The 72,089-nt window shown below is 35.6% G+C and overlaps 1 protein-coding gene and 14 non-coding genes across 15 annotated transcripts; 1 reads left to right on the top strand and 14 right to left on the bottom strand.

Annotated features, from left to right (window-relative positions):
* Nucleotides 1-24,552: 24,552 nt before the first annotated feature.
* LOC115696142 (small nucleolar RNA R71) lies at nt 24,553-24,659 on the bottom strand. The gene has a single exon (XR_004007733.1). It is a non-coding gene; the product is annotated as a small nucleolar RNA R71 (small nucleolar RNA).
* A 2,093-nt stretch (nt 24,660-26,752) lies between these two features.
* Nucleotides 26,753-26,859, bottom strand: LOC115696001 (small nucleolar RNA R71). Its single transcript, XR_004007605.1, has one exon. It is a non-coding gene; the product is annotated as a small nucleolar RNA R71 (small nucleolar RNA).
* Nucleotides 26,860-28,941: 2,082 nt separating this feature from the next.
* On the bottom strand, nt 28,942-29,048 carry LOC115696146 (small nucleolar RNA R71). Its single transcript, XR_004007737.1, has one exon. It is a non-coding gene; the product is annotated as a small nucleolar RNA R71 (small nucleolar RNA).
* A 2,100-nt stretch (nt 29,049-31,148) lies between these two features.
* LOC115696141 (small nucleolar RNA R71) lies at nt 31,149-31,255 on the bottom strand. Its single transcript, XR_004007732.1, has one exon. It is a non-coding gene; the product is annotated as a small nucleolar RNA R71 (small nucleolar RNA).
* An 11,988-nt stretch (nt 31,256-43,243) lies between these two features.
* LOC115696145 (small nucleolar RNA R71) lies at nt 43,244-43,350 on the bottom strand. Its single transcript, XR_004007736.1, has one exon. It is a non-coding gene; the product is annotated as a small nucleolar RNA R71 (small nucleolar RNA).
* A 2,097-nt stretch (nt 43,351-45,447) lies between these two features.
* On the bottom strand, nt 45,448-45,554 carry LOC115696164 (small nucleolar RNA R71). Its single transcript, XR_004007756.1, has one exon. It is a non-coding gene; the product is annotated as a small nucleolar RNA R71 (small nucleolar RNA).
* Nucleotides 45,555-47,654: 2,100 nt separating this feature from the next.
* LOC115696158 (small nucleolar RNA R71) lies at nt 47,655-47,761 on the bottom strand. Its single transcript, XR_004007749.1, has one exon. It is a non-coding gene; the product is annotated as a small nucleolar RNA R71 (small nucleolar RNA).
* A 2,102-nt stretch (nt 47,762-49,863) lies between these two features.
* On the bottom strand, nt 49,864-49,970 carry LOC115696143 (small nucleolar RNA R71). Its single transcript, XR_004007734.1, has one exon. It is a non-coding gene; the product is annotated as a small nucleolar RNA R71 (small nucleolar RNA).
* A 1,543-nt stretch (nt 49,971-51,513) lies between these two features.
* On the bottom strand, nt 51,514-51,620 carry LOC115696148 (small nucleolar RNA R71). Its single transcript, XR_004007739.1, has one exon. It is a non-coding gene; the product is annotated as a small nucleolar RNA R71 (small nucleolar RNA).
* A 2,101-nt stretch (nt 51,621-53,721) lies between these two features.
* On the bottom strand, nt 53,722-53,828 carry LOC115696150 (small nucleolar RNA R71). Its single transcript, XR_004007741.1, has one exon. It is a non-coding gene; the product is annotated as a small nucleolar RNA R71 (small nucleolar RNA).
* Nucleotides 53,829-55,927: 2,099 nt separating this feature from the next.
* On the bottom strand, nt 55,928-56,034 carry LOC115696151 (small nucleolar RNA R71). The gene has a single exon (XR_004007742.1). It is a non-coding gene; the product is annotated as a small nucleolar RNA R71 (small nucleolar RNA).
* Nucleotides 56,035-58,134: 2,100 nt separating this feature from the next.
* LOC115696152 (small nucleolar RNA R71) lies at nt 58,135-58,241 on the bottom strand. The gene has a single exon (XR_004007743.1). It is a non-coding gene; the product is annotated as a small nucleolar RNA R71 (small nucleolar RNA).
* Nucleotides 58,242-60,341: 2,100 nt separating this feature from the next.
* Nucleotides 60,342-60,448, bottom strand: LOC115696106 (small nucleolar RNA R71). The gene has a single exon (XR_004007703.2). It is a non-coding gene; the product is annotated as a small nucleolar RNA R71 (small nucleolar RNA).
* A 1,556-nt stretch (nt 60,449-62,004) lies between these two features.
* Nucleotides 62,005-63,149, top strand: LOC115695294 (uncharacterized). Its single transcript, XM_030622369.1, has 2 exons — nt 62,005-62,364; nt 62,412-63,149. The coding sequence occupies exons 1-2, from the start codon at nt 62,005-62,007 to the stop codon at nt 63,147-63,149; spliced, it is 1,098 nt and encodes a 365-aa protein (XP_030478229.1).
* LOC115696147 (small nucleolar RNA R71) lies at nt 62,547-62,653 on the bottom strand. Its single transcript, XR_004007738.1, has one exon. It is a non-coding gene; the product is annotated as a small nucleolar RNA R71 (small nucleolar RNA).
* Nucleotides 63,150-72,089: the final 8,940 nt, after the last annotated feature.

A 72,089-nucleotide genomic window follows, 5' to 3' on the forward strand; every position in this document is an offset into this window, starting at 1 on the left:
AAGCAATGTCGTGTCAAATTTGGCATAATATTTGTTGTGCTAAATTTGCATAAACTTTTGGCACACGATGCAAATTTAGGATACAATTGGAGCATAATTTTTGCTAAATTAGTTATATTTTAGCTTTGTATCACTTATTAATTTGCATCTCTATTGAAAATGCTCTAAGTTTTCTTGTTTAGAACTTTTTTATTTTTAGATTTTTTATATTGTTTATAATTAATTATTTTTATTAATATTCTATTTTTATTAATTTATTTAGTTAGTTTTTTTTACAGTATCCATGTGTGAGATATACATAAATATTTTTTAAATATGTATAGTTTATAATTTAATTATTCTCTATTATTAAAACTTGAACTAAATATATTCATTTTGTTGAAATGAATTAAGTAATTTAATTGATTAGATAATTATAAATTAAATTTTTTTAAAAATCAAAAGTAATTTTTATAGTAAAATTTAAATGGAATGTTGTATGACAATACATAAGTACAATAATATTTTTTAAAAAATATTTTATGTATACGTTATATTGGATTTTAAATGTGAAAAAATAAAAAATTATGCATAAATTAAATTTTAGATTTTTTTTTTTACTTTTTTCGATTTATAGATTTATTAATTTTAATTATTTCAAAAAATTTTAAAAAATATATAATTTTATCTTTAAAATAAAATAAACATTGATACATAAAAATATTTGGTTATCAAAATTATGATAACTTTCTCTGATACGATTTCATTCATAGATGAACATAATCATGACGTAGAATTGGAGGTGAAATATGAGTGGATACCTTCGATATGCTAGAGTTTTTCGGGGATAGGACATAACACTGAGTTCCATAGGAAGGAAGTGACTAAAGAGGAGCAGGGGAAACAAATTTGGGTTCCTAAGCAGAAGAAGGTGGAGAAGGAGAAACAAGTAGATGCTGAAGGTTTTCAAAAGGTAGTGAAAGGCAAAAGAGTGGTGATGGAAAAGGAAATAGAGGAGACTGCAGTGAACAACAGGTTTGAGTCTTTAGGAACTGAGTAGAGAAATTTGGCTAACATTGGAGAGGGGGAGATCCTCTACTTCCAATGGATAGATTTCTTTGCTGGAATGTTAGAGGGATTAACAACCTATAAAAACACAACGAAATCAAGCAATTGATGTATTCGAAGGGTGTTGGTTTGGTTAGTCTCTTCGAAACTAAGGTGGAAAATAAGAATATGGGGCATTGTGCACTAGTTTGTTTCAAGGTTTGTCTTTTTTGAATAATAACTCTTGGTTAGACAAAGGGAGCATAATTGTTGCTTGGCAACCTAATGTCTACAATATCGACATCAGTTTTTGCACAAGCCAATTAAATCAGTGCTATGTTCATTCGAAGCAACATGTTGGAAAATTTCATGTCACATTTGTTTATGGGTTTAACAATGAAAAAAGAAGAGAAGAGCTATGGACATTTTTTGAGGGGCTAGCACAGAAAATTAATGAGCCATGGCTGATGTAGTATGGAGGACCTGAAATATTATGGGCCATTTCTCACATGGAACAATAAATAGAAGAAGCCGGATGATAGGATTTATTCCAAAATTTATCGTGCAATGATCAATCCTCTTTGGATGAATTCCTTCCCATGCTCTAAAGTTGTTTTTCTACCTCAACTGAATTTTGATCATAGCCCTATCTTGGTGTCTATATAAAAGGATATGAGTTTTGGCAAAAAACCTTTTAGTTACTACAATATGTGGAAATTGGCTCCTAAATATGAAGAACAAGTTGTAGATTCTTGGAGAGGAGATGCTAGGGGTCCAAAATGTTCAAGGTAATTACCAAATTTAGAAGGCTGAAAGAAATACTGAAGAGGATAAATAAGGAAGGATTTTTTGAGATTCACAAGGTAGATCTACTAGCTAATTCTACACTTGCAGATGCTCAACTGAAATTGAGGAGGGATCCATTGAACCTAGAACTCATGAAGGGGGAACAAGAAGCATGTAGCCATTAAACTGAGGTGCACAAGGCTTATTCTATGTTTATCTCAAAAAAAGCCAAGGTTAATTGGGCAAGATATGGAGATGAGAAATCTGCATTCTTCCATGCTTCTCTGAAATTGAGAAGAATTCACAATAAGATTTTCTCGATTGAAGATGGGTTTGGTGTATGGAGAGACAATCAATACTGGGTCCAAAAAGCCTTCCTAGATTACAACCAGAGTCTTTTGGGGACAGCAATGCCTAACAGAAGGAAAGTCCACAAATCAGTGATTGACCTTGGGCTTAAGGTTAATGACACTCATTGAAAGATTATTCTTGCTAATTATTCTCCTAAAGAGGTGAAGGATGCTCTGTTTTCAAAACCTGGTAACAAGGCCCCTGGGCCAGATGGCTCTGAGTGTGCCTTTTTCTAGGATAATTGGCAGTTAGTAGGATCAGAAGTTGAAGATGTTCTACTGTCCTTCCAGAACACTGGGAAAATTTTAAAGGAAATAAACACCAATACTATCACACTCATTCCTAAGACAGTATGTCCAAAAAGTGTGGTTGATTTTAGACCTATATCATGCTGCAATGTTTTATACAAGATAGCAACCAAGGTGATTTGACACAGATTAAGGAAGGTGTTGCCTGATCTAATTGTAGAAAACCGAAGTTGTTTTGTTCATTGGGGATATATTGCACACAATATAATGGTATGCCAAGATCTGGTAAGATTGTACGGGAGGAAAAATTGCATGATCAAGATTGATCTAAAAAAGGCCTATGATACCATTGAATGAGACTTTTTAGAGGATATGTTGATTGCTTTTGGGTTCCCTGACACGTTCATACAACTTGTAATGTGTTGTATCAGGACTCTAATGTTTTCTCTTCTCCTCAATGGCTCCATGTGTGGGTTTTTTGAGACCAAGAGGGGGCTGAGGCAAGGGGACCCCATGTCTCCCCTCCTCTTTGTTCTAGGCATGGAGTACCTCACTAGGATCTTTAAAAAGATTGGGTAATGGCCTGGATTTAAATTCCATGACAGATGCACATTGTTGAAGATAAATCATATGTGTTTTCGTGATGACTTACTGGTTTTCAGCAATGGAGATTTTATATCAGTTATGGTGCTGCTCAAAGGACTGAAATTATTCACTTCAACATCTGGTCTAACTCCAAATGCTCAGAAGACTGCCATTTACTGTTTTGGGATGCTAGAGATGGAAGTTAATAGAATCATAGAGGCTTCTAACTTCTCTAGAAGCTTCTTGCCTTTTAGATATCGTGGAATCCCTACATGCTCAAAATAAATCTCTAAAGAGGAATGCCAAGGGCTACTTGAGAAGATTGTTAGCAAGGTTAGAATGTGGAGCTCTAGAAATTTATCTTATACGGGGAGGGTAACAATAATTAATTTAATGCTCTTATCCATTCATACCTACTAATCTCAAATCCTAATCTTGCCAAAGAAATTGCTTAGAGATATTGAGTCCATATGCAGGTCATTCCTATGGAAAGGAGTTTAGGAAGGAGCTAGTCCCGGTCTTGTGGCTTGGGAAAAAGTTTGCTTGCCCAAAGGAGCTGGAGGAATAGGCTTCATGAATATTCTGAATTGGAATATTGCAGCTATTGGTAGATATGTATGGGATATAGCTAGCAAGAAGTATTGTTTATTTGTGAAATAAATGCACAATATGTATTTAAAGGATACACAGTGGTAGGAGTAAAAGGCTCCTGCTGATTGTAGTTGGTATTGGAAGAAAATAGTTGGTGTGAAAAATAGATTGAAACAATAAGCTAATCTTTCTGGATTTGTGCAGCAGCAATATAAAATACATAAAGGGTATCAACTTCTGTTCAACAACAATGAGAAGATTCCATGGTGCAAAAGTGTTTGGGATAGGTTAATCATTCCCAAATACAAGTTTATACTATTGCTGGTGCATTGGGAAAGGTTGAACACTAAGGAAAGAATTGGAAAATATGAACACAACATAGACATGACTTGTCTATTGTGTGGGAAAGAAAATGAAACAATAGAGCACTTGTTCTTTGATTGTGATTACAGCAGAGTCTGCTTGGAAGAGATTAAAACTTGTTTACAATGGAGATCGAAGGCAATCAAATCGCAGCAGCTTCTGCAGTGCATCAATAAGAGCAAAACGCTTTCAGCATCTCGAAAGAGTATGCTGAGGACAGTAATGCCAGGCTTAATCTACCATATGTGGAGGGCAAGAAATGATGTATATTGGAACAAATATTTTTGCAAAACAAGGTGATTGTGAAAAGAATACAGGAAAATAGTAAGCTGAGAATTATGGGAGTACTACCAAGAAAAATTAAAGAGGAGGATAAGCAATGGCTTTTACAGATGTAGAAGAGATACTCATGATTTGTAATTTCATTGATTACATCCTTTTTTGATAGAAAATGTAAAAAGAATAGTCAGAGGTAAATAACTTATTTTGAGCAATACAAAGATTCTTATTCATCAAAAAAAAATTATGATAACTCTAAATTTTATATTTATTTTCCTATGGTCCTTATTGTAATGACCGCTTTAGTAATTTCGATTAGTAAAGGCAATTAGCACTAATTTATGATATTTTTGTAATTATTTATGAATTTGATTATTTGTGGGCCCCATTGTTAGAAATGGGTATTAGAGTTATAATTTCTATATTCCGGAGATTTTATTAAACTCTAGGGGTATTATTTGATTTATATGTGAATTATGTTATTTTTACAATTTTTGCTCGGCGACAACAGAAAATGCGATGGATGACTACTTTTATCACATGGGCAAGTCTAGAATCTTAATTCTTAGTGGGAAATATATTGGAGAAAATAAAATATTGGCGTGGTGCCGGGTTATTATTTTTGACTATTTTACCCCTAGGTTGGAAATAAGCTAGAATTAATCATTAAGGGCATTTTAGTCTTTTGCCAAGGTAAGTGGTTTGCTGGCTTCCTAGGAACTTGACACCTAGCAGCTATTATTCAGCAATGATTAATGTAGTAAATCCCTTTTCATTTAGAAAAAATACAAGAGAAAAACCAAAATTCAAGAGAAAACATTCTCTTTCCTTCCCTCTCTCTTCGAACCAGCCTGGAACAAGGTGAAATGTTGTTGATTTCTGGTGTTTTCAGCAAGGAATTCAAGGGAAATCAAGCCAATGCAAGCCCTAGAATCTCTATCTCTTAGTTGTTGAATTTTAGGGTTTGATTGAAAATATGATTTTGAAAATTAGGGGTTGTTTGGGTTTGAATTATAGCGTTTATTTGAGTTAGATTTAGCTTCTAGCACCTCATTTTGGTGTGTGGGATTGGATTTGTGCAAGTTTGGGCTTTGAACCCTAAGCTTTAGTCTTTAATGGAATATTATGATTCAATGTGTTTTTCTGAGAATTATTGGTTGGAATATGTTGCATATACACGGATTAGGTACTCTAGAAAGTTTGGTGGCAATTGGATGAGTTTTGAGCAAGTTGGAGCTTGTTTGGGGAGACTTGGTGTAAACTGGGTAACCGGTTTGCCAGCACCTGTAAAACTGGTTACCTAGTTTTGGCAGGATCCCCGAACAAACCATTTTCTCAATGAATATAACAAAACCTAGAGTTGTAGATTCGGGCTTACTGGATTAGGGTTTCGTTCATGTGACTTACCCTGTTTTGTTATGTGGTTAGGGCATCCATCTAGCACGAGACTTTCCATTCAGGTCGGCCAGCACACTTGAATCCAAAAAGAAGGTAAGAACTGTATAATTTGTAATATGGATATGCGAATGTATGTATATGTTTAGTGTATATGCATGCTTATATGTTGTGATTCATACACTACCAACACTTGTACGGTTGCAATACAGAGTGCATTGGTAAAGGTTATGATGTTTGAAAGTACATCATGGTGTTACCAGCACTTGTACAGGAAGGTACAAGATGTCTGTGGTACAACACTTAACGGTACTCAAGGTGCGGTCCATACCCTTCCTGCACTAGTACGAAGGTATACTGAGTGCATGTGGTACATGGTACATGGTCGTATCCTAGTTAGAACGTTCATACTGATCTGTTAAGCCTTGTAAATAGGTGTATGGGCGCCTAGATACAAGTCGGTATTATATGATATGTTATATGCCTTTCTTACTGAGTCTGTCGACTCACAGTTCTACTTCATGTGTAGGTAAAGGGAACGCAAAAGCTGAACAGGAGTGAGCCTGGCTGAGATGAGGTTGTACATGTCGTGGTGGCGCGACCTGGAGTGTTCAGTCTCAGGACATCTGGGGTTTAGTATTTTGTAGTCGCTGTGCAACCTTGTTATGTATTTTGACATATTTTGTATAAAAGTTTAGAAACGGGATCTCGGTGTTTATAAATGACCATGTAAATTATAAAGTTTAATATTTGTTATAAAAGTTTTAATTTGACAGGTTTTTTTGAGAAAATTCTTTGATTAGCAAAGATAGCACTCTAAATGAAAAATTACTGTAGCGTGCCTTAGCATTAAGGCGTTACAATTTCAGTATCAGAGATGCCAAGTTTGAACCGAAGCTTGCCAAGACATGTAGAATCTTCATCAGAGAAAGCCTGGTTCATGGTTCAATAAGCCCGTACTTGTTTAGTATTATATGTGATTATTAAAGCATGTTAGGAAGCATATTACATTACGGTTGTTTATTTAAGTGTGTTGCCTCAAAATCCATAAGCGCGGTATTAAGTTTTATGATTACTGTCTGACTAACCTGGCTTATGGGTTCGCAGGCTAAGTCCTATAAAATAGATGCCCAGTGAAATACAAGAAGTCAGGGTAATATGGTTGAGACCGAAGGCGGTTAGGGAAATAAAATTCCCCAGAATCCCCGTGGTCACAGCCATGGTCGTGGCAGAGTTTAGGGTGGTCGTCCTGTAAAGCCACCACAAGCTCCTCCGGATTGGGAGCAGAGGTTTGCGCAGATGCAAGATCAAATAGAAATTTCCAGATTAAGGCAGCAGGGTCTTCCTGTCGTGCCTCCACAACAAGCTTAGGCCATTGTAGCTCCAGCGGTGCCAACAGAACAACCTATTGTTGGCAATCGTATGGAGCTGTTATACAAAAGGTTCCGTAAGAAAGCACCTCCACTGTTTTTGGGAGGTCCAGATGTGATGAAGGCTGAGGAGTGGCTCACGGTGATTGAGCGAATATTGAATTTCATGGGGGTGGTTGGAAATGATCGGGTGACGTGAGCCACATTTCAATTCCAAGAGGACGCTCTCGTGTGGTGGGAGTTCGTGTCCCTCACTCGGGACGTCAGTGTTATGACCTGGGAAGAGTTCCGACAGTTATTCAATACCAAGTATTATAATGAAGCTATCTGCAGTGCTAAGCAGAAAGAGTTCACTGAATTCGTACAAACTGAGGTGATGTCAATTACTGAATATACTACGAAGTTTGATCGTTTGTCCAAGCTCGCCTCGAGTATCGTGCCAATAGATTTTAGTAAGAAAGAAAAGTACCTGGCCGATTTGAATGTGATGATTAGGCATGATCTGATGATCTCTACTAATGAAGCAACATCATATGCAGAAATGGTTGAAAAGGCCCTGGGAGCTGAGGGTGCGATAAATTCCTTCAGGTGCCCCAACTGACTCCAAATGTTGGTGGGACCCCCACTCTTCCTACTCCTATCTATGGTAGGGATGGTGATGATTCCACCACTGATCAAAAGAGGAAAGTTACCTCAGAATCTGGTGGCTCGGGGCAGAGCAAGCGGTTCCGTGGGAACTAAGGCAGAGGAGGACGCCAGGGTTACTCTTACCCTGAGTGCCCACGTTGTAAGAAACATCATCCGAGAGAGTGCAACTGGAAGACATGCTTTCATCGCGGCATGGTGGGGTATTTCAAGAAAGATTGCCCTCAGATAAAGAAGGAAGAACAGAAGTCAGAGGCAAAACCTGTACGTGCTCAGGTGTTTGCCATCACCCAAGCTGATGTTGCAACCAGTCATTCTGTGGCGACAGGTCTGCTTCTAGTCAACAACTCCTTATATACTGTGTTATTTGATTTGGGAGCTACACGCTCATATGTGGCTACATGGGTGATTGAACTTTTAGGTAGGCCTTGTGATATTCTCTAAAGAGGGTTTGGAACCCTAATTCCTTACGGGGAGTTGGTTATCTCTAGTAGGCGCATTAGGTCTATGCCAATTATGATCGAGGATAGGGAGTTGAGTGCTGACCTTATAGAACTTGAATTATCAGAGTTTGATATCATACTAGTGATGGATCTTCTGTCTAAGTATTCGGCCAGTATAGATTGCAAGCGGAAAATTGTGACTTTTCAGCCAGAAGGTGAAGATCAATTTGTTTATGTTGGATCGGTTCAGGGATCTCAGATCCTGATTATTTCTGTGCTAAGGGCTAGGGATCTACTACACAGTGGATGTGTAGGATTTTTAGCGATTGTAATTGACTCTACCAGACCTGAAAAATTTGGGCCTGAGGTAGTCAGGGTTGTTAAAGATTTTCTCGATGTATTTCCCAAGGAATTGCCAGGCTTGTCGCCGCGTCGAGAAATAGACTTTGTGATTGAGTTGGCACCTGGAGCCGAACCTATTTCTAAAGCTTCGTATAGGATGGCTCCAGCATAACTAAAGGATCTTAAGTTACAACTTCAGGGGATGCTTGATATTGGGTTTACCTGACCCAGTGTATCGCCCTGAGAAGCTCCAGTTCTGTTTGTGAAAAAGAAAGATGGTTCTCTCAGAATGTGCATTGATTATCGAGAACTGAACAAGTTGACGATCAAGAACAAGTATCCGTTACCCAAAATTGACGATTTGTTCGATCAGCTTTAGGGAAAGACGGTATTTTCGAAGATTGACCTGCGATCCGGTTATCATCAACTAAGAATACCGGAGGAAGATATACCAAAGACTGGGTTTCGAACAAGATATGTGCACTATGAGTTTCTGGTAATATCATTCGGATTGACTAATGTTCCTGCGGCCTTTATGGATCTCATGAATAGGGTATTCAAGGATTTCCTCGATAACCGCATCATAGTTTTTATCGATGATGTCCTTGTATACTCTCATTGGTATTGCAGCGACTTAGGGATCACAAGTTGTATTCAAAGTTCAAAAAGTGTGAATTCTGGTTGTCAGAGGTAACTTTTCTAGGGCATATCATTGGAAAGAATGGAATTATTGTTTGTGCAAACAAGATCAAGTCAGTGTAAAACTAGCTGAGGCCAAAATCAGTGACAGAAGTTCGAAGTTTCCTCGGTTTAATAGGGTTTATTGATGTTTTGTCGAGGGATTTTCTAAGATCTCTATGCCACTGACCGAGTTAACTAAGAAAATTCTGCGATTCGTGTGGTTAGACAAATGTGAAGCATGTTTTTTGGAGTTGAAGCAACGTTTGATAACAGCTCCGGTGTTAGCTTTGCCATCAAATCAAGAGAAATTCGTTGTTTATTCTTATGCATCCAGACAGGGTCTGGGATGTGTTCTGATGCAAGTTGTTAAAGTCACAGCCTATGCCTCTTGTCAACTAAATGAGTATGAGCAGCGGTACCCAACTCATGACCCAGAACTTGCTGCTGTGGTTTTTGCTTTAAAGATATGGCGGCATAATCTTTATGGTGAAAAATGTGAGATTTATATTGATCATAAGAGTCTCAAGTACTTTTTCACCCAGAAAGACTTGAACATGGGGCAGAGGAGATGGCTGGAATTTGTTAAGGACTACGAATGCGAGATTTTGTATCACCGAGGGAAAGCCAATGTTGTTGCTGATGCACTAAGTAGAAGGGTTCCCGGGCAGGTTTTCACTGCTGTTTTGATAGCTCCTCCACTGGCTTTAGAAATTGTTAGTGAAGGGATTGAGTTTGTGTGGGGTTTTATGCCCTAAATAAAACTCCATTTCAATGTAATCTATTTTATTCAACATCAATAAAGAAACAGAAGTATTTTTCATTCATTTGTGTATGTTTTGGTTCACTTTATCAATTGCTTGTCTATTTGATTTATAAATTCATCTGAAACCCTTTTCACATACTTGATCCTGTTTATTGTGTTGTCAACACTTTGGAAAGTAATCATGACTATGTGAATAAAGTTTCCTATATTTATCAGACACAGGGTTTTACTGATATGATAATCTACAACAAGAGTTTACTTGCATTTGGAGAAATGCTATGTTCTTTCCAGAACATTGGTTAAAGTAAAGCTCAGGTTGGATGCATGAAGTATGCATTGGAAGGACCGATATTGAACTTTGACTTTGATTTATTAAACTTACCGTAAAATCTATTCAAGTCAATATCGCCTAGTTTATCCTAGATCAAATGATCTTAATCCTGTTATGATTAGGCTCAATCTCAGGAGGCTATTCGTGTTCTTGGATTTGTTAGTTAAGCATACTTTTAGGTGAGGGTGATACGTACATTTTGGGAACACGGTAGTGCAATTTAGTGGGAGCGCTAACATACACATGGAATCTATAGCTTCAATTTGGCGAATAGTAAGCAAAGGATGATCTCCTTCGAGCTTGACCAAACGAAAATAAATGGCGGAGTACTCATTTCACATAAGCTGAAATATCATTTATACGGGGTCAAGTGTTTTAAGGATAAAATACATAGTAGGGTGTAACAGTAATCTAATCCCTTTACAGTGAAGATCATTCATATAGAGGATCATTGATCAAATTAGGATTATAACAATGGATAACTAATGATGTGTCTATATGGTGGAACATATAGAGCATTCTATATACTGAGAGTGCAATTCTAAGTTCTATGCGTGGATTCAACGAAGAATTAATAAGTTAGTGAATTTAAGTAATAAATTCTTGATCTACTTATTGGAAGCTCGGTTATATAGACCCATGATCCCCCCACTAGTTGAGATAATATTGCTTGTAAAACTCATGTAATTTGTTTTGATTAATCAATTATAATTCTCAAATTATACTATGTCGATTTGTTAATTTTTCACTAAGTAAGGGCGAAATTGTAAAGAAAAAGTTTTAGGGGCATATTTGTTAATTATGATACTTTGTATGGTTCGATTAATAAATATGATAAATGACAATATTATTTAATAATTATTTATAGTTATTAAATAGTTAGAATTGTCATTTAAATGGTTGAATTAGAAAATTTGCGTTTTTGAGAAAATCAGATGCAAAAGTGATAAAACTGCAAAATTGCAAAAAGTGAGGCCCAAATCCATACTGCCATGGCCGGCCACTTTTATAGGATTTATCCTCTAATATTTTCATTATTTTAATGCCAAATAATTCAAACCTAACCCTAGTGGAATGCTATAAATAGATAGTGAAGGCTTCAGGAAAATTACACTTTTCATTCAGAAAAACCTGAGCCTCTCTCTCTCTAGCTTGGCCGACCACTCCCTCTCTCTCTTCTTACTTAAGATTTCGAAACACTTAGAGATTAGAGTAGTGCCCACACACAGCAAGTGATACCTCAATCATAGTGAGGATGATCGTGAAGAAAGACTTTCAACAAGAAGGAGTTTCAGCACCAACGAATCAGAGAAAGAGATCCAGGTTCAGATCTTGATAATACTCTGCGACAGAAAGGATACAAGGGTTAGAGATCTGAGCGGAAGGAGTCATTTAATTCCGCTGCACTCAATGTAAGGTTTCCTAAACTTTATATGTGTTTATTGCATCGTTTTAGAAAGTTCATATTTAGGGTGTTAATCAACATACTTGTGAGTAGATCTAAGATCCTGGTAAAATAATTTCCAAAAATTTGTAGTTGGAAAATTGCACAACTTGAAACTCTAGTTTAATTTGCTAGAAAGAATCAGAAACGCACAATTAGAAGATCTCGAGCTAGTCAAGGTTCGAGATGAGGTGATGGCTGGTCAGCCTAAAGACTTCTCAATCTCGAATAATGGAATGTTACTGTATAAATTTTGCGTTTGTGTCTCTAGTATTGATGAGCTTAAGAAAGAGATCCTTGATGAAGCTCACACCACACCTTATTCACTGCATCCGAGAACCACCAAAATGTATCAGGATTTAAAACCCTATTTTTGTTGGTATGGGATGAAAAGAGATGTGGTAGACTACGTGTCCAAGTGCTTAACCTGCCAGCAAATCAAAGTTGAACATCAAAGGCCGGCAGGGTTACTGCAACCTTTAGCCCTTCTTGAATGGAAGTGGAAGGACATTGCGATGGATTTTGTAACTGGTTTGCAAGAACCACAGGAATGTATGATTCTGTATGGGTCATAGTAGACAGATTTACAAAATTAGCTCACTTTTTATATTCTGGAGATTTTATTAAACTCTAGGGGTATTATTTGATTTATATGTGATTTATATTATTTTTACAATTTTTTCTCGGCGACAACGGAAAATTCGATGGATAACTAATTTAATCACATGGGCAAGTCCAGAATCTTAATTCTTAGTGGGAAATATATTGGAGAAAATAGAATATTGGGGTTTTGCGGGGTTATGGTTTTTGACCATTTTACCCCTAGGTTGGAAATAAGCTAGAATTAATCATTAAGGGCATTTTAGTCTTTTGCCAAGGTAAGTGGTTTGGTGGCTTCCTAGGAACTTGACACCTAACAGCTATTATTCAGCAATAATTAATGTAGTAAATCCTTTTTCATTTAGAAAAAATACAAGAGAAAAACCAACATTCAAGAGAAAACACTCTCATCCCTTCCCTCTCTCTACGAACCAGCCTAGAACAAGGGGAAATTGTTGTTGATTTATGGTGTTTTCAGCAAGGAATTCAAGGCAAATCAAGCCAAGGTAAGCCCTAGCATCTCTATCTCTTTATTCTTGAATTTTAGGGTTTGATTGAAAATATAATTTTTAAAATTAGGGGCTGTTAGGGTTTACTTTTTCTGTACTTCGAATTGTAGGGTTATTTGAGTTAGATTTAGCTTCTAGCAGCTAATTTTGGTGTGTGGGATTGGATTTGTGCAAGTTTGAGCTTTGAACCCTAAGCTTTAATCTTTAATGGCATATTGTGATTCAGTGTGTTTTTTTGAGAATTGTTGGTTGGATTATGTTGCATATACACTGTCTAGGTACTCTAGAAAGTTTGGTGGCAATTGTATGAATTTTGTGCAAGTTAGAGCTTGTTTGGGGAAACCTGGTGCAAACCGGGTAACTAGTTTGCTAGGACCTATGATAACTCTAAGATTTAGAGTTATTTTTATATCTTTAAGCTTGAATTTTAAGTTGAATTGTGGAGCAATTAATGTCTATAGTATGTAATTGTGTTTAGTTTGTTGTGTCTTGGTAATAAATAGAAGTGTGTGTGTTAGTAAGCGTTAAATAGGCCTATGTTGTTGTTTTTATGTGTATTAAACAGAAAAAAATTAAAAGAAAAGGTATTTGGAAATATTTGGGACAAGGAGGAAAAGGAGCAAAAAAATGCCCATTGCTGACTGGCATTGCTATAGCAATCATCGCGTAGCAATTGCCAGCCCAGTAAGTATATTTTGGCTAAAAGTCCAGCTGGCTTTAATGAAGAAAGAAAGGAACTAAGGTAGCAAAATTTGGTTGTTGACTCAACAAACATGTGGAAAATGAAAGACAAGTGGACCATGACTTAGATTTCCAATTACAGTAAACTTTCTACTCACAAGTATGTTGATTAACACCCTAAATATGAACTTTCTAAAACGATGAAATAAACACATATAAAGTTTAGGAAACCTTACATTGGGTGCAGCGGAATAATATGACTCCTTCCGTTCAGATATCTAGCCCTTGATTCCTTTCTGTAGCAGAGCATTATCAATATCTGAACCTGGATCTCTTTCTCTGAATCTTTGATGCTGAAACCTCCTTCTTGCTGAAAGTCTTTCTTCACGATCTTCCTCACTATGATTGAGGTATCATTTGCTGTGTGTGGGCACTACTCATACAATAAGGATTTCGAAATTCAAGAGGAAGAGAGAGAGAGTGGGTTCGGCCAAAGATAGGGAGAGAGAAGGCTCAGGTTTTTCTGATTCAGAAAGTGTCAGAAAAAGTGTGTAATTTTCCTGAAGTCTTCACTATCTATTTATAGCATTCCACTAGGGTTAGGTTTGAATTATTTGGCATTAAAATAATGAAAATATCAGTTTAAATTTCCTACAAAAGTGGCTGGCCCTATAATAGTGGATTTGGGCCTCACTTTTTGAAATTTTGCAGTTTTACCTTTTCTGCATCTGATTTTCTCAAAAACGCCAATTTTCTAATTCAACCATTTAAATGCCAATTCTAACTATTTAATAACTATAAATAATTATTAAATAATATTTTCATTTATCATATTTATTAATTGAACCATACAAAGTATCATAATTAACAAATATGCCCCTAAAACTCTTTTTTTACAATTTCGCCCTTACTTAGTGAAAAATTCACAAATAGACATAGTCTAATTTGAGAATTATAATTGATTAATCAAAACCAATTATTTGAGTCTTACAAGCAATATTATCTCAACTAGTGTGGGGAACATGTATCTATATAACCGAGCTTCCAATAAGTAGATCAAGAATTTAGCACTAAAATCCACTAACTTATTAATTCTTCGTTGAATCCACGCATAGAACTTAGAATTGCACTCTCAGTTATATAGAATGCTCTATATGTTCCACCATATAGATGCATCATTAGTTATCCATTGTTATAATCCTAATTTGATCACTGATCCTCTATATGAATGATCTACACTGTAAAGGGATTAAATTACCGTTACACCCTACAATGTATTTATTCCTTAAAACACTTGACCCCGTATAAATGATATTTCAGCTTATGAAATGAGTACTCCACCATTTATGTTCATTTGGTCAAGCTCGAAGGAGATCATCTTTCGCTTACTATTCGCCAGATAGAAGCTATAGATTCCATGTTTATGATAGCGCTCCCACTCAATTGCACTACCGTGTTCCCAAAATGTACGTATCACCCTGACCTAAAAGTAGGCTTAACTAACAAATCAAAGAACACGAATAGCCTCTCGAGATTGAGCCTAATCATATCAGGATTAAGATCATTTGATCTAGGATCAACTAGGAGATATTGACTTGAATAGATATTACGGTAAGTTTAATAAATCCAAGTCAAAGTTCAATATCGGTCCCTTCCGATGCATACTCCATGCATCCAACAGGAGCTTTACTTTAACCAATGCTCTGGAAAGAACATAGCACTTCTCCAAATGCAAGTAAACTCTGTTATAGATTATCATATCAGTAAAACCCTATGTCTGATAAATCTAGGAAACTTTATTCACATAGTCATGTTTACTTTGCAATGTGTTGACAGCACAATAAACAGGATCAAGTATGTGAAAAGGGTTTCAGATGAATTTATACATTATGTACGTATAATCATGAAATAAATCATGTGAACCATGCAACATTAAATGTTATTTCTGATCTATATTAATAAGTAAATCTGATTATATTGAAATGAGTTTTATTTAGGGCATAAAACCCAACAAACTCCCACTTGCACTAATATAAAATAAAAAGTGCGTTTCAAATAATCTCAACACCTCGATATACAAATCAAGAGTAGTAGTAGTAAACTCCTCCTAATAGGATCTGAAAGGTTGTATTAACCACAACCTTTTCTCCACTATTACTCTTCATTTAATCACAAAATCATTGATAATGTAAAATTCCTCTCTATATGTCTACTCTCTTGGGATACTGGATTCTATACCTTTGGCAACTACTTTTGGTTAATCAGGAAATTAACACTAGTAGTTTAAGGCAATTTGGAATGATGCCAAAAATGTATAGAACTTTCCTTAGACTGAATAAGTACCTTTCCTGCAGCTTTAACATTCAGTCCCTTTCTTGTAGACCTAGAGACTTCAGATAGGTTTTTACACTTCTCCAAAATCACTATTCCACCCCCAGAGTAACCACCATCTTATCAGAAAGATTTACTAGCACAAAGGCAAATTTCAAAATCTGATATGGTGTAGTCTAAGAGTTTTAAACACACCCTTATAGACTAACATATAGTTCCTCTTCTTAATCTTAAGATTTACTTGATTGTCTTCCAATGTTCTTCTCCTGGATTAATCTGATACCTACTCATTACTCCCACTCAACAGTAGGTGTCTGGTCTAAGGCATACAAAAGCATATCTAAGACCTCTCACTGTTGATATAAGAAATTCTTTCATGGCTTTATCTTTTCTGGAATAGTTGAGACTTTTCCTTAGATAAATAAAATCTATGCCTAAGAAGTTGTGAAGCTTCCATAGAATGCCATTAGAAAGAAAATGCTTCAGCATCTTACTAAAGTAAGTTGCTTGCATTAGATTAAGTAATTACCAGGTATACCACAAGCCATAGGTTTAGATAAACTCAAACCTATAATACTAGGAACAAGATGTTTTGTTAAGTCCATTGAATAGACATACACGGAATTTCCTTTTATGTCCTTGCAATAGAAAACTTTAGGTTACTCCATGTGAATGGATCAAACTATAGTTCTCTTGGCTTTCTTCTTGGTTTCTTATCTTGACAATCCATTACTTGTTTAAACTCACAACGGATTTTAATCACTAGTGTCTCCCAAGTCATAAGAAGGTGAGTTCCTAGAAACTCTCCCACTACGACGAGGTATCGTGAATTATGTCTAAGAAAACTAAATGGTATTGATCTCTTCGGTTGTGACAAGACAACAGAGGCAGTGAGATCATCATATATCAAATAAGATGATAGAACACTTTTGGAATCAAGAATTAAATATCTCCTTTATTTGCTACTTGTTTTTCAGACTTAGTCATTTTCTTAGAAAAGTAGTATTTGTTTAAACAAATACTTTCTTATCTATTGACTATGGGATGGTCCACCCCTAATCACTTAGAATAGCTAACAAACCATGGTTAATTGTTCTAGCTTTTCTTAAGATTTTGATTAGGTCATCCATGAATCTAGTAATGATTTACATTAAGTATACAAGCATTACATCATTCTGAAATTGTATTACCATGGAAGGAATTAGGCAATGACTAGTAACTAATCATCAACATGCAACTCGAAATTTCTGGGGAGGTAAGTTTGGATATAATTCAAAAATCAAATTAATAATCTTTGAACTGCATATCTACTAACTATTTCTCCACCCCTATCAGTTCGTAAGATCTTTAACCACTTACCTTAATGGTATTAACCATTGCTAGAAATTAATGAAATTTTTCAAACATTTCAAATTTCTTTGCATAAGGTATAATCTAGAGTGATCGTTTTAAGAATACAACGAAAAACTCATATCCACCCCTGAATGTACATCCATCTGCGAATTAGATGAACTACTATATAGGCATATTAACTCTTTGCAGAGATTGATCTTGTCAAATCCACTATGAACAAGATACAAATGCCATAGATTAAAAAAAATGGTAGTGTCTTTTGATGACATAGGTTTAGTTACATCAACGAGTTCTTAGAATACTGCAAGTGGATCCTGATCACAGAATACCTAACTCATATTCCATACAGTTTGAATCCATTAATAAAAGATGGATATTAAACACTTGAGAAAGTGTAACTGTATTGTATTCTGGAATTAGAAATGGAAGAAAATTTCTATTTGGAATCTAAAATTAAAGTCAAAGACTTAAATTTATACCAAATATAATGAGTAATTCTATCTTGGATCACCACTACTAATTTAACTGTAAGTCAGATTTTCCCATAAAGTAGGAGATTTCTAAGATTGAGGATTTATTTCAATTGGGAATAAAATTTTGGGATTATAATCATATGCGTCATTTATTTTCTTAAGAGAAAATATAGAATGACATGAAATGATTTATAGACCATTCATCCAATGATATGTTATTGAGCTAATTCGCAATGAATAAGCTAAGAGGAATTAGGATAATTTCGTTTAAAATAAGAATCCAACGATGCTTTGATTAGCGAAAGTCAAAGTAATCTTATTTATACAATCTTCTTGTTTCATATCGTAAAAATACTAGTCTAAGGTCTCATCTATTGATGAACAGCTAGATGTCGCATATACAATATTTATCTTTCGAGATCTAACACTATTATGTATGTCTAATGGTGAAAATCCACTAGGGATTTATCTCATTAGATAAACAAGCCAAGTTAGACCAACAATGATGATTCGAAATTAAACTACAACTTAATAACAGAAAATAACATGGTTCAATATAAATTCATACACAATTCAGAAATTATAAACATATAGCAAGTAGGAATGACAAGTGAAAATACTAAAACTTACAATCCTAAATATTTTCCAAGGTTTTCAACAAACTGATATCAGTGTCCCGTTTAGGCGAGAGTCAAAGCTACCATCCATTGAATAGAGTTGTCAGCTCATCTAAAATGTTAAACATTCTAGCAACCTTTTATTCGATCAAGATTGGAATTCAGCGTTGTCCCGTTTAGGCGAGAGTCAAGGCAATTCTATCTTATGGGCTTCCACCATTGTTTCGCAATTTGCAAGTCAAGTATGGTCGCCACCATTAGGGTGATCCATACCATACAAAACACTTACAAATTACTTATCATTTGAGATTAAACGGTGCGAAATTGCTAATGAACGTTCCTCCATTAGGGAGGATTACTCACTAAAACAAACGCGGTGTAAAACCCACAATGGAGATCGAATGTCTTTTGATTAAAAGCTCATTATTTAAAAAGAATTGTATTTTCTTTGATTCTCTTTATTTATTCTATTTATTTTAAATATATATTTATTTAATTAAAATTTCAAATTTAGAATGAAAAATTGTAAATATAAATTTTACTTAGATGGATATGAAAATAACATGAATTATTTCAATCTTAGTAATAATTTCCAATAAATATTTAGAAAAATATTCCATTTAAGTTGTTACAAAATTAATTTAAATTAATTTACAACTCAAATTTTATTTTCTATAAATATATATTGCATTTCGAAATATTAAAGTATTTAAGAATACAATTTTCGAAAAATGCATATTAAAAGAAAAATAAATCTTGGAAAAATTATTCTAATTTAATGTTGGCCCAAAATTAATTTACAACAAAAAATATAATTTTCCTATTTAATTAAATATATATAAGAAAAATTTCAAATATTTAAGTATGATGATGAAAATCAACTTAAATATTAATTTTCTATTTAACTAAATACACTAGAAAAATACTTCAAGCAAAAATATCACATATCTAGATTTTCCTTTGACTAATTAATTCAACTTCTAATAATATATTTTAATTCATTTATTTAAAAATTAATCAATTAATGAAAAAATCATTGATTTAAGTTGGTCCAAAATTAAAATAAATAATTTACAACTTTAATCTATTTTTCAAATAAATTTCGAAATTCCAGCATTTAAGAAATGCAATTTTGAAATTTGATTAATAAAATAAAGAAAAAATATATTTTGAAAATTATATAAATTTAGTTGAAAAAATAAATTTCAACTAAAAATAATTTTCTATTTAATTAAGTGTCATGAAAAAGAAATATTTAAGTATGATGATGAAAATCAACTTAGATATTTAATTTTCAAATTAATTAAATGTATTAAATTGAAGAAATAAATAATTAAGTGTAGAGAAGGCTTAATTATTAATCTCTAGTTTAATACTAGGAAAAATATACTTAAAATAAATTGTACCAAAATTAATTATATAGTTAATTTCACAATTTATAATATTTTCCTATTTAATATAAGAAATAATAAGTAGTCTAGAAATTACTATCTAGAAAATATTTTATTGACTAAGTATTTTTTCCACAAAATTTGAAAAAATATCTAATTTAAGTTGTATTAGAAAAAATCTAGAACTTAAATATTTTCAAATTTAAATTTAATTAAATATAAAAAATTAAGTTGTAACCACTTAATTCAATAATATTCCATTTTAAGTTAATATTCGAAAAGATATTAACCTAAAAAATATCTAAAATATTCCATTTTAAGTTAATATTCGAAAAGATATTAACTTAAAAAATATCTAAAGAATCTTAATAACGAATGCCTAAAATTCCTCAACTTAATTTTGACATTTTAAATCCAAAAGATATTCAGATTTAAGTTGGTTAGTTAGAGATAACTAAATATCAACTTAAATAGGAATATTTAATGAAAAATTTAAATTAAGCTTCAGAAAGAATCTAGATGGTTATAATTCTATATTTAATTAAATACAAGAAAATACATATAGTTTAGCTTAGAATAAAAAATTCTTTAAACTATAATTTTCTTAAATTAATTTCAAAATAAATGAAATTAATAATGTTGCTAATCAATTTTATTAGGTTAAACTAGTTTAATTAACCTAGTACAGTTACTCAAATCAGGCAAATGAGCCTTCACAATTGGGGTAGTTCATGTGAGGGGGTGCTGGGTTCAGTATGTCGTACCCACTTCTATGGCTCCCAACTCTCACACAAGGCGCAAAAGAGAGGAATTTAACCTTAAAATGAACAACTGTTATTAATTGAATAGGCCCAAAAAACTAAATGGGCCTAAATAAAATCTATCAAGAACTATGACATTTTATTTAGCAACAACAACCTATATGCATCTATAATGAAATTAAACACATAGGCTCACACAGGCGCACTTTGGATGGGTCCTATCATATTGCTAGGTCATACACAGATGAAAGAAGATTGTGAAAATTACCTGTTACAAATTATTTACTTGACTAAGGGAGCCATCAGATCAATAGATCTGGCAAAAGGTAACCATCGCAATCTGCAATCAAGTAATAATAGGTTTTGAAAACTTACACACAAGTTAAAACACATACTCCTGCAACAAGGTTAGCTGGATAGTTGGATGTAGGATTTATATAATTTTAAATTAAATTATTAATTTCGAAATAATTAATTAAATAAAAAAAATAATTTTCGAAAATTTAAATAAAAATTGAAAAATTCGAAATTTTAAAAAAAAAAATTAAAATTAAACCTACAATTTTGAAAAATTAGGTTTCAACCAACCTAAATATCATTTCAAAAATTTGCTAACTACTTTTAAAATTTAAATGTTATTTTATAAATAAAAATTAAATAAAAAATTAGAAAAGATAAATGAATATCTTTTTTAGATTTTAAATGTAATTTAAATAAATAAAATAACAAAATTTAAAAGTTAGCAAAATATCTTACATCTTTTTAAAATTACATGATTATAGTTATCTTATTTGAAATTTAAATAAGGTCAAATTATTTAAAAAGGATTTAATTTAAAATATTTTAAATCTGACTTTAAATTTAAAAATAAGATAAGAAAGAATCATATTTAAAAATAAGATAGATTATTAAGCAAAAAAAGATAGATACTAACTATTTTTAAATTCAAATTACACTAATATCTTGAATTAAATTTAAAAAATATTAAATTAATTCAAAATGATAATTAGAATTGAATTAGGAATAGTAATAGTATAAATACAGAACTATACAAAAAATCGGAAGTTAATTCCATGAAAAAGCATGAAAAAACGAAGAAAAACGAAAAAATTGTGAGCTGTACGGACAGTTTTTGCGATCTTAGGAAAATTTCAGCACAGCTCCGATTTTTTCTAATCTTCAAAAAATCATAACTAATTCAAATTAAATCGAAATTCAGTTCTTTAAAAAAGTAACTTGCTTAATTTTTTCCATACTATCCAATAAAAATAATTCCAGAAACAGAATCGCAATTATTATTCACAAAAATTCACAAACATCAATCAATCATCAAATAACACTCAATACAACATGATACCATCCAAAAACAAACAAACAATCGTTTTAAAGTCCAAATTTCTTGCAAGTAAATCAATTACTATGGCTCTGAGGCCAGTTGTTGAAAATTATTTTACCAGGATCTTAGATCTACTCACAAGTATGTTGATTAACACCCTAAATATGAACTTTCTAAAACGATGAAATAAACACATATAAAGTTTAGGAAACCTTACATTGGGTGCAGCGGAATAATATGACTCCTTCCGTTCAGATATCTAGCCCTTGATTCCTTTCTGTAGCAGAGCATTATCAATATCTGAACCTGGATCTCTTTCTCTGAATCTTTGATGGTGAAACCTCCTTCTTGCTGAAAGTCTTTCTTCACGATCTTCCTCACTATGATTGAGGTATCACTTGCTGTGTGTGGGCACTACTCATACACTAAGGATTTCGAAATTCAAGAGGAAGAGAGAGAGAGTGGGTTCGGCCAAAGATAGGGAGAGAGAAGGCTCAGGTTTTTCTGATTCAGAAAGTGTCAGAAAAAGTGTGTAATTTTCCTGAAGCCTTCACTATCTATTTATAGCATTCCCCTACGGTTAGGTTTGAATTATTTGGCATTAAAATAATGAAAATATCAGTTTAAATTTCCTACAAAAGTGGCTGGCCCTATACTAGTGGATTTGGGCCTCACTTTTTACAATTTTGCAGTTTTACCTTTTCTGCATCTGATTTTCTCAAAAACGCCAATTTTCTAATTCAACCATTTAAATGCCAATTCTAACTATTTAATAACTATAAATAATTATTAAACAATATTGTCATTTATCATATTTATTAATTGAACCATACAAAGTATCATAATTAACAAATATGCCCCTAAAACTCTTTTTTTACAATTTCGCCCTTACTTAGTGAAAAATTCACAAATAGACATAGTCTAATTTGAGAATTATAATTGATTAATCAAAACCAATTATATGAGTCTTACAAGCAATATTATCTCAACTAGTGTGGGGACCATGGGTCTATATAACCGAGCTTCCAATAAGTAGATCAAGAATTTAGCACTAAAATCCACTAACTTATTAATTCTTCGTTGAATCCACGAATAGAACTTAGAATTGCCCTCTCAGTTATATAGAATGCTCTATATGTTCCACCATATAGATGCATCATTAGTTATCCATTGTCATAATCCTAATTTGATCACTGATCCTCTATATGAATGATCTACACTGTAAAGGGATTAAATTACCGTTACACCCTACAATGTATTTATTCCTTAAAACACTTGACCCCGTATAAATGATATTTCAGCTTATGTGAAATGAGTACTCCACCCTTTATGTTCGTTTGGTCAAGCTCGAAGGAGATCATCCTTTGCTTACTATTCGCCAGATAGAAGCTATAGATTCCATGTTTATGATAGCGCTCCCACTCAATTGCACTACCGTGTTCCCAAAATGTAGGTATCACCCTGACCTAAAAGTAGGCTTAACTAACAAATCAAAGAACACGAATAGCCTCTCGAGATTGAGCTTAATCTTATCAGGATTAAGATCATTTGACATTAAATGTTATTTCTGATCTATAATAATAAGTAAATCTACTTATATTGAAATGAGTTTTATTTAGGGCATAAAACCCAACAGACTCAACAAACATGTGGAAAATGAAAGATAAAGTGACCATGACTTAGATTTCCAATTACGGTAAACTTTAGTACCCTAATTGGGGAGCAAAGAGAGAAGAAGGATAAAATAGATATGGTGGCTGCACTTTGAATATAGGGTACGAAAATTACAGCAGAAAAAAGAGAAGTACAGAGAAAAGAAAGGAAAAAAGAAGAGAGTACAAAGAAGAGAAGAAGAAAATTGAGAAGTAGGAGAAGAAGGCCACCTACAAAGAGAGGATTTGAGCTAAGAACTCATTTCTCTTGCTCTCCTCTTCATTTTTTATCATTTTCTACTCTCTAGTTTTCTCTTTAACTCCATGAACATTTCATTTTCTGGTTTGATGTTTTTAATTGCAGTTATGAACTAAACTCTTTGAGATTTGGGTGGTTATGAACCCTTGTATGGACTAGTGTTTTTATTTTGCAATGATTAAGTAATCTTGACTTACTTCAATTAGTTGTGATGAAATTTTGAATGAATGTTAATTTTTGGCCATCTTTAACATTTAGCAAGCTAGATCTTACTTGGAAAAGTAAGACCTAGTTGAACTCCTCTAATTGATGCATGATTTTTACCTTCTCTTTTAGGTATTAATAAGTAGTGAAATAGGAATATTTTGCTATCATGCATAACTAAAGTTTGATGCTTTATTGGGCTATTTGTGATCTAAACTGATGTAAGAATGCATTGTGAGATTATGAATAGTTTATTGCAAGTTTTGGAAAAAGCTTGCAGGTTTTTTTGAAATTTGTTAACTCTGCCAGGATTGCTGGGTCATTGTTGGGTCATTGCTGTATCAACTAGGACATACAAGTGGAAATTAATCACCCAAGTCTATTTCCAAATCTGAAATTATCACCACTTTAATCACTTTTAGCTTCTTATTTTTAGTTTATTGAGTTTAAAATATTATTTTTCAAGTTTAGAATACAAGTTGAAATGCTCCAAACCATGGGGCAATTCAGCGGGATGCCAACTGAAGATCCTCACCTCCATCTCCGTTCATTCTTGGAGTTGAGTGATTCTTTTAAGATCCATGGAGTGAGTGAAGAGGTGTTAAGGTTGAAGCTATTTTCGTTCTCACTACGAGACCGAGCTAGATCATGGCTCAACACTTTGCCTCCTGATTCTATTACCAATTGGAATGCCCTTACTGAGAAGTTTCTAAGGAAATACTTTCCTCCTACTAGAAATGCAAAATTCAGAAGTGAGATAATATCTTTTCAGCAACTTGAAGATGAGTCCACAAGTGATGCGTGGGAGAGGTTTAAGGAATTTTTGCGAAAGTGTCCACATCATGGCATTCCACATTGTATACAAATGGAGACATTTTACAATGGCTTGAACGCAGCTTCTCGAATGGTGTTAGATGCATCGACCAATGGTGCTATTTTTTCGAAGTCTTACAAGGAAGCATTTGAGATTTTGGAGACCATTGCAAGTAACAACTACCAATGGTCCAACACAAGACATCCAACAAGTAGAAAAGTGGCGGGGGTCCTTGAGGTAGATGCAATAACGGCTTTGACAGCTCAAATGGCTTCCACGACGAATGTTTTAAAGAATTTGAGCATTGGGAACGCTAAAAATATTCAGCCAGCTGCTCCCATTCAAAGTGATGATGTCTCATGTGTGTTTTGTTGAGAAGGGCATGTGTTTGAGAAGTGTCCCTCTAATCCAGAGTCCGTTTGTTACATGGGAAATCAGAATTTTAATAGAAACAATGGGGCATTCTCAAATTCTTACAATCAAGCATGGAAGAATCATCCTAATTTGTCTGGGGCGGTCAAGGAGCAAGCTCAAGAACCACACCAGCCCAAGGAAGACAAGCATATCCACCGGGTTTTTCACAATAACCCCGACCTTCACAACATGCTCAAAATTCCCAACTGAGTTCTTTGGATAGTCTAATGCGGGATTATATGGCCAAAAATGATGCAGTGATACAAAGTCAAGCTGCCTCTCTTCGAAACCTTGAGTTACAACTTGGATATTTGGCCAATGAATTAAAAGCTAGGCCGCAAGGTTCTTTGCCTAGCGACACGGAAAATCCAAGGAGGGATGGGAAGGAACAATGCAACGCCATTCAGCTAAGGAGTGGTCAGAATAAGAAAAATTCTGAGGAGGAAATAAAGGGTAGTGGGGAGCCCACTTCAATCCAAACTGACGAAAAATTGAGTACCAAAACTGTCCAGGAATTTGCTGATATTAGACCAGTTGATACAGCAAAGGGTCAGCAATCTGATAGTCAGCAATCCGCACCGTTATGTTCTAGTCCTAAACCACCCGTTCCATTTCCTCAAAGATTTCGAAAATAGCAGCAATATGGGCAATTTAGGAAGTTTTTGGATGTGTTGAAACAGCTCCATATCAAGATTCCCTTGCTTTATCAACTGGGACATACAAGTGGAAATTAATCACCCAAGTCTATTTTCAAAATCTGAAATTATCACCACTTTAATCACTCTTAGCTTCTTATTTTTAGTTTATTGAGTTTAAAATATTATTTCTCAAGTTTAGAATTAAGGTTAAGAATTTCGCTCTTGAATTAATTTGTTACTTTGTTTTACTTTTTATTTGAAATTATTGGAATTCCTCTTAGTTTATTTTGCATTATTTAGTAAAAAATCCCTGTGGAGGCAAACTTTGATTACTTATCATTGTATTACTTGTTTGTGATTGTGTACACTTGCGCAATTATAAATCAATATAAATTTTCACAACAAGTTTTTGGCGCCGTTGCTGGGGACTTTAAGTTCTAAATTTTGTTTTATCAACTAATTGACATTCTAATAATTTTTTTGTGCTTTAAATCTTGTTGGTTGTTCTTTGAAATCTCAGGTATCTATAGTGTATGAACCAACAAGAGGACTTTGAACTTCCTCCTATTGACCCCGAGATTGGACGCACATTTCGAAGAAGAAGAAGGGTTCAAAAGGCTAAGGGCCGAGAAATCATGGCTGAGAATCTTGATGTTGATGGGATTGCTCAACAAATTGTTAATCCCATCATATTGGCAGATGATCGAGCAAGGGCTATAAGGGAGTGTGCTGCCCCCATGTTTAATGAGCTCATTTCAGGCATTGTGAGGCCTGAAATACAAGCACCGCAGTTTGAGATCAAGCAAGTGATGTTTCAAATGCTCCAAACCATGGGGCAATTCAGCGGGATGTCAACTGAAGATCCTCACCTCCATCTCCGTTCATTCTTGGAGGTGAGTGATTCTTTTAAGATCCAAGGAGTGAGTGAAGAGGTGTTAAGGTTGAAGCAATTTCCATTCTCACTACGAGACCGATCTAGATCACGGCTCAACAATTTGCCTCCTGATTCTGTTACCAATTGGAATGACCTTGCTGAGAAGTTTCTCAGGAAATACTTTCCTTCTACTAGAAATTCAGAATTCAGAAGTGAGATAATATCCTTTCAGCAACTTGAAGATGAGTCCACAAGTGATGCGTGGGAGAGGTTTAACGAATTTTTATGAAAGTATCCACATCATGGCATTCCACATTGTATACAAATGGAGACTTTTTATAATGGCTTGAATGCAGCTTCTCGAATGGTGTTAGATGCATCGGCCAATAGTGCTATTTTGTCGAAGTCGTACAACGAAGCATTTGAGATTTTGGAGACCATTGCAAGTAACTACTGCCAATGGTCCAACACAAGAGCTCCAACAAGTAGAAAAGTGGCGGGGGTCCTTGAGGTAGATGCAATAACGGCTTTGACAGCTCAAAGGCTTCCATGACGAATGTTTTGAAGAATTTGAGCATTGGGAACGCTAAAAATATTCAGCCAGCTGCTCCCATTCAAAGTGATGATGTCTCATGTGTGTTTTGTGGAGAAGGGCATGTGTTTGAGAATTGTCCCTCTAATCCGGAGTCCGTTTGTTACATGGGAAATCAGAATTTTAATAGAAACAATCGGGCATTCTCAAATTCTTACAATCAAGCATGGAAGAATCATCCTAATTTGTCTTGGGGGGGGGGGGGTCAAGGAGCAAGCTCAAGAACCACACCAGCCCAAGGAAGAAGAGCATATCCACCAGGTTTTTCACAGCAACCCCGACATTCACAACATGCTCAAAATTCTGAACTGAGTACTTTGGAGAGTCTAATGCGGGATTATATGGCCAAAAATGATGCGCTGATACAAAGTCAAGCTGCCTCTCTTCGAAAGCTTGAGTTACAACTTGGACATTTGGCCAATGAATTAAAAGCTAGGCCGCAAGGTTCTTTGCCTAGCGACACGGAAAATCCAAGGAGGGATGGGAAGGAACAATTCAACGCCATTCAGCTAAGGAGTGGCAAGAATCTGAAAAATTCTGAGGAGGAAATAAAGGGTAGTGGGACGCCCACTTCAATCCAAACTGACGAGAAATTGAGTACCAAAACTGTCTAGGAATTTGCTGATACCAGACCAGTTGATACAGCAAAGGGTCAGCAATCCGCACCGGTATGTTCTAGTCCTAAACCACCCGTTCGATTTCCTCAAAGATTTCGAAAACAGCAGCTATATGGGCAATTTAGGAAGTTTTTCGATGTGTTGAAACAGCTCCATATCAATATTCCCTTGCTGTATCAACTAGGACATACAAGTGGAAATTAATCACCCAAGTCTATTTTCCAAATCTGAAATTATCACCACTTTAATCACTTTTAGCTTCTTATTTTTAGTTTATTTAGTTTAAAATATTATTTCTCAAGTTTAGAATTAAGGTTAAGAATTTTGCTCTTGAATTAATTTGTTACTTTGTTTTATTTTTTATTTGAAATTATTGGAATTCCTCTTAGTTGATTTTGCATTATTTAGTAAAAAGTCCCTGTGGAGGCGAACTTTGATTACTTATCATTGTATTACTTGTTTGTGATTGTGTACACTTGCGCAATTATAAATCAATATAAATTTTCATAACAAGTTTTTGGCACCGTTGCCAGGGACTTTAAGTTCTAAATTTTGTTTTATCAACTAATTGACATTCTAATAATTTTTTGTGCTTTAAATCTTGTTGGTTGTTCTTGGAAATCTCAGGTATCTATAATGTATGAACCAACAAAAGGACTTTGTACTTGGTCCTATTGACCCCGAGATTGAACGCACATTTCGAAGAAGAAGAAGGGTTCAAAAGGCTAAGGGCCGAGACATCATGGCTGAGAATCTTGATGATGATGGGATCACTCAACAAATTGTTAATCCCATCATATTGGCAGATGATCGAGCAACGGCTTTAAGGGAGTATGCTGCCCCCATGTTTAATGAGCTCAATTTAGGCATTGTGAGGGCTGAAATACAAGCACCGCAGTTTGAGCTCAAGCTAATGATGTTTCAAATGCTCCAAACAATGGGGCAATTCAGCGGGATGCCAACTGAAGATCCTCACCGCCATCTCCGTTCATTCTTGGAGGTGTGTGACTCTTTAAGATCCAAGGAGTGATTGAAAAGGTGTTAAGGTTGAAGCTATTTCCATTCTCACTACGAGACCGAGCTAGATCATGGATCAACACTTTGCCTCCTGATTCTGTTACCAATTGGAATGACCTTGCTGATAAGTTTCTCAGAAAATACTTTCCTCCTACTAGAAATGCAAAATTTAGAAGTGAGATATTGTCTTTTCAGCAACTTGAAGATGAGTCCACAAGTGATGCGTGGGAGAGGTTTAAGGAATTTTTGCGAAAGTGTCCACATCATGGCATTCCACATTGTATACAAATGGAGACTTTTTTATAATGGCTTGAATGCAGCTTCTCGAATGGTGTTAGATGCATCGGCCAATGGTGCTATTTTTTCGAAGTCTTACAACGAAGCATTTGAGATTTTGGAGACCATTGCAAGTAACAACTACCAATGGTCCAACACAAGAGCTCCAACAAGTAGAAAAGTGGCAGGGGTCCTTGAGGTAGATGCAATAACGGCTTTGCCAGCTCAAATGGCTTCTGTGACGAATGTTTTGAAGAATTTGAGCATTGGGAACGCTAAAAATATTCAGCCAGCTGCTTTCATTCAAAGTGATGATGTCTCATGTGTGTTTTGTGGAGAAGGGCATGTGTTTGAGAAGTGTCCCTCTAATCCAGAGTCCGTTTGTTACATTTGAAATTAGAATTTTAATAGAAACAATGCGGCATTCTCAAATTCTTACAATCAAGCATGGAAGAATCATCCTAATTTGTCTTGGGGGGGGGGGGGTGTCAAGGAGCAAGGTCAAGCACCACACCAGCCCAAGGAAGACAAGCATATCCACCGGGTTTTTCACAACAACCCCGACATTCACAACATGCTAAAAATTCCCAACTGAGTTCTTTGGAGAGTCTAATGCGGAATTATATGGCCAAAAATGATGCGATGACACAAACTCAAGCTGCCTCTCTTCGAAACCTTGAGTTACAAGTTGGACATTTGGCCAATGAATTAAAAGCTAGGCCGCAAGGTTCTTTGCCTAGCGACACGGAAAATCCAAGGAGGGATGGGAAGGAACAATGCAACGCCATTCACCTAAGGAGTGGCAAGAATCTGAAAAATTCTTAGGAGGAAATAAAGGGTAGTGGGGAGCCCACTTCAATCCAAACTGACGAAAAATTGAGTAACAAAACTGTCCATGAATTTGCTGATACCAGACAAGTTGATACAACAAAGGGTCAGCAACCTGACAGTCAGCAATCCGCACCGGTATGTTCTAGTCCTAAACCACCCATTCCATTTCCTCAAAGATTTGGAAAGAGCAGCAAGATGGGAAATTTAGGAAGTTTTTGGATGTGTTGAAACAGCTCCATATCAATATTCCCTTGCTGTATCAACTAGGACATACAAGTGGAAATTAATCACCCAAGTCTATTTTCCAAATCTGAAATTATCACCACTTTAATCACTTTTAGCTTCTTATTTTTAGTTTATTTAGTTTAAAATATTATTTCTCAAGTTTAGAATTAAGGTTAAGAATTTTGCTCTTGAATTAATTTGTTACTTTGTTTTATTTTTTATTTGAAATTATTAGAATTCCTCTTAGTTGATTTTGCATTATTTAGTAAAAAGTCCCTGTGGAGGCGAACTTTGATTACTTATCATTGTATTACTTGTTTGTGATTGTGTACACTTGCGCAATTATAAATCAATATAAATTTTCATAACAAGTTTTTGGCGCCGTTGCCGGGGACTTTAAGTTCTAAATTTTGTTTTATCAACTAATTGACATTCTAATAATTTTTTGTGCTTTAAATCTTGTTGGTTGTTCTTGGAAATCTCAGGTATCTATAGTGTATTAACCAACAAAAGGACTTTGTACTTGCTCCTATTGACCCGGAGATTGAACGCACATTTCGAAGAAGAAGAAGGGTTCAAAAGGCTAAGGGACGAGACATCATGGCTGAGAATCTTGATGATGATGGGATCACTCAACAAATTGTTAATCCCATCATATTGGCAGATGATCGAGCAAGGGCTTTAAGGGAGTATGCTGCCCCCATGTTTAATGAGCTCAATCCAGGCATTGTGAGGCCTGAAATACAAGCACCGCAGTTTGAGCTCCAGCTAGTGATGTTTAAAATGCTCCAAACAATGGGGCAATTCAGCGGGATGCCAACTCAAGATCCTCACCGCCATCTCCGTTCATTCTTGGAGGTGTGTGACTCTTTAAGATCCAAGGAGTGATTGAAGAGGTGTTAAGGTTGAAGCTATTTCCATTCTCACTACGAGACCGAGCTAGGTCATGGCTCAACACTTTGCCTCCTGATTCTTTTACCAATTGGAATGACCTTGCTGAGAAGTTTCTTCGGAAATACTTTCCTCCTACTAGAAATGCAAAATTCAGAAGTGAGATATTGTCTTTTCAGCAACTTGAAGATGAGTCCACAAGTGATGCGTGGGAGAGGTTTAAAGAATTTTTGCGAAAGTGTCCACATCATGGCATTCCACATAGTATACAAATGGAGACTTTTTGATAATGGCTTGAATGCAGCTTCTCGAATGGTGTTAGATGCATCGGCCAATGGTGCTATTTTTTCGAAGTCTTACAACGAAGCATTTGAGATTTTGGAGACCATTGCAAGTAACAACTACCAATGGTCCAACACAAGAGCTCCAACAAGTAGAAAAGTGGCAGGGGTCCTTGAGGTAGATGCAATAACGGCTTTGACAGCTCAAATGGCTTCCATGACAAATGTTTTGAAGAATTTGAGCATTGGGAACGCTAAAAATATTCAGCCAGCTGCTTTCATTCAAAGTGATGATGTCTCATGTGTATTTTGTGGAGAAGGGCATGTGTTTGAGAAGTGTCCCTCTAATCCAGAGTCCGTTTGTTACATGGGAAATCAGAATTTTAATAGAAACAATGCGGCATTCTCAAATTCTTACAATCAAGCATGGAAGAATCATCCTAATTTGTCTTGGGGGGGGGGGGTGTCAAGGAGCAAGGTCAAGCACCAAACCAGCCCAAGGAAGACAAGCATATCCACCGGGTTTTTCACAACAACCCCGACATTCACAACATGCTAAAAATTCCCAACTGAGTTCTTTGGAGAGTCTAATGCGGAATTATATGGCCAAAAATGATGCGATGATACAAACTCAAGCTGCCTCTCTTCAAAACCTTGAGTTACAAGTTGGACATTTGGCCAATGAATTAAAAGCTAGGCCGCAAGGTTCTTTGCCTAGCGACACGGAAAATCCAAGGAGGGATGGGAAGGAACAATGCAACGCCATTCACCTAAGGAGTGGCAAGAATTTGAAAAATTCTGAGGAGGAAATAAAGGGTAGTGGGGAGCCCACTTCAATCCAAACTGACGAAAAATTGAGTAACAAAACTGTCCAGGAATTTGCTGATACCAGACAAGTTGATACAGCAAAGGGTCAGCAACCTGACAGTCAGCAATCCGCACCGGTATGTTCTAGTCCTAAACCACCCCTTCCATTTCCTCAAAGATTCGGAAACAGCAGCAAGATGGGCAATTTAGGAAGTTTTTGGATGTGTTGAAACAGCTCCATATCAATGTTCCCTTCCTGTATCAATTGGGACATACAAGTGGAAATTAACCACCCAAGTCTATTTTCCAAATCTGAAATTATCACCACTTTAATCACTTTTAGCTTCTTATTTTTAGTTTATTGAGTTTAAAATATTTTTTCTCAAGTTTAGAATTAAGGTTAAGAATTTTTCTCTTAAATTAATTTGTTACTTTGTTTTATTTTTTATTTGAAATTATTGGAATTGCTCTTAGTTGATTTTCCATTATTTAGTAAAAAGTCCCTGTGGAGACGAACTTTGATTACTTATCATTGTATTACTTGTTTGTGATTGTGTACACTTGCGCAATTATAAATCAATATAATGTTTCACAACAAGTTTTTGGCGCCGTTGTTGGGGACTTAATGTTGGAAATTATTTTACCAGGATCTTACATCTACTCACAAGTATGTTTATTAACATCCTAAATAAGAACTTTCTAAAACGATGAAATAAACACATATAAAGTTTAGGAAACCTTACATTGGGTGTAGCGGAATTAAATGACTCCTTCCGTTCAGATATCTAGCCCTTGATTCCTTTCTGTAGCAGAGCATTAACAATATCTGAACCTGGATCTCTTTCTCTGAATCCTTGATGCTGAAACTCCTTTGCTGATGATCTTTCTTCACGATCTTCCTCACTATGATTGAGGTATTGCTTGATGTGTGTGGGCACTACTCTAATCACTAAGGATTTCGAAATATTGAAGAAGAAGAGAGAGAGAGTGGTCAGCTAAAGATAGGGAGAGAGAAGGCTCAGTTTTTTCTGATTCAGAAAGTGTTAGAAGAAAAGTCTTATTTTCCTGAAGCCTTCACTATCTATTTATAGCATTCCACTAGGGTTAGATTTGAATTATATGGCATTAAAATAATGAAAAAATCAACTTAAAATAGCTACAAAGGTGGCCGGCCATGCACTTAGTGGATTGGGCCTTGCTTTTTGCAATTTTGCAATTTTAACACCTTTTGTGTCTGATTTTCTCAAAAATGCCAATTTCCTAATTCAACCATTTAAATGCCAATTCTAACTATTTAATAACTATAAATAATTATTAAATAATATTGTCATTTATCATATTTATTAATCGATTGTTATAATCCTAATGTGATCAATTATCCTCTATATGAATGATCTACACAGTAAAGGGATTAAATTACCGTAACACCCTACTATGTATTTTATCCTTAAAATACTTGACCCCGTATAAATGATATTTCAGCTTATGTGAAATGAGATCTCCACCATTTATTTTTGTTTGGTCAAGCTCGAAGGAGATCATCCTTTGCTTACTATTCGCCAGATAGAAGCTATAGATTCCATGTTTATGCTAGCGCTCCCACTCAATTGCACTACCGTGTTCCCAAAAGGTACGTATCACCCTGACTTAAAAGTAGGCTTAACTAACAATTCAAGGAACACGAATAGCCTTTCAAGATTGGGCCTAATCATAACAGGATTAAGATCATTTGATCTAGGATCAACTAGGCGATATTGACTTGAATAGATTTTACGGTAAGTTTAATTAAATCTAAGTCAAAGTTCAATATCGGTCCCTTCCGATGCATACTCCATGCATCCAACCTCAGCTTTACTTTAACCAATGCTCTGGAAAGAACATAGCACTTCTCCAAATGCAAGTAAACTCTGTTGTAGATTATCATATCAGTAAAACCCTATGTCTGATAAATCTAGGAAACTTTATTCACAAAGTCATGTTTACTTTCCAATGTGTTGACGGCACAATAAACAGGATCAAGTATGTGAAAAGGGTTTCAGATGAATCTATACATTATGTACATATAATCATGAAATAAATCATGTGAACCATGCAACATTAAATGTTATTTCTGATCTATATTAATAAGTAAATCTTATTATATTGAAATGAGTTTTATTTAGGGCATAAAACCCAAAAAACTCCCACTTGCACTAATATAAAACAAAAAGTGCGTTTCAAATAATCTCAACACCTTGATATACAAATCAAGTGTAGTAGTAGTAAACTCCTCGTAATAGGATCTGAAAGGTTTAATTAACCACAACCTTTTCTCCACTATTACTCTTCCTTTAATCACAAAATCATTGATAATGTGAAATTCCTCTCTATATGTCTACTCTCTTGGGATACTGGATTCTATATCTTTGGCAACTACTTTTGGTTAATCAGGAAATTAACACTAGTAGTTTAAGGCAATTTGGAATGATGCCAAAAATGTATAGAACTTTCCTTAGACTGAATAAGTTCCTTTCCTGCAACCTTAACATTCAGTCCCTCTCTGGTAGACCTAGAGACTTCAGATAGGTTTTTACACTTCTCCAAAATCACTATTCCACCCCCAGAGTAACCACCATCTTATCAGAAAGATTTACTAGCACAAAGGCAAATTTCAAAATCTGATATGGTGTAGTCTAAGAGTTTTAAACACACCCTTATAGACTAACATATAGTTCCTCTTCTTTATCTTAAGATTTACTTGATTGTCTTCCAATGTTCTTCTCCTGGATTAATCTGATAGCTACTCATTACTCCTACTCAACAGCAGGTGTCTGGTCTAAGGCATACAAAAGCATATCTAAGACCTCTCACTGTTGATATAAGAAATTCTTTCATGGCTTTATCTTTTCTGGAATAGTTCAGACTTTTCCTTAGATAAATAAAATCTATACCTAAGAAGTTGTGAAGCTTCTATAGATTGCCATTAGAAAGAAAATGCTTCAGCATCTTACTAAAGTAAGTTGCTTGCATTAGAGTAAGTAATTACCAGGTATATCACAACCCATAGGTTTAGATAAACTCAAACCTATAATACTAGGAACAGGAAGTTTGTTAAGTCCATAGAATAGACTTATTAACTAAAATTTCCTTTTATGTCCTTGTAATAGAAAACTTTAGGTTATTCCATGTGAATGGATTAAACCATAGTTCCATTGGCTTTTCTTCTTAGTTTCTTATCTTGACAATCCATTACTTGTTTGAACTCACAATGGATTTTAATCACTAGTGTCTCCCAAGTCATAAGAAGGTGAGTTCCTAGAAACTCTCCCACTACGACAAGGTACCGTGAATTATGTCGAAGAAAACTAAATGGTATTGATCTCTTCGGTTGTGACAAGACAACAGAGGCAGTGGGATCATCATATATCAAATAAGATGATAGAACACTTTTGGAATCAAGAATTAAATATCTCCTTTATTTGCTACTTGTTTTTCAGACTTAGTCATTTTCTTAGAAAAGTAGTATTTGTTTGAACAAACACTTTCTTATCTATTGACAATGGGATGGTCCACCCCTAATCACTTAGAATAGCTAACAAACCATGGTTAACAGTTCTAGCTTTTCTTAAGATTTTGATTAGGTCATCCATGAATCTAGTAATGATTTACATTAAGTACCCAACCATTACATCATTCTGAAATTGTATTACCATAGAAGGATTTAGGCAACGACTAGTAACTAATCATCAATATGCAACTCAAAATTTCTTGAGAGGTAAGTTTGGATATAATTCAAAAATCAATTTAATGATCTTTGAACTGCATATCTACTAACTATTTCTCCACCCCTATCAGTTCTTAAGATCTTTAATCACTTACCATAATAGTTTTAACCATTGCTAGAAATCAATGAAATTTTCAAACATTTCAAATTTCATGCTAAAAGGTATAATCTAGAGTTATCGTTTTAAGAATACAACGAAAAAAAAAACTCATATCCACCCCTGAATGTACGTTTATCTGCGAATGAGATGAACTACTTTCAGTGGATATAGGCATATTAAGTCTTTGCAGAGATTGATCTTGTCAAAATCATTATGAACAAGATACAAATGCCATAGATTAAAAAAAATAGTAGTGTCTTTTGATGACATAGGTTTATAAAAGAATTTTAGAATAGTGCAAGTGGATCCTGTCACAGAATACCTAACTCATATTCCATACAGTTTTAATCCATTAATAGAAGATGGATATTAAACACTTGAGAAAGTGTAACTGTATTGTATTCTGGAATTAGAGATATAAGAAAATTTCTGTTTGGATTCTAAAATTAAAGTCAAAGACTTAAATTCAACCAAATATAATGAGTAATTCTTTCTTGGACCACCACTACTAATACAAACTCTAAGTCAGATTTGCCCATACAAGTAGGAGATTTCTAAGATTGAGGATTTATATCAATTGGGAATAGAATTTCGGGATTATAATCATATGCGTCATTTAATTTCTTAAGAGAAAATATAATGACATGAAATGATTTATAGACCATTCATCCAATGATATGTTTTGAAGCTAATTCGAAATGAATAAGCTAAGAGGAATTAGGATAATTTCGTTTATAAATAAGAATCCAACGATGCTTCGATTAGCGAAAGACAAAGTAATCTTATTTATGTAATCTTCTTGTTTCATATTGTAAAAATACTAGTCTAAGGTGTCATCAATTGATGAACAGTTAGATGTCGCATATACAATACTTATCTTTCGAGATCTTACACTATTATGTATGTCTAATGGTGAAAATCCATTAGGGATTTATCTCATTAGAAAAACAAACATGTTAGACCAACAATGAAGATTCGAAATTAAACTACAACTTAATAACAGAAAATAACATGGTTCAATATAAATTCATACACAATTCAGAAATTATAAACATATAGCAAGTAGGAATGACTAGTGAAAATACTAAAACATACAATCCTAAATAATTTCCAAGGTTTTCAACAAACTGATACACTGTCCCGGTAGGCGAGAGTCAAAGCATCATTTATTGAATAGAGTTGTCAGCTCATCTAAAATAGAAACCATTCTAGGAACCTTTTATTCGATCAAAATAAGAATCCAACGTTGTCCCGGTAGGCGAGAGTCAAGGTTATTCTCATTTTATGAGCTTCCACCATTGTTTCATCTTTCATAAGTTTATCTCTAAGTAGTCACCGTTGGGGAGAGTCTAATAGAGACGAAAACTTACAAAACACTTATCAAATGAAATCTTACGGTGTTAAATGCGTTCAACGAATAACCATCCATAGGGGGACGAAGTCTAGCGTCTCGAGGTTATATTGAAAATATTTAACTTTTGTAAGACCAACAATGGAGATCGAATATCTTAATAATAATTAAGCTCATTATTTAAAGTGAGTTGTATTTTCTTTGATTCTCTTTATTTAATCTATTTATTTTAAATATATATTTATTTAAAATTTCCAATTTATAATGAAAAATTCTAAATATAAATTTTAATTTAATATTTATAAATTTTACTTAGATGGATATAAAAATAACATGAATTATTTCCATCTTAGTAATAATTTCCAATAAATATTTAGAAAAATATTCAATTTAAGTTGTTACAAAATTAATATAAATTAATTTACAACTCAAATTTAATTTTCTATAAATATATATTGCATTTCGAAAAATTAAAGTATTTAAGAATACAATTTTCGAAAATGCATGTTAAAATAAAAAATTAATCCTGGAAAAATTATTCTAATTTAATGTTGGCCCAAAATTAATTAATAAAATTAATTTACAACAAAAAATATAATTTTCCTATTTAATTAAATATATAAGAAAAATTTCAAACATTTAAGTATGATGATGAAAATCAACTTAAATATTAATTTTCTATTTAATTAAATACACTAGAAAAATACTTCAAGCAAAAATATCATCTATCTAGATTTTCCTTTGACTAATTAATTCAATTTCTAATAATATACTTTAATTCAATTTATTTTAAATTAATCAATAAATGAAAAAATCATTCATTTAAGTTGATTCATGAATTAATTAAAATAAATAATTAATTTACAACTTAATCTATTTTTCAAGATAAAATTCGAAATTCTAGCATTTAAGAAATGCAATTTCGAAAATTGATTAATAAAATAAAGAAAAAAATATATTTTGAAAATTATTTAAATTTAGTTGAAAAAATAAATTTCAACTAAAAATAATTTTCTATTTAATTAAATGTCATGAAAAAGAAATATTTAAGTATGATGATAAAAATCAACTTAGATATTTAATTTTCAAATTAACTAAATGTATTAAATTCAAGAAATAAATAATTAAGTGTAGAGAAGGCTTAATTATTAATCTCTAGTTTAATACTAGGAAAAATATACTTAAAATAAATTGTACCAAAATTAATTAATAAATAATAAATTTCACAATGTATGATATTTCCTATTTAATATTAGAAATAATAAGTAGTCTAGAAATAACTATCTAGAAAATATCTTATTTGACTAAGTATCTTTTCCACAAAATTTGAAAAAATATCTAATTTAAGTTGTATTAGAAAAAATCTAGAACTTAAATATTTTCAAATTTAAATTTAATTAAATATCAAAAATTAAGTTGTAACCACTTAATTTGAAAATATTCCATTTAAGTTAATATTTGAAAAGATATTAACTTAAAAAATATCTAAAATATTCCATTTTAAGTTAATATTCGAAAAGATATTAACTTAAAAAATATCTAAAGAATCTTAATAACCAATGCCTAAAATTCCTCAACTTAATTTTGAAATTTGAAATTCAAAAGATATTCAGATTTAAGTTGGTTAGTTGTAGATAACTAAATATCAACTTAAATAAGAATATTTAATGAAAAATTTAAATTAAGTTCCAGAAAGAATCTAGATGGTTATAATTCTATATTTAATTAAATACAAGAAAATACATATAGTTTAGCTTAGAATAAAAAATTCCTTAAACTATAATTTTCTTAAATTAATTTCAAAATAAATTAAATTAATTATGTTGCTAATCAATTTTTATTAGGTTAAACTAGTGTAATTAACCTAGTACAGTTGTTCAAATCAGGCAAATGGGCCTTCACAATTGGGGTGGTTCATGTGAGGGGGTGCTGGGTTCAGTATGTCGTACCCACTTCTATGGCTCCCAAATCTCACACAAGGCCCAAAAGAGAGGAATTTAACCTTAATAAGAACAACTGTTATTAATTGAATAGGCCCCAAAACTAAATGGGCCTAAATAAATTCTATCAAGAACTATGATAATTTATTTTAACAACAACAACCTATATGTATCTATAATCAAATTAAACACATAGGCTCACACAGGCACACTTTGGATGGGTCCTATCATGTTGCTAGGTCATACACAGATGAAAGAAGATTGTAAATATACATGTTACAAATTATTAACTTGACCAAGGGAGCCATCAAATCATTAGATCTGGCAAAAAGTAACCATGGCTATTTGCAATCAAGTAATAATAGGTTTTGAAAACTTACACATAAGCTAAAACACATACTCCTGCAACAAGGTTACTTGGATGTAGGATTTATTTAATTTTAAATTAAATATTTAATTTCGAAAATAATTAATTAAATAAAAAAAATTTCGAAAAAATTTGACAAATTCGAAATTTTTTAAAAATTTAAATTTAAAATTAAACCTACAATTTTTGAAAAATTAGGTTTCAACCAACCTAAATATCATTTCAAAATTTGCTAACTACTTTTAAAAATTAAATGTTATTTTAAAAACAGAAATTAAATAAAAATTAGAAAAGATAAATGAAATATCTTTTCAGATTTTAAATTTAATTTGAATAAATAAAATAAAAAAATGTAAAAGTTAGCAAAATATCTTATATCTATTTAAAATTACATGATTATAAATATCTTATTTTAAATTTAAATAAGGTCAAAATATGTAAAAAGATTTAATTTAAAAAAAATATATAAAAAATCTGACCTTAAATTTAAAAATAAGATAAGATATAATCAAATTTAAAAATAAGATAGATTTTTAAGCAAGAAGATAGATACTAATTCTATTCAAATTCAAATTACACTAATATCTTGAATTAAATTTAAAAAAAAAAATTAAATTAATTCAAAATGATAATTAGAATTGAATTAGGAATAGTAATTGTATATATTGAAAACCATACAAAAAATCGGAAGTTAATTCCATGAAAAAGCATGAAAAACGAAGAAAAACGAAAAAATTGTGAACTGTACGGACAGTTCTGCGATCGCAGGAAAATTTCAGCACAGCCCCGATTTTTTCAAATCTTCAAAAATTCATAACTAATTCAAATAAAATCCAAATTGAGTTCTGTAAAAGGCTAACTTGCTTAATTTTTTCCATACTATCCAATAAAAATAATTCCAGAAACAGAATCGCAATTATTTTTCACGAAAATTTACAAACATCAATCAATCATCAAATAACACTCAATACAACATGATACCATCCAAAGAACATACAAACAATCGTTTTAAAGTCTAAATTTCTTGAAAGTAAATCAATTATCATGGCTCTGAGGCTAGTTGTTGGAAATTATTTTACCAGGATCTTAGATCTACTCACAAGTATGTTTATTAACATCCTAAATAAGAACTTTCTAAAACGATGAAATAAACACATATAAAGTTTAGGAAACCTTACATTGGGTGCAGCGGAATTAAATGACTCCTTCCGTTCAGATATCTAACCCTTGATTCCTTTCTGTAGCAGAGCATTATCAATATCTGAACCTGGATCTCTTTCTCTGAATCCTAGCCTTGATGCTGAAACTCCTTTGCTGATGATCTTTCTTCACGATCTTCCTCACTATGATTGAGGTATTGCTTGATGTGTGTGGGCACTACTCTAATCACTAAGGATTTCGAAATATTGAAGAAGAAGAGAGAGAGTGGTCAGCTAAAGATAGGGAGAGAGAGTGGTCAGCTAAAGATAGGGAGAGAGAAGGCTCGATTTTTTCTAATTCAGAAAGTGTCAGAAGAAAAGTCTTATTTTCCTGAAGCCTTCACTATCTATTTATAGCATTCCACTAGGGTTAGATTTGAATTATATGGCATTAAAATAATGAAAAAATCAACTTAAAATAGCTACAAAGGTGGTCGGCCATGCACTTAGTGGATTGGGCCTTGCTTTTTGCAATTTTGCAATTTTAACACCTTTTGTATCTAATTTTCTCAATAATGCCAATTTCCTAATTCAACCATTTAAATGTCAATTCTAACTATTTAATAACTATAAATAATTATTAAATAATATTGTCATTTATCATATTTATTAATTGAACCATACAAAGTATCATAATTAACAAATATGCCCCTATAAACTCTTTCTTTACAATTTCGCCCTTACTTAGTGAAAAATTCACAAATAGACATAGTCTAATTTGAGAATTATAATTGATTAATCAAAACCAATTACATGAGTCTTACAAGCAATATTATCTCAACTAGTGGGGGGACCATGGGTCTATATAACCGAGCTTCCAATAAGTAGATCAAGAATTTAGCACTAAAATTCACTAACTTATTAATTCTTCGTTGAATCCACGCATAGAACTTAGAATTGCACTCTCAGTATATAGAATGCTCTATATGTTCCACCATATAGACACATCATTAGTTATCCATTGTTATAATCCTAATGTGATCAATTATCCTCTATATGAATGATCTACACAGTAAAGGGATTAAATTACCGTAACACCCTACTATGTATTTTATCCTTAAAACACTTGACCCCGTATAAATGATATTTCAGCTTATGTGAAATGAGATCTCCACCATTTATTTTTGTTTGGTCAAGCTCGAAGGAGAACATCCTTTGCTTACTATTCGCCAGATAGAAGCTATAGATTCCATGTTTATGCTAGCGCTCCCACTCAATTGCACTACCGTGTTCCCAAAAAGTACGTATCACCCTGACTTAAAAGTAGGCTTAACTAACAATTCAAGGAACACGAATAGCCTTTCAAGATTGGGCCTAATCATAACAGGATTAAGATCATTTGATCTAGGATAAACTAGGCGATATTGACTTGAATAGATTTTACGGTAAGTTTAATTAAATCTAAGTCAAAGTTCAATATCGGTCCCTTCCGATGCATACTCCATGCATCCAACCTCAACTTTACTTTAACCAATGCTCTGGAAAGAACATAGCACTTCTCCAAATGCAAGTAAACTCTGTTGTAGATTATCATATCAGTAAAACCCTATGTCTGATAAATCTAGGAAACTTTATTCACAAAGTCATGTTTACTTTCCAATGTGTTGACGGCACAATAAACAGGATCAAGTATGTGAAAAGGGTTTCAGATGAATCTATACATTATGTACATATAATCATGAAATAAATCATGTGAACCATGCAACATTAAATGTTATTTCTAATCTATATTAATAAGTAAATCTGATTATATTGAAATGAGTTTTATTTAGGGCATAAAACCCAACACTTAAGTTCTAAATTTTGTTTTATCAACTAATTGGCATTCTAATAATTTTTTGTGCTTTAAATCTTGTTGGTTGTTCTTTGAAATCTCAGGTATCTATAGTGTATGAACCAAAAAGAGGACTTTGAACTTGCTCCTATTGACCCCGAGATTGAACGCACATTTTGAAGAAGAAGAAGAAGGGTTCAAAAGGCTAAGGGCCGAGACATCATGGCTGAGAATCTTGATGACGATGGGATTGCTCAACAAATTGTTAATCCCATCATATTGGCAGATGATCGAGCAAGGGCTATAAGGGAGTATGCTGCCCCCATGTTTAATGATCTCAATCCAGGCATTGTGAGGCCTGAAATACAAGCACCGCAGTTTGAGATCAAGCTAGTGATGTTTCAAAAGCTCCAAACAATGGGGCAATTCAGCGGGATGAAAACCGAAGATCCTCACCTCCATCTCCGTTCATTCTTGGAGGTGAGTGACTCTTTAAGATCCAAGGAGTGATTGAAGAGGTGTTAAGGTTGAAGCTATTTCCATTCTCACTAAGAGACCAAGCTAGATCATGGCTCAACACTTTGCCTCCTGATTCTGTTACCAATTGGAATGACCTTGCTGAGAAGTTTCTCAGGAAATACTTTCCTCTTACTAGAAATGCAAAATTCAGAAGTGAGATATTATCTTTTACGCAACTTGAAGATGAGTCCACAAGTGATGCGCGGGAGAGGTTTAAGGAATTTTTGCGAAAGTGTCCACATCATGGCATTCCACATTGTATACAAATGGAGACTTTTTTGTAATGGCTTGAATGCAGCTTCTCGAATGGTGTTAGAAGCATCGGCCAATGGTGCTATTTTTTCGAAGTCTTACGACGAAGCATTTGAGATTTTGGAGACCATTGCAAGTAACAACTAGCAATGGTCCAACACAAGAGCTCCAACAAGTAGAAAAGTGGCGGGGGTCCTTCAGGTAGATGCAATAACGGCTTTGACAGCTGAAATTGCTTCCATAACGAATGTTTTGAAGAATTTGAGCATTGGGAACGCTAAAAATATTCAGCCAGCTGCTCCCATTCAAAGTGATGATGTCTCATGTGTGTTTTGTGGAGAAGGCCATGTGTTTGAGAAGTGTCCCTCTAATCTGGAGTCCGTTTGTTACATGGGAAATCAGAATTTTAATAGAAACAATGCGGCATTCTCAAATTCTTACAATCAAGCATGGAAGAATCATCCTAATTTGTCTTGGGGGGGGGGGGTGTCAAGGAGCAAGGTCAAGCACCACACCAGCCCAAGGAAGACAAGCATATCCATCGGGTTTTTCACAACAACCCCGACATTCACAACATGCTAAAAATTCTCAACTGAGTTCTTTGGAGAGTCTAATGCGGAATTATATGGCCAAAAATGATGCGATGATATAAAGTTAAGATGCCTCTCTTCGAAACCTTGAGTTACAACTTGGACATTTGGCCAATGAATTAAAAGCTAGGCCGCAAGGTTCTTTGCCTAGCGACACGGAAAATCCAAGGAGGGATGGGAAGGAACAATGCAACGCCATTCACCTAAGGAGTGGCTAGAATCTGAAAAATTCTGAGGAGGAAATAAAGGGTAGTGGGGAGCCCACTTCAATCCAAACTGACGAAAAATTGAGTAACAAAGCATCCGGGGAATTTGCGATCCGCAGACCGATACGGCAAAGGGTCGGCAACCCGACGAAAAGAATCCGCACCGGTATGTTCTAGTCCTAAACCACCTGTTCCATTTCCTCAAAGATTCGGATACAGCAGCAAGATGGGCAATTTAGGAAGTTTTTGCATGTGTTGAAACAGCTCCATATCAATATTCCCTTGCTCTATCAACTCGGACATACAAGTGGAAATTAATCACCCAAGTCTATTTTTCAAATCTGAAATTATCACCACTTTAATCACTTTTAGCTTCTTATTTTTAGTTTATTGAGTTTAAAATATTATTTCTCAAGTTTAGAATTAAGGTTAAGAATTTTGCTCTTAAATTAATTTGTTACTTTGTTTTATTTTTTATTTGAAATTATTGGAATTGCTCTTAGTTGATTTTATATTATTTAGTAAAAAGTCCCTGCGGAGACGAACTTTGATTACTTATCATTGTATTACTTGTTTGTGATTGTGTACACTTGCGCAATTATAAATCAATATAAATTTTCACAACCAGTTTTTGGCGCCGTTGTTGGGGACTTTAAGTTCTAAATTTTGCTTTATCAACTAATTGGCATTCTAATAATTTTTTGTGCTTTAAATCTTGTTGGTTGTTCTTTGAAATCTCAGGTATCTATAGTGTATGAACCAACAAGAGGACTTTGAACTTGATCCTATTGACCCCGAGATTGAACGCACATTTTGAAGATGAAGAAGAAGGGTTCAAAAGGCTAAGGGCCGAGACATCATGGCTGAGAATCTTGATGATGATGGGATTGCTCAACAAATTGTTAATCCCATCATATTGGCAGATGATCGAGCAATGGCTATAAGGGAGGATGCTGCCCCCATGTTTAATGAGCTCAATCCAGGCATTGTGAGGCCTGAAATACAAGCACCGCAATTTGAGCTCAAGCTAGTGATGTTTCAAATGCTCCAAACAATGGGGCAATTCAGCGGGATGCCAACTGAAGATCCTCACCTCCATCTCCGTTCATTCTTGGACGTGAGTGACTCTTTAAGATCCAAGGAGTGATTGAAGAGGTGTTAAGGTTGAAGCTATTTCCATTCTCACTACGAGACCGAGCTAGATCATGGCTCAACACTTTGCCTCCTGATTCTGTTACCAATTGGAATGACCTTGCTGAGAAGTTTCTCAGGAAATACTTTCCTCCTACTAGAAATGCAAAATTTAGAAGTGAGATATTGTCTTTTCAGCAACTTGAAGATGAGTCCACAAGTGATGCGCGAGAGAGGTTTAAGGAATTTTTGCGAAAGTGTCCACATCATGGCATTCCACATTGTATACAAATGGAGACTTTTTTATAATGGCTTGAATGCAGCTTCTCGAATGGTGTTAGATGCATCGGGCAATGGTGCTATTTTTTCAAAGTCTTACGACGAAGCATTTGAGATTTTGGAGACCATTGCAAGTAACAACTGCCAATGGTCCAACACAAGACCTCCAACAAGTAGAAAAGTGGCGGGGGTCCTTGAGGTAGATGCAATAACGGCTTTGACAGCTCAAATGGCTTCCATGACGAATGTTTTGAAGAATTTGAGCATTGGGTCGCTAAAAATATTCAACCAGCTCCTCCCATTCAAAGTAATGATGTCTCATGTGTGTTTTGTGGAGAAGGGCATGTGTTTGAGAAGTGTCCTCTAATCCGGAGTCCGTTTGTTACATGGGAAATCAGAATTTTAATAGAAACAATGGGGCATTCTCAAATTCTTACAATCAAGCATGGAAGAATCATCCTAATTTGTCTTGGGGGGGGGGTGTCAAGGAGCAAGGTCAAGCACCACACCAGCCCAAGGAAGACAAGCATATCCACCGGGTTTTTCACAACAACCCCGACATTCACAACATGCTAAAAATTCCCAACTGAGTTCTTTGGAGAGTCTAATGCGGAATTATATGGCCAAAAATGATGCGATGATACAAACTCAAGCTGCCTCTCTTCGAAACCTTGAGTTACAACTTGGACATTTGGCCAATGAATCAAAAGCTAGGCCGCAAGGTTCTTTGCCTAGCGACACGCAAAATCCAAGAAGGGATGGGAAGGAACAATGCAACGCCATTCACCTAAGGAGTGGCAAGAATCTGAAAAATTTTGAGGAGGAAATAAAGGGTAGTGCGGAGCCCACTTCAATCCAAACTGACGAAAAATTGAGTAACAAAACTGTCCAGGAATTTGCTGATACCAGACCAGTTGATACAACAAAGGGTCAACAACCTGACAGTCAACAATCCGCACCGGTATGTTCTAGTCCTAAACCACCCGTTCTATTTCCTCAAAGATTCAGAAACAGCAGCAAGATGGGCAATTTAGGAAGTTTTAGGATGTGTTGAAACAACTCCATGTCAATATTCCCTTGCTGTATCAACTGGGACATACAAGTGGAAATTAATCACCCAAGTCTATTTTTCAAATCTAAAATTATCACCACTTTAATCACTTTTAGCTTCTTATTTTTAGTTTATTGAGTTTAAAATATATTATTTCTCAAGTTTAGAATTAAGGTTAAGAATTTTGCTCTTAAATTAATTTGTTACTTTGTTTTATTTTTTATTTGAAATTATTGGAATTGCTCTTAGTTGATTTTCCATTATTTAGTAAAAAGTCCCTGTGGAGACGAACTTTGATTACTTATCATTGTATTACTTGTTTGCGATGGTGTACACTTGCGCAATTATAAATCAATATAAATTTTCACAACAAGTTTTTGGCGGCGTTGTTGGGGACTTTAAGTTCTAAATTTTGTTTTATCAACTAATTGGCATTCTAATAATTTTTTGTGCTTTAAATCTTGTTGGTTGTTCTTTGAAATCTCAGGTATCTATAGTGTATGAACCAACAAGAGGACTTTGAACTTGCTCCTATTGACCCCGAGATTGAACGCACATTTTGAAGAAGAAGAAGAAGGGTTCAAAAGGCTAAGGGCCGAGACATCATGGCTCAGAATCTTGATGATGATGGGATTGCTCAACAAATTGTTAATCCCATCATATTGGCAGATGATTGAGCAAGGGCTATAAGGGAGTATGCTGCTCCCATGTTTAATGAGCTCAATCCAGGCATTGTGAGGCCTGAAATACAAGCACCGCAGTTTGAGCTCAAGCTAGTGATGTTTCAAATGCTCCAAACAATGGGGCAATTCAGCGGGATGCCAACTTAAGATCCTCACCTCCATCTCCGTTCATTCTTGGAGGTGAGTGACTCTTTAAGATCCAAGGAGTGATTGAAGAGGTGTTAAGGTTGAAGCTATTTCCATTCTCACTACGAGACCGAGCTAGATCATGGCTCAACACTTTGCCTCCTGATTCTGTTACCAATTGGAATGACCTTGCTGAGAAGTTTCTCAGGAAATACTTTCCTCCTACTAGAAATGCAAAATTCAGAAGTGAGATATTGTCTTTTCAGCAACTTGAAGATGAGTCCACAAGTGATGTGTTGGAGAGGTTTAAGGAATTTTTGCGAAAGTGTCCACATCATGGCATTCCACATTGTATACAAATGGAGACTTTTTATAATGGCTTGAATGCAGCTTCTCGAATGGTGTTAGATGCATCAGCCAATGGTGCTATTTTTTCGAAGTGTTACAACGAAGCATTTGAGATTTTTGAGACCATTGCAAGTAACAACTACCAATGGTCCAACACAAGAGCTCCAACAAGTAGAAAAGTGGTGCCGGTCCTTGAGGTAGATGCAATAACGGCTTTGACAGCTCAAATGGCTTCCATGACGAATGTATTAAAGAATTTGAGCATTGGGAACGCTAAAAATATTCAGCCAGCTGCTCCCATTCAAAGTGATGATGTCTCATGTGTGTTTTGTGGAGAAGGCCATGTGTTTGAGAAGTGTCCCTCTAATCCGGAGTCCGTTTGTTACATGGGAAATCAGAATTTTAATAGAAACAATGGGGCATTCTCAAATTCTTACAATCAAGCATGGAAGAATCATCCTAATTTGTCTTGGGGGGGGGGGGGGGTCAAGGAGCAAGCTCAAGCACCACACCAGCCCAAGGAAGACAAGCATATCCACCGGGTTTTTCACAACAACCCCGACATTCACAACATTCTCAAAATTCCCAACTGAGTTCTTTAGAGAGTCTAATGCGAAATTATATGGCCAAAAATGATGCGGTGATACAAAGTCGAGCTGCCTCTCTTCGAAACCTTGAGTTACAAGTTGGACATTTGGTCAATGAATTAAAAGCTAGGTTGCAAGGTTCTTTGCCTAGCGACACGGAAAATCCAAGGAGGGATGGGAAGGAACAATGCAACACCATTCAACTAAGGAGTTGCAAGAATCTGAAAAATTCAGAGGAGGAAATAAAGGGTAGTGGGGAGCCCACTTCAATCCAAACTGACGAAAAATTGAGTAACAAAACTGTCCAGGAATTTGCTGATACCAGTGCAGTTGATACAGCAAAGGGTCAGCAACCTGACAGTCAGCAATCCGCACCGGTATGTTCTAGTCCTAAACCACCCGTTCCATTTCCTCAAAGATTCGGAAATAGCAGCAAGATGGGAAATTTAGGAAGTTTTTGGATGTGTTGAAACAACTCCATATCAATATTCCCTTGCTGTATCAACTGGGACATACAAGTGGAAATTAATCACCCAAGTCTATTTTCCAAATCTAAAATTATCACCACTTTAATCACTTTTAGCTTCTTATTTTTAGTTTAATGAGTTTAAAATATTATTTCTCAAGTTTAGAATTAAGGTCAAGAATTTTGCTCTTAAATTAATTTGTTACTTTATTTTATTTTTTATTTGAAATTATTGGAATTGCTCTTAGTTGATTTTCCATTATTTAGTAAAAAGTCCCTGTGGAGACGAACTTTGATTACTTATCATTGTATTACTTGTTTGTGATTGTGTACACTTGCGCAATTATAAATCAATATAAATTTACACAACAAGTTTTTGGCGCCGTTGTCGGGGACTTTAAGATCTAAATTTTGTTTTATCAACTAATTGGCATTCTAATAATTTTTTGTGCTTTAAATCTTGTTGGTTGTTCTTTGAAATCTCAGGTATCTATAGTGTATGAACCAATAATAGGACTTTGAACTTGATCCTATTGACACCGAGATCGAACGCACATTTTGTAGAAGAAGAATAAGGGTTCAAAAGGCTAAGGGCCGAGACATCATGGCTGAGAATCTTGATGATGATGGGATTGCTCAACAAATTTTTAATCCCATCATATTGGCAGATGATCGAGCAAGGGCTATAAGGGAGTATGCTGCTCCCATGTTTAATGAGCTCAATCTAGGCATTGTGAGGCCTGAAATACAAGCACCGTAGTTTGAGCTCAAGCTAGTGATGTTTCAAATGCTCCAAACGATGGGGCCATTCCGCGGGATGCCAATTGAAGATACTCACCTCCATCTCCGTTCATTCTTGGAGGTGAGTGATTCTTTAAGATCCAAGGAGTGATTGAAGAGGTGTTAAGGTTGAAGCTATTTCCATTCTCACTACGAGACCGAGCTAGATCATGGCTCAACACTTTGCCTCCTGATTCTGTTACCAATTTGAATGACCTTGCTGAGAAGTTTCTCAGGAAATACTTTCCTCCTACTAGAAATGCAAAATTCAGAAGTGAGATATTGTCTTTTCAGCAACTTGAAGATGTGTCCACAAGTGATGCGTGGGAGAGGTTTAAGGAATTTTTGCGAAAGTGTCCACATCATGGCATTCCACATTGTATACAAATGGAGACTTTTTATAATGGCTTGAATGCAGCTTCTCAAATGGTGTTAGATGCATCGGCCAATGGTGCTATTTTTTCGAAGTCTTACAACGAAGTATTTGAGATTTTGGAGACCATTGCCAGTAACAACTACCAATGGTCCAACACAAGAGCTCCAACAAGTTGAAAAGTGCCGGGGGTCCTTGAGGTAGATGCAATAACGGCTTTGACAGCTCAAATGGCTTCCATGACGAATGTTTTGAAGAATTTGAGCATTGGGAATGCTAAAAATATTCAGCCAGTTGCTCCCATTCAAAGTGATGATGTCTCGTTTGTGTTTTGTGGAGAAGGGCATGTGTTTGAGAAGTGTCCCTCTAATCCAGAGTCCGTTTGTTACATGGGAAATCAAAAATTTAATAGAAACAATGGGGCACTCTCAAATTCTTACAATCAAGCATGGAAGAATCATCCTAACTTGTCTTGGGGGGGGGGTCAACCAGCAAGCTCAAGCACCACACCACCCTAAGGAAGACAAGCATATCCACCGGGTTTTTCACAACAACTCCGACATTCACAACATGCTCAAAATTCCCAACTGAGTTCTTTGGAGAGTCTAATGCGCGATTATATGGCCAAAAATGATGCTGTGATACAAAGTCAAGCGGCCCCTCTTTGAAACCTTGAGTTACAACTTGGACATTTGGCCACTGAATTAAAAGCTAGGCCGCAAGGTTCTTTGCCTAGCGACATGGAAAATCCAAGGAGGGATGGGAAGGAACAATGCAACGCGATTCAACTAAGGAGTGGGAAGAATCTGAAAAATTTTGAGGAGGAAATAAAGGGTAGTGGGGAGCCCACTTCAATCCAAACTGACGAAGTTTTTGGCGCAGTTGCCGGGGACTTTAAGTTCTAAATTTTGTTTTATCAACTAATTGGCATTCTAATAATTTTTTGTGCTTTAAATCTTGTTGGTTGTTCTTTGAAATTTCAGGTATCTATAGTGTATGAACCAACAAGAGGAGTTTGAACTTGCTCCTATTGACCCCGATATTGAATGCACATTTTGAAGAAGAAGAAGAAGTGTTCAAAAGGCTAAGGGCCGAGACATCATGGTTGAGAATCTTGATGATGATGGGATTGCTTAACAAATTGTTAATCCCATCACATTGACAGATGATCAAGCAAGGGCTATAAGGGAGTATGCTGCCCCCATGTTTAATGAGCTCAATCCAGGCATTATGAGGCCTAAAATACAAGCACCGCAGTTTGAGCTCAAGCTATTGATGTTTCAAATGCTCCAAACAATGGGGCAATTCAGCGGGATGCCAACTGAAGATCCTCACCTCCATCTCCGTTCATTCTTGGAGGTCAGTGATTTTTTAAGATCCAAGGAGTGATTGAAGAGGTGTTAAGGTTGAAGCTATTTCAATTCTCACTACGAGATCGAGCTAGATCATTGCTCAACACTTGGCCTCCTGATTCTGTAACCAATTGGAATGACCTTGCTGAGAAGTTTCTCAGGAAATACTTTCCTCCTACTGGAAATGCAAAATTCAGAAGTGAGAGATTGTCTTTTCAGCAACTTGAAGATGAGTCCACAAGTGATGCGTGGGAGAGGTTTAAGGAATTTTTGCGATAGTGTCCACATCATGGCATTCCACATTGTATACAAATGGAGACTTTTTATAATGTCTTGAATGCAGCTTCTCGAATGGTGTTAGATGTATCGGCCAATGGTGCTATTTTTTCAAAGTCTTACAACGAAGCATTTGAGATTTTGGAGACCATTGTAAGTAACAACTACCAATGGTCCAACACAAGAGCTCCAACAAGTAGAAAAGTTGCGGGGGTCCTTGAGGTAGATGCAATAACGGCTTTGACAGCTCAAATGGCTTCCATGACGAATGTTTTGAAGAATTTGAGCATTGGGAACGCTAAAAATATTCAGCCAGTTGCTCCCATTCAAAGTGATGATGTCTCATGTGTGTTTTGTGGAGAAGGGCATGTGTTTGAGAAGTGTCCCTCTAATCCGGAGTCCGTTTGTTACATGGGAAATCAGAATTTTAATAGAAACAATGGGGCATTCTCAAATTCCTACAATCAAGCATGGAAGAATCATCCTAATTTGTCTTTGGGGGGGGGGGGTCAAGGAGCAAGCTCAAACACCACACCAGCCCAAGGAAGACAAGCATATCCACCGGGTTTTTCACAACAACCCCGACATTCACAACATGCTCAAAATTCCCAACTGAGTTCTTTGGAGAGTCTAATGCTGGATTATATGGCAAAAAATGATGCGGTGATACAAAGTCAAGCTGCCTCTCTTCGAAACCTTGAGTTACAACTTGGACATTTGGCCAATGAATTAAAAGCTATCTTGGGAAGGTTCTTTGCCTAGCGACAGGGAAAATCCAAGGAGGGATGGGAAGGAACAATGCAACGCGATTCAGCTAAGGAGTGGGAAGAATCTGAAAAATTCTGAGGAGGAAATAAAGGGTAGTGGGGAGCCCACTTCAATCCAAACTGACGAAAAATTGAGTAACAAAACTGTCCAGGAATTTGCTGCTACCAGACCAATTGATACAGCAAAGGGTCAGCAACCTGACAGTCAGCAATCAGCACCGGTATGTTCTAGTCCTCAACCACCCGTTCCATTTCCTCAAAGATTTCAGAAACAGCAGCAAGATAAAAAATTTAGGAAGTTTTTGGATGTGTTGAAACAACTCCATACCAATATTCCCTTGCTGTATCAACTGGGACATACAAGTGGAAATTAATTACCCAAGTCTATTTTCCAAATATGAAATTATCACCATGTTAATAACTTTTAGCTTCTTATTTTTAGTTTATTGAGTTTAAAATATTATTTCTCAAGTTTAGAATTAAGGTTAAGAATTTTGCTCTTGAATTAATTTGTTACTCTGTTTTATTTTTTATTTGAAATTATTGGAATTGCTCTTAGTTTATTTTGCATTATTTAGTAAAAAGTCCCCCGTGGAGACGAACTTTGATTACTTATCATTGTATTGCTTGTTTGTGATTGTGTACACTTGCACAATTATAAATCAATATAAATTTTCACAACAAGTTTTGGGCGCCGTTGCCGGGAACTTTAAGTTCTAAATTTTGTTTTATCAACTAATTGACATTCTAATAATTTTTTGTGCTTTAAATCTTGTTGGTTGTTCTTTGAAATCTCGTGTATTTCTAGTGTATGAACCAACAAGAGGACTTTGAACTTGCTCCTAACGACCCCGAGATTGAACGCACTTTTCGAAGAAGAAGAAGGGTTCAAAAGGCTAAGGGCCGAGACATCATGGCTGAGAATATTGATGATGATGGGATTGCTCAACAAATTGTTAATCCCATCATATTGGCAGATGATCGAGCAAGGGCTATAAGGGAGTATGCTGCCCCCATGTTTAATGAGCTCAATCTAGGCATTGTGAGGCACGAAAAACAAGCACCGCAATTTGAGCTCAAGCTAGTGATGTTTCAAATGCTCCAAACCATGGGGCAATTCAGCGGGATGCCAACTGAAGATCATCACCTCCATCTCCGCTCATTCTTGGAGGTGAGTGATTCTTTTTAGATCCAAGGAGTGAGTGAAGAGGTGTTAAGGTTGAAGTCGTTTCATTCTCACTACCGTACCGAGCTAGATCATGGCTCAACACTTTGCCTCCCGATTCTCGCTACCAATTGGAATGACCTTACTGAGAATTTTCTGGGGAAATACTTTCCTCCAACTAGAAATGCAAAATTCAGAAGTGAGATAATGTCTTTTCAGCAACTTGAAGATGATTCCACAAGTGATGCGTGGGAAAGGTTTAAGGAATTTTTGCGATAGTGTCCACATCATGGCATTCCACATTGTATACAAATGGAGACTTTTTATAATGTCTTGAATGCAGCTTCTCGAATGGCGTTAGATGTATCGGCCAATGGTGCTATTTTTTCAAAGTCTTACAACGAAGCATTTGAGATTTTGGAGACCATTGTAAGTAACAACTACCAATGGTCCAACACAAGAGCTCCAACAAGTAGAAAAGTTGCGGGGGTCCTTGAGGTAGATGCAATAACGGCTTTGACGTACTCAAATGGCTTCCATGACGAATGTTTTGAAGAATTTGAGCATTGGGAACGCTAAAAATATTCAGCCAGTTGCTCCCATTCAAAGTGATGATGTCTCATGTGTGTTTTGTGGAGAAGGGCATGTGTTTGAGAAGTGTCCCTCTAATCCGGAGTCCGTTTGTTACATGGGAAATCAGAATTTTAATAGAAACAATGGGGCATTCTCAAATTCCTACAATCAAGCATGGAAGAATCATCCTAATTTGTCTTTGGGGGGGGGGGGTCAAGGAGCAAGCTCAAGCACCACACCAGCCCAAGGAAGACAAGCATATCCACCGGGTTTTTCACAACAACCCCGACATTCACAACATGCTCAAAATTCCCAACTGAGTTCTTTGGAGAGTCTAATGCTGGATTATATGGCAAAAAATGATGTGGTGATACAAAGTCAAGCTGCCTCTCTTCGAAACCTTGAGTTACAACTTGGACATTTGGCCAATGAATTAAAAGCTATGCCGGAAGGTTCTTTGCCTAGCGACAGGGAAAATCCAAGGAGGGATGGGAAGGAACAATGCAACGCGATTCAGCTAAGGAGTGGGAAGAATCTGAAAAATTCTGAGGAGGAAATAAAGGGTAGTGGGGAGCCCACTTCAATCCAAACTGACGAAAAATTGAGTAACAAAACTGTCCAGGAATTTGCTGCTACCAGACCAATTGATACAGCAAAGGGTCAGCAACCTGACAGTCAGCAATCAGCACCGGTATGTTCTAGTCCTCAACCACCCGTTCCATTTCCTCAAAGATTTCAGAAACAGCAGCAAGATAAAAAATTTAGGAAGTTTTTGGATGTGTTGAAACAACTCCATACCAATATTCCCTTGCTGTATCAACTGGGACATACAAGTGGAAATTAATTACCCAAGTCTATTTTCCAAATATGAAATTATCACCATGTTAATAACTTTTAGCTTCTTATTTTTAGTTTATTGAGTTTAAAATATTATTTCTCAAGTTTAGAATTAAGGTTAAGAATTTTGCTCTTGAATTAATTTGTTACTCTGTTTTATTTTTTATTTGAAATTATTGGAATTGCTCTTAGTTTATTTTGCATTATTTAGTAAAAAGTCCCTGTGGAGACGAACTTTGATTACTTATCATTGTATTGCTTGTTTGTGATTGTGTACACTTGCACAATTATAAATCAATATAAATTTTCACAACAAGTTTTGGGCGCCGTTGCCGGGAACTTTAAGTTCTAAATTTTGTTTTATCAACTAATTGACATTCTAATAATTTTTTGTGCTTTAAATCTTGTTGGTTGTTCTTTGAAATCTCAGGTATTTCTAGTGTATGAACCAACAAGAGGACTTTGAACTTGCTCCTAACGACCCCGAGATTGAACGCACTTTTCGAAGAAGAAGAAGGGTTCAAAAGGCTAAGGGCCGAGACATCATGGCTGAGAATATTGATGATGATGGGATTGCTCAACAAATTGTTAATCCCATCATATTGGCGTATGATCGAGCAAGGGCTATAAGGGAGTATGCTGCCCCCATGTTTAATGAGCTCAATCTAGGCATTGTGAGGCCTGAAAAACAAGCACCGCAGTTTGAGCTCAAGCTAGTGATGTTTCAAATGCTCCAAACCATGGGGCAATTCAGCGGGATGCCAACTGAAGATCATCACCTCCATCTCCGCTCATTCTTGGAGGTGAGTGATTCTTTTTAGATCCAAGGAGTGAGTGAAGAGGTGTTAAGGTTGAAGCTGTTTCATTCTCACTACCAGACCGAGCTAGATCATGGCTCAACACTTTGCCTCCTGATTCTGCTACCAATTGGAATGACCTTACTGAGAATTTTCTGGGGAAATACTTTCCTCCAACTAGAAATGCAAAATTCAGAAGTGAGATAATGTCTTTTCAGCAACTTGAAGATGATTCCACAAGTGATGCGTGGGAAAGGTTTAAGGAATTTTTGCGATAGTGTCCACATCATGGCATTCCACATTGTATACAAATGGAGACTTTTTATAATGTCTTGAATGCAGCTTCTCGAATGGCGTTAGATGTATCGGCCAATGGTGCTATTTTTTCAAAGTCTTACAACGAAGCATTTGAGATTTTGGAGACCATTGTAAGTAACAACTACCAATGGTCCAACACAAGAGCTCCAACAAGTAGAAAAGTTGCGGGGGTCCTTGAGGTAGATGCAATAACGGCTTTGACACTCAAATGGCTTCCATGACGAATGTTTTGAAGAATTTGAGCATTGGGAACGCTAAAAATATTCAGCCAGTTGCTCCCATTCAAAGTGATGATGTCTCATGTGTGTTTTGTGGAGAAGGGCATGTGTTTGAGAAGTGTCCCTCTAATCCGGAGTCCGTTTGTTACATGGGAAATCAGAATTTTAATAGAAACAATGGGGCATTCTCAAATTCCTACAATCAAGCATGGAAGAATCATCCTAATTTGTCTTTGGGGGGGGGGGGGGTCAAGGAGCAAGCTCAAGCACCACACCAGCCCAAGGAAGACAAGCATATCCACCGGGTTTTTCACAACAACCCCGACATTCACAACATGCTCAAAATTCCCAACTGAGTTCTTTGGAGAGTCTAATGCTGGATTATATGGCAAAAAATGATGCGGTGATACAAAGTCAAGCTGCCTCTCTTCGAAACCTTGAGTTACAACTTGGACATTTGGCCAATGAATTAAAAGCTATCTTAGGAAGGTTCTTTGCCTAGCGACAGGGAAAATCCAAGGAGGGATGGGAAGGAACAATGCAACGCGATTCAGCTAAGGAGTGGGAAGAATCTGAAAAATTCTGAGGAGGAAATAAAGGGTAGTGGGGAGCCCACTTCAATCCAAACTGACGAAAAATTGAGTAACAAAACTGTCCAGGAATTTGCTGCTACCAGACCAATTGATACAGCAAAGGGTCAGCAACCTGACAGTCAGCAATCAGCACCGGTATGTTCTAGTCCTCAACCACCCGTTCCATTTCCTCAAAGATTTCAGAAACAGCAGCAAGATAAAAAATTTAGGAAGTTTTTGGATGTGTTGAAACAACTCCATACCAATATTCCCTTGCTGTATCAACTGGGACATACAAGTGGAAATTAATTACCCAAGTCTATTTTCCAAATATGAAATTATCACCATGTTAATAACTTTTAGCTTCTTATTTTTAGTTTATTGAGTTTAAAATATTATTTCTCAAGTTTAGAATTAAGGTTAAGAATTTTGCTCTTGAATTAATTTGTTACTCTGTTTTATTTTTTATTTGAAATTATTGGAATTGCTCTTAGTTTATTTTGCATTATTTAGTAAAAAGTCCCTGTGGAGACGAACTTTGATTACTTATCATTGTATTGCTTGTTTGTGATTGTGTACACTTGCACAATTATAAATCAATATAAATTTTCACAACAAGTTTTGGGCGCCGTTGCCGGGAACTTTAAGTTCTAAATTTTGTTTTATCAACTAATTGACATTCTAATAATTTTTTGTGCTTTAAATCTTGTTGGTTGTTCTTTGAAATCTCAGGTATTTCTAGTGTATGAACCAACAAGAGGACTTTGAACTTGCTCCTAACGACCCCGAGATTGAACGCACTTTTCGAAGAAGAAGAAGGGTTCAAAAGGCTAAGGGCCGAGACATCATGGCTGAGAATATTGATGATGATGGGATTGCTCAACAAATTGTTAATCCCATCATATTGGCAGATGATCGAGCAAGGGCTATAAGGGAGTATGCTGCCCCCATGTTTAATGAGCTCAATCTAGGCATTGTGAGGCCTGAAAAACAAGCACCGCAGTTTGAGCTCAAGCTAGTGATGTTTCAAATGCTCCAAACCATGGGGCAATTCAGCGGGATGCCAACTGAAGATCATCACCTCCATCTCCGCTCATTCTTGGAGGTGAGTGATTCTTTTTAGATCCAAGGAGTGAGTGAAGAGGTGTTAAGGTTGAAGCTGTTTCATTCTCACTACCAGACCGAGCTAGATCATGGCTCAACACTTTGCCTCCTGATTCTGCTACCAATTGGAATGACCTTACTGAGAATTTTCTGGGGAAATACTTTCCTCCAACTAGAAATGCAAAATTCAGAAGTGAGATAATGTCTTTTCAGCAACTTGAAGATGATTCCACAAGTGATGCGTGGGAAAGGTTTAAGGAATTTTTGCGATAGTGTCCACATCATGGCATTCCACATTGTATACAAATGGAGACTTTTTATAATGTCTTGAATGCAGCTTCTCGAATGGCGTTAGATGTATCGGCCAATGGTGCTATTTTTTCAAAGTCTTACAACGAAGCATTTGAGATTTTGGAGACCATTGTAAGTAACAACTACCAATGGTCCAACACAAGAGCTCCAACAAGTAGAAAAGTTGCGGGGGTCCTTGAGGTAGATGCAATAACGGCTTTGACAGCTCAAATGGCTTCCATGACGAATGTTTTGAAGAATTTGAGCATTGGGAACGCTAAAAATATTCAGCCAGTTGCTCCCATTCAAAGTGATGATGTCTCATGTGTGTTTTGTGGAGAAGGGCATGTGTTTGAGAAGTGTCCCTCTAATCCGGAGTCCGTTTGTTACATGGGAAATCAGAATTTTAATAGAAACAATGGGGCATTCTCAAATTCCTACAATCAAGCATGGAAGAATCATCCTAATTTGTCTTTGGGGGGGGGGGGGGTCAAGGAGCAAGCTCAAGCACCACACCAGCCCAAGGAAGACAAGCATATCCACCGGGTTTTTCACAACAACCCCGACATTCACAACATGCTCAAAATTCCCAACTGAGTTCTTTGGAGAGTCTAATGCTGGATTATATGGCAAAAAATGATGTGGTGATACAAAGTCAAGCTGCCTCTCTTCGAAACCTTGAGTTACAACTTGGACATTTGGCCAATGAATTAAAAGCTATGCCGGAAGGTTCTTTGCCTAGCGACAGGGAAAATCCAAGGAGGGATGGGAAGGAACAATGCAACGCGATTCAGCTAAGGAGTGGGAAGAATCTGAAAAATTCTGAGGAGGAAATAAAGGGTAGTGGGGAGCCCACTTCAATCCAAACTGACGAAAAATTGAGTAACAAAACTGTCCAGGAATTTGCTGCTACCAGACCAATTGATACAGCAAAGGGTCAGCAACCTGACAGTCAGCAATCAGCACCGGTATGTTCTAGTCCTCAACCACCCGTTCCATTTCCTCAAAGATTTCAGAAACAGCAGCAAGATAAAAAATTTAGGAAGTTTTTGGATGTGTTGAAACAATTCCATACCAATATTCCCTTGCTGTATCAACTGGGACATACAAGTGGAAATTAATTACCCAAGTCTATTTTCCAAATATGAAATTATCACCATGTTAATAACTTTTAGCTTCTTATTTTTAGTTTATTGAGTTTAAAATATTATTTCTCAAGTTTAGAATTAAGGTTAAGAATTTTGCTCTTGAATTAATTTGTTACTCTGTTTTATTTTTTATTTGAAATTATTGGAATTGCTCTTAGTTTATTTTGCATTATTTAGTAAAAAGTCCCTGTGGAGACGAACTTTGATTACTTATCATTGTATTGCTTGTTTGTGATTGTGTACACTTGCACAATTATAAATCAATATAAATTTTCACAACAAGTTTTGGGCGCCGTTGCCGGGAACTTTAAGTTCTAAATTTTGTTTTATCAACTAATTGACATTCTAATAATTTTTTGTGCTTTAAATCTTGTTGGTTGTTCTTTGAAATCTCAGGTATTTCTAGTGTATGAACCAACAAGAGGACTTTGAACTTGCTCCTAACGACCCCGAGATTGAACGCACTTTTCGAAGAAGAAGAAGGGTTCAAAAGGCTAAGGGCCGAGACATCATGGCTGAGAATATTGATGATGATGGGATTGCTCAACAAATTGTTAATCCCATCATATTGGCGAATGATCGAGCAAGGGCTATAAGGGAGTATGCTGCCCCCATGTTTAATGAGCTCAATCTAGGCATTGTGAGGCCTGAAAAACAAGCACCGCAGTTTGAGCTCAAGCTAGTGATGTTTCAAATGCTCCAAACCATGGGGCAATTCAGCGGGATGCCAACTGAAGATCATCACCTCCATCTCCGCTCATTCTTGGAGGTGAGTGATTCTTTTTAGATCCAAGGAGTGAGTGAAGAGGTGTTAAGGTTGAAGCTGTTTCATTCTCACTACCAGACCGAGCTAGATCATGGCTCAACACTTTGCCTCCTGATTCTGCTACCAATTGGAATGACCTTACTGAGAATTTTCTGGGGAAATACTTTCCTCCAACTAGAAATGCAAAATTCAGAAGTGAGATAATGTCTTTTCAGCAACTTGAAGATGATTCCACAAGTGATGCGTGGGAAAGGTTTAAGGAATTTTTGCGATAGTGTCCACATCATGGCATTCCACATTGTATACAAATGGAGACTTTTTATAATGTCTTGAATGCAGCTTCTCGAATGGCGTTAGATGTATCGGCCAATGGTGCTATTTTTTCAAAGTCTTACAACGAAGCATTTGAGATTTTGGAGACCATTGTAAGTAACAACTACCAATGGTCCAACACAAGAGCTCCAACAAGTAGAAAAGTTGCGGGGGTCCTTGAGGTAGATGCAATAACGGCTTTGACAGCTCAAATGGCTTCCATGACGAATGTTTTGAAGAATTTGAGCATTGGGAACGCTAAAAATATTCAGCCAGTTGCTCCCATTCAAAGTGATGATGTCTCATGTGTGTTTTGTGGAGAAGGGCATGTGTTTGAGAAGTGTCCCTCTAATCCGGAGTCCGTTTGTTACATGGGAAATCAGAATTTTAATAGAAACAATGGGGCATTCTCAAATTCCTACAATCAAGCATGGAAGAATCATCCTAATTTGTCTTTGGGGGGGGGGGGGGTCAAGGAGCAAGCTCAAGCACCACACCAGCCCAAGGAAGACAAGCATATCCACCGGGTTTTTCACAACAACCCCGACATTCACAACATGCTCAAAATTCCCAACTGAGTTCTTTGGAGAGTCTAATGCTGGATTATATGGCAAAAAATGATGCGGTGATACAAAGTCAAGCTGCCTCTCTTCGAAACCTTGAGTTACAACTTGGACATTTGGCCAATGAATTAAAAGCTATGCCGGAAGGTTCTTTGCCTAGCGACAGGGAAAATCCAAGGAGGGATGGGAAGGAACAATGCAACGCGATTCAGCTAAGGAGTGGGAAGAATCTGAAAAATTCTGAGGAGGAAATAAAGGGTAGTGGGGAGCCCACTTCAATCCAAACTGACGAAAAATTGAGTAACAAAGCATCCGAAATTTGTCGCTACCAGACCAATTGATACAGCAAAGGGTCAGCAACCTGACAGTCAGCAATCAGCACCGGTATGTTCTAGTCCTCAACCACCCGTTCCATTTCCTCAAAGATTTCAGAAACAGCAGCAAGATAAAAAATTTAGGAAGTTTTTGGATGTGTTGAAACAACTCCATACCAATATTCCCTTGCTGTATCAACTGGGACATACAAGTGGAAATTAATTACCCAAGTCTATTTTCCAAATATGAAATTATCACCATGTTAATAACTTTTAGCTTCTTATTTTTAGTTTATTGAGTTTAAAATATTATTTCTCAAGTTTAGAATTAAGGTTAAGAATTTTGCTCTTGAATTAATTTGTTACTCTGTTTTATTTTTTATTTGAAATTATTGGAATTGCTCTTAGTTTATTTTGCATTATTTAGTAAAAAGTCCCTGTGGAGACGAACTTTGATTACTTATCATTGTATTGCTTGTTTGTGATTGTGTACACTTGCACAATTATAAATCAATATAAATTTTCACAACAAGTTTTGGGCGCCGTTGCCGGGAACTTTAAGTTCTAAATTTTGTTTTATCAACTAATTGACATTCTAATAATTTTTTGTGCTTTAAATCTTGTTGGTTGTTCTTTGAAATCTCAGGTATTTCTAGTGTATGAACCAACAAGAGGACTTTGAACTTGCTCCTAACGACCCCGAGATTGAACGCACTTTTCGAAGAAGAAGAAGGGTTCAAAAGGCTAAGGGCCGAGACATCATGGCTGAGAATATTGATGATGATGGGATTGCTCAACAAATTGTTAATCCCATCATATTGGCAGATGATCGAGCAAGGGCTATAAGGGAGTATGCTGCCCCCATGTTTAATGAGCTCAATCTAGGCATTGTGAGGCCTGAAAAACAAGCACCGCAGTTTGAGCTCAAGCTAGTGATGTTTCAAATGCTCCAAACCATGGGGCAATTCAGCGGGATGCCAACTGAAGATCATCACCTCCATCTCCGTTCATTCTTGGAGGTGAGTGATTCTTTTTAGATCCAAGGAGTGAGTGAAGAGGTGTTAAGGTTGAAGCTGTTTCATTCTCACTACCAGACCGAGCTAGATCATGGCTCAACACTTTGCCTCCTGATTCTGCTACCAATTGGAATGACCTTACTGAGAATTTTCTGGGGAAATACTTTCCTCCAACTAGAAATGCAAAATTCAGAAGTGAGATAATGTCTTTTCAGCAACTTGAAGATGATTCCACAAGTGATGCGTGGGAAAGGTTTAAGGATTTTTTGCGAAAGTGTCCACATCATGGCATTCCACATTGTATACAGATGGAGACTTTTTATAATGGCTTGAATGCAGCTTCTCGAATGGTTTTAGATGCATCGGCCAATGGTGCTGTTTTGTCGAAGTCTTACAACGAAGCATTTGAGATTTTGGAGACCATTGCAAGTAACAACTCCCAATGGTCCAACACAAGAGCTCCAACAAGTAGAAAAGTGGCGGGGGTCCTTGAGGTAGATGCAATAACGGCTTTGACAGCTCAAATGGCTTCCATGACGAACCTTTTGAAGAATTTGAGCATTGGGAAAGCTAAAAATGTTAAGCCAGCTGCTCCCATTCAAAATGATGATGTCTCATGTGTGTTTTGTGGAGAAGGGCATGTGTTTGAGAAGTGTCCCTCTAATCCGGAGTCCGTTTGTTACATGGGAAATCAGAATTTTAATAGAAACAATGGGGCATTCTCAAATTCTTACAATCAAGCATGGAAGAATCATCCTAATTTGTCTTGGGGGGGGGGTGTCAAGTAGCAAGCTCAAGCACCACACCAGCCCAAGGAAGACAAGCATATCCACCGGGTTTTTCACAACAACCCCGACATTCACAACATGCTCAAAATTCCCAACTGAGTTCTTTGGAGAGTCTAATGCGGGATTATATGGCCAAAAATGATGCGGTGATACAAAGTCAAGCTGCCTCTCTTCGAAACCTTGAGTTAGAACTTGGACATTTGGCCAATGAATTAAAAGCTAGGCCGCAAGGTTCTTTGCCTAGGGACACGAAAAATCCAAGGAGGGATGGGAAGGAGCAATGCAACGCCATTCAGCTAAGGAGTGGCAAGAATCTGAAAAATTCTGAGGAGGAAATAAAGGGTAGTGGGGAGCCCACTTCAATCCAAACTGACGAAAAATTGAGTAACAAAACTGTCCAGGAATTTGCTGATGCCAGACCAGTTGATACAGCAAAGGGTCAGCAACCTCACAGTCAGCAATCCGCAGCGGTATGTTCTAGTCCTAAACCACCCGTTCCATTTCCTCAAAGATTTCGGAAACAGCAGCAAGATGGGCCATTTAGGAAGTTTTTGGATGTGTTGAAGCGCTAGAGCAAATGCCAAATTATGTCAAGCTCTTAAAAGATATTTTAACAAAGAATAGGAGGCTTGGCGAGTTTGAAACGGTCGCTTTGGCCGAGGGCTGTAGCGCTATGTTGAAGAACAAAATTCCACTTAAATTGAAAGACCCGGGCAGCTTCACAATTCCAATTTCTATTGGGCTTCGAGATGTTGGAAGAGCTCTTTATGATTATGGAGCTAGTATTAATCTCATGCCCATGTCTATTTTCAAGAAGTTGGGAAATTGAGAAGCAAGGCCAACCACCGTCACTTTGCAATTAGCGGATCGTTCCATGGCTCATCCGGATGGAAAAATTGAAGATGTTTTGGTACAAGTAGATCAGTTCATCTTTCCGCCGGACTTCATTATCCTTGACTATGAGGAAGATAGGGAAGTTCCAATCATTTTAGGGAGGCCATTTCTTGCCACGGGAAGGACTTTGATAGATGTTGAAAAAGGAGAGCTCACCATGAGAGCTCAAGATGAGCAAGCCACATTCAAGGTTTTCCATCCCATACGTGCCCCGTATACAATAGGAGAATGCTTAGCAATTGGAGATATGGATCTTAACATGGTTGAGGAGTCCAAATTCAAAGTTAGTAAGAAGGTGAGAAAGAAGATTCTCCTTAAAGAAATTGCTAAGGATCACGAGGCACAAGAAAGCAAAGAAAAAGCATCATTTGACTCTAAAAAACCACCCAAAAAGAAGAGAAAGAAAAAGAAGCTTAGTAGAAAATTTCAGTCTCAAATGTTTGAAGTTGGGCAACAAGTGATTTTTTCCAACTCTTTAACGAAGGCTACTCATGGACGACTAGATTCAAGGTGTGATGGATCTTTCTTGGTGTTGAGAGTATACCCCGATGGGGTGGTGGAACTTCGTGAACCACTTTCAAGAAGAAAATTCTTAGTGAAAGGCCAAGGAGTGAAGTTTGGGAGTGGAGAGGTCAACCGAGAAAAGGCCTCTATTTCCTTGAAGGATGCTTGATGTTTGTAATTTGGGGGTGGCAAAAGAAAAAAAAAAAGAGATTGAATTGAAAAACAAAAAAAAAAAGAATGAAAAGAGAAAAAAAAAAAAAAAGAGAGAAGAAAAAATTCAATAAAGGCACCCCAAGAAAAAAAAAAAAGCAAAAGAAAAAAAAAATATATATATAGATATATTATAATTAATTTAAATAAATGTCATGGTGAAGAAGATGGGCAATGGAGTGTTGAAATTTCAAGATGGGCAAAAGAAATTAAGTTTGGGGTGGAAAACTGCTACCCAGTTGCTATAGCAAAGGCTTAGCAACATTATTTGGCAGGAAGCATATCAGGTGGTAGCAAGAGTTTTGTTATTGGGGTTTGAAAAAAAAAAAGAAAGAAAGAAAAATGCCTAACAGTCAAGAAGGTCACACCACGATTTGAGCCCAAGTTTTTGCCGTTCCCTCAGCATGTTCTCGACCCGTGGGCTAGGCCATCAGCTTCGAATCCGGAGGAGCCCCACGAGGACCCCGAGTAGAGGGAGTTTCCTAATACCTAAGCTAATTTCTATTTTTCTGTTATGTGTTGTTTTAGTTTGTATTTTGCTAATTGTGTGTTATCTTTTGTGTTTTGAAACTTTTATGTCATGTCATTTATGTGGTTGTTAGTTTGACATTGAGAGATTTAAGATTTTTTTATGTGGCCTAGTGTTCTGCTCGATGATGATATTTTCCGCTCATTCCATTCATGTTGCTGCCTAATTTTATATGTTGCATTTGCATGTTGAAATTGTTGGATATCATGGATGTTTATCCTTAGTCTCTCCTCAATAGTGCATACTTTTATTTTTCCACCATGCTTTGTATTTTTCATACGATTGCTGCATATATACTTTTAGCATCTAGAATTGGTTAGTGCATCTCCTTGAAGCGAAATCCTAGTTAGACTTGTCCCTTAGAAATGATTTAGGCCATCCTTGGACGTTTGAGCCTTTCTAACCTTCCCTATAAAATGAATTTTTCCCTAGTCACGCAAGTTTGAGCTGTTTAGCCTATTCTTGTTGTGCAACCCGATCATACATATCACATCAATCCTAATTTTCATTTCAACATATGTCCTAACTTAATTGCTCACTTGTCAAGAGCCCAGTTCCACATTAAGTTTGGGGTGAGTGCGGTGAGTGTAACTTTTGGCGAGCTAATTCAAGGTTATACTTTTAGCCACATTGGGGACAATGTTGGGTTGTAAGTTTGGGGTGGGGGAATTAGCTCACAAAGTATATTAGTATGCATTTTTTTAATTAACGTTCTCTTGCTATTTATAAGTATAATATAGTAATAAATTTCTTTCTAACATATATATATATAAAAAAAAAATCAGCAAAGAAAAAAAAAATATATGTACTTGCAACTAAGTTTGGGGTGTTCCACCCATTTTAGTTTAAAAAGAAAAAAAAACAAACAAAAAAAAAAGAATAAACATAGCAAGAGAAGTCAATTTTAATATCAAATACTTGTGAGTATTGAATTAGGGAAGTGGGTCAAAAGAAGAAAAAAATCATGGAAGAGGCTCGGTTTTTGACAAGTGAAGTGGTTAGGTGTTGAGCTAGCTTAAATACATCCTTTAACATACCCTAACCCAAGCCTAACAATACAAGCCTAGTAAAGTCCTATTGATCAAGGGGTTAAGTTTAGACTCCATTAGTGGAGAGGAGTGCACTAATCTAACTTATGGAGCTTAAATGAATAAAAAAAAAAGTTTAAGGTAGTTGTAGAAAGTTCAAAGTTTAGGTGGGATATACTTGTATAAATTGGTGATTAGGTGACTTTGGGGAAATATTAATGTTCTCCAATGACAAAAACTTTAAATGGGCAGCATATAAAGTTACGGCAAGCAATTTCCTATTCCATTTAATTCATTTTTTTTTCTGAGAGCATCAATGTTCGCTAGGCCAACTTGAATTTCTATGAAATCTCTCATTTGTCTTGTATGTTGAGTCTTTGTGTAAAAATTTGTTGTTGTGTTTTATTTTGTTTATTTTGTGTTGTCATTGCTCGAGGAGGAGCAAGATTCTAAGTTTGGGGTGTTGATAACTCTAAGATTTAGAGTTATTTTTATATCTTTAAGCTTGAATTTTAAGTTGAATTGTGGAGCAATTAATGTCTATAGTATGTAATTGTGTTTAGTTTGTTGTGTCTTTGTAATAAATAGAAGTGTGTGTGTTAGTAAGCATTAAATAGGCTTATGTTGTTGTTTTTATGTGTATTAAACAGAAAAAAAATTGCAAGAATAGGTATTTGGAAATATTTGGGACAAGGAGGAAAAGGAGCAGAAAAATGCCTATTGCTGACTGGCATTGCTATAGCAATCGTCGCGTAGCAATTGCCATCCCAGTAAGTATATTTTGGCTAAAAGTCCAACTGGCTTTAATGAAGAAAGAAAGTAGTTGAGGTGGCAAAATTTGGCTATTGTCTCAACAAACATGTGGAAAATGAAGGACAAGTGGGCCATGACTTGGATTTCCAATTAGGGTAAACTTTAGTACCCTAATTGGGGAGCAAAGAGAGAAGGAGGATAAAATAGATATGGTGGCTGCACTTTGAATATAGGGTACAAAAATTACAGCAGAAAAAAGAGAAGTACAGAGAAAAGAAAGGAAAAAAGAAGAGAGTACAAAGAAGAGAAGAAGAAGATTGAGAAGAAGGAGAAGAAGACAACCTACAAAGAGAGGATTTGAGCTTAAAACTGATTTCTCTTGCTCTCGTCTTCATTTTTTATCATTTTCTACTCTCTAGTTTTCTCTTTAACTCCATGAACATTTCATTTTCTGGTTTGATGTTTTTAATTTCAGCTATGAACTAAACACTTTGAGATTTGGGTGGTTATGAACCCTTGTATGGACTAGTGTTTTGATTTTGCAATGATTAAGTAATCTTGACTTAGTTCAATTAGTTGTGATGAAATGTTGAATGAATATTAATTTTTGGCCATCTTTAACATTTAGCAAGCTAGATCTTACTTGGAAAAGTAAGACCTAGTTGAACCCCTCTAATTGATGCATGATTTTTACCTTCTCTTTTAGGTATTTATTAGTAGTGAAATAGGAATATTTTGCTATCATGCATAACTAAAGATTCGATGCTTTATTGGGCTATTTGTGATCTAAACTGATGTAGGAATGCATTGTGAGATCATGAATGGTTTATTGCAAGTTTTGGAAAAAGCTTGCTGGTTTTTTTGAAATTTGTTAACTCTGCCAGGATTGTTGGGTCATTGGTGGGTCATTGTTGTATCAACTGGGATATACAAGTGGAAATTAATCACCCAAGTCTATTTTCCAAATCTGAAATTATCACCACTTTAATCACTTTTAGCTTCTTATTTTTAGTTTATTGAGTTTAAAATAATATTTCTCAAGTTTAGAATTAAGGTTAAGAATTTTTCTCTTGAATTAATTTGTTACTTTGTTTTATCTTTTATTTAAAATTATTGGAATTGCTCTTAGTTGATTTTGCATTATTTAGTAAAAATTCCCTGTGGAGACGAACTTTGATTACTTATCATTGTATTACTTGTTTGTGATTGTGTACACTTGCGCAATTATAAATCAATATAAATTTTCACAGCAACCTATAAAACTTGCTACCCGATTTTGGCAGGATCCTCGAACAAGCCATTTTCTCAATTCTCGTTCATTCCAGTGTCGTAGTTTGGTGTTTCCCTGTTTCCTGATTTAGTGTGATCTTTATTGAATATAGCAGAACCTAGAGTTTTAGATTCGGGCTTCCCGGATTAGGTCTTCGATCATGTGAATTACCCAGTTTCGTTATGTGATTAGGGCATCCATCTAGCACGACACTTTTCGCTCAGCTCGGCCAGCACACTTGAATCAGGAAAGAAGGTAGGAACTGTATATAATGTGTAATATGGATATGCGAATGTATGTATATGTTTAGTGTATATGCATGCTTATATGTTGTGATTCATACACTACCAACACTTGCATGGTTTTGATACAGAGTGCATTGGTAAAGTGTATGATGTCTGAAAGTACAGCGTGGTGTTACAAGCACTTGTACGGGAAGGTACACGGTGTCTGTGGTACAACACTTAACAGTACTCAAGGTGCGGTCCATACCCTACCTATACTAGTAGAAAACCATACTGAGTGCATGTGGTACATGGTACATGGTCGTATCCTAGCTAGAACATTCTTACTCATTTATTGAGCCTTATAAATAGGTGTATGGGCGCCTAGATACAAGTAAGTATTATAATATGTTATATACCTTTCTTACTGAGTCTGTCGATTCACCGTTCTGCTTCCATGTGTAGGTAAAGGAAAGGCGAAAGCTGAACAGGAGTGAGCCTGGCGGAGATGAGGTTGTACATGTCGTGGCGGTGCGACCTAGAGTTTTCGATCTCGCGACATCTGGGGTTTAGTGTTTTATAGTTGCTGTGTGACCTGGTTATGTATTTTGACATATTTTGTATAAAAGTTTAGAAACGGCATCCCGGTGTTTGTAAATGACCATGTAAATTATAAAGTTTAATATTTGTTATAAAAGTTTCAATCCACTACTACAAAAATGGGTTTTCCCGACGTTTTTAAATAGTCGTTTAAAGTATTCCCGTCGGTTTCTATAACTGTCGCCTATACGACCGTCGTAAAACGGGCATAATAGGCGACGGTTGAAAACCGTCGCTAATGTGGGTTTCCCGACGGTTTAAAAATAGTCGCCTATACCATGTTATAGGTGACAATTTTAAACTTATAGGCAATAGTTTTAAACTGTCGGGAATGTAAAAAAAAAAGAAAAAAAATACAGATTTATTAATGGTAGAAAAATCTATAATTTCCCCCATTTTTTTTCCTCCATGAGCTTTATAATTTTACCTAAATTAAAATAAAATAACTAATTAATTTTGTTACAATAACAACTAACTTTAAAACATATTAAATTTATACAATAACAAAATAAATATATATAATAAATAAAAAAGTATATAAATAAATAAATGTATTTATACCGAGCTTGGAGAGAGAGAAATAGAGAGGGAGATGGACGGGAGTTGGTGGTGGTCCGACGTAAGAGGCAAAGATGAGAAGGACACCAACGGGAGGTGGTGGTGGTCCGACGTATGCGACGAAGAGTAGAGGGAGATTGACGGGAGGAGGGGTGGGTGGAGATCGATGGACGAGAGAGACAAGAAAAAATGGAGATCGAGAGAGGGAGGAAGACGGTGAGAGAGGAGGGCGATGGTGCGAAGGCGTTGTTGGGGTTTTGGATAGTTAAGATTTTCGTTTTAGGGTGTGGGAAATGGAGAAGATATAGGTGGGCATGTGGGAAATAGAAAAAAAGTAGGTGGGCACGTGGGAAATGTGGCAAGAAGTAGGTGATGATTTTTCAATGGACCCTTATAGGCGACGGTTTAAAACCGTTGACTATACTATAGGCAACAGTTTAAAACTGTCAGTCGCCTATAGTATAGGCGACGGTTTTAAACCGTCGCCTATAAAGGTCCATTAAAAAATTGCATTTTATTAAAAAACGTTGCCTATTTTGTTTACTACAATTTTAAACTGTCGGGAATACTAAATTTTTACCGACGGTTTTAAATAATTACTTAATTTTTTTAGCAACGATCCCCGAAAAGAATCATTTTTAAGACCGTCGCGAATTCTGATATTTGTAGTACTGATCTGACACGTTTTTTCGAGAAAATTCTTTGATTAGCAAAGATAGCACTGTAAATAAAAAAGCACTGTAGCGTGCCTTAGCATTAGGGCGTTACACTTGCTCTTTTTATATTTTCACAAACTTAATAAGATTATCTTAGTAATTTGATTTTTTTAGTTTGCCATATTTTGAGTTATGTGTTTGTTTTGTTTGTACCAATTATTAGTATTTTTGTCTTTTTCCTCTCTCTTTTTTTTTTATCTCTCACCTTTTCTTTTTCATTTTTCTTAAAAAATCTCTAATTTTTTACTCCATTTACTTTTTTTAAATACGTTTTCTAAGTCTTTTGTACACTTTTTAACCATCTATTTTCTCCCATATTTTTTTTTAATGAATTTTACTCGCTTATTAATTTTTTTGTTTTTCTTCTTATTTTTTTATTAGTAAATATATGATAGTGTAAAAGACTAAACGAGCATATATATATATATATATATATGATATTAATCTTTTTTGTATTGTTATTCTTCTTTTTTTTTTTTTCATAAATTTACATTAGTTATTATTTTATTTTTCTTATAAATTTGCTTATTAGGCCATCTCCAATGAAACTCTAAAAAGTTAAATTTGTGAAAGTTTATGCACTAAATTTATTCCAACCCAACTCTAAAATCTATCTTATATATAACATTGTCTATAGTACCCCACTTATTTTTCATATATTAATTACTTTTTTCTTCCTATATAATATTATAGCTTTCAATTATGTATACATATATATAAATTTTGTCATTTTTAATAATATAATAATACAAAAATTTATGAAAATGTATCACAAAATTATTATTTGTGTTAATATAGCACAATTTTTACTTCTCTCATGGAAAATGGTAGAACATCTCCAATGGATATGCAAATTGATGATCTATTGCCCAAATATAAATCACCTTGTAAAAAGTTTGCTCAAATTGTGTGCCAAGAGTTGATCTAAATTTTGATCACAAATTCACAATATTGCCTGATATAAAATTTACATTACAATGAATTGTCAAATTGTAAAAGTTGATCCAAATTTGAATCATAATATGGCATGATGCAACATTTACATAACAACTATTTACCGAGTATTTTGGCAATCAAATATTTTTAGAATTTGAGAAAGTAATAATGGCATAAATAGTGAAATAACAAATAAGAGATTTTTACGTGGTTCAGGTGTTAATTATCCTTAGTCCCTGAGTCTATTTTATTAGGCTCATTGGCTGGTGATTTTTTATACAAATACAAATGAATTGGACATTTACTCGATTCCATCGTGTTACTCTTGAAGAAGAGGAAGCTTAGTAGGAATATTCTAGGGTAAATCGTAGGGTAACAAAAATGTTGTTGCCTAGGATGATGAAGAATGGTTCCTCTATCCCCCCAAAAAAAGGTCCTCCCTCTCTTGTTCTTTTTTGGAGATATTTATAGGCCGGCTTCATGTATACGCTGCCTTGGATGAATCTTTGTAGGGATGAAATCCCACCGTTGGATAGGTAGGTGGCATATTTTCCATATGGCATTTGAGGCTGTCAGATCGTACTGACTGGACAAGCTTGTCCTTGGACGCGTGACACTCTGGGGCTTCTCTTATTTGAATTTCTCTTATCCCTAGTCATTGGATTATTTAGCTCAATACAAAAGGATACGCATGCTCTGTACGATAGCGTGTCATGGG

Source organism: Cannabis sativa, chromosome 6 (assembly GCF_029168945.1).
Source record: "Cannabis sativa cultivar Pink pepper isolate KNU-18-1 chromosome 6, ASM2916894v1, whole genome shotgun sequence".
Lineage (NCBI taxonomy): Eukaryota > Viridiplantae > Streptophyta > Magnoliopsida > Rosales > Cannabaceae > Cannabis > Cannabis sativa.

Coding starts and splice junctions, on each gene's coding strand:
- LOC115695294 (XM_030622369.1), top strand. CDS start 62,005: ATGAACCAACAAGAGGACTTTGAACTTGCTCCTAACGACCCCGAGATT. Junction 62,365..62,411: donor ATCTCCGTTCATTCTTGGAG/GTGAGTGATTCT, acceptor AGAGGTGTTAAG/GTTGAAGCTGTTTCATTCTC.